The sequence below is a fragment of the Squalius cephalus genome (assembly GCF_949319135.1).
Source record: "Squalius cephalus genome assembly, chromosome: 24".
NCBI classification, from domain to species: Eukaryota; Metazoa; Chordata; class Actinopteri; order Cypriniformes; family Leuciscidae; genus Squalius; species Squalius cephalus.
In genome coordinates, this window is record NC_137145.1 from 14,330,291 (window position 1) to 14,391,238 (window position 60,948).

Consider the following 60,948-nt stretch of genomic DNA (forward strand, 5'->3'; position numbering starts at 1 on the left):
AGTTCACACAGAATCCCCTTTTGCTTTTAAAACAAGATACAGGACAAAAAAAAAAAAAAAAACACTAGGTATAAGTTAACTTGAGGGCTGCATCATGCCATGCAAGAGATGGGTCAAATGCAGCACAATGGTCAGAATGATGTATGAATAATCAAGTAAATCTAAGTTGCTTCAAGTATTACATTATTATATAATCATAAGTAATTCTTATGTTTACTTTATAAAAATCAGTACAGATTTCACAGCAAAAAGACTAGCAACCATTTCTCCTTTTTTTTTTTTTTTACTCGACTATCTCCTTAAGAATGTCCGAGCTCAAGAATGTAGGTCTAGATTGCACAAAACAGGTAGGAATTTTACACTTACCCTTGAGAGCATGTATGTGTCTGTATCCGAAGTCTTAAAAACCCTCTGGTACAAGAGCTCTAGAAATGGCCTAGAATGTTTTCTTGAAATGCCAATCAGTCATGATTAGTTATTAATTCTAGAAGACTGCTTGGTTGACTGTACAGTACTTGCTGTGAATGCAGTGTTCTGTGAGTTTAATAAATTTGATTAAAACCATATGGACAGGTTGCCCAACTGACTCCACATTCCTTTGTGTGAAGATGTAGAGTAAGCAAACAGAAGCCCAGTATCTGTGTTATCTGCTTCCCAAACATGATGCATTCCAGACAGTGCTATGTGGCCTTGTAGTGGGTCATTTACAGAACCCAGGCCAAATTTATTTAAAATCTAACACAGGCCTAGAATATACCTTCCTCTAACATTTTATTTTCTTCAGGATCAGTGAATTTTTGATCCTTAAGTCAGAGTACTGTCAGTTAAGTCAAAGACTAGAAATGTACTCCAAGAAGACCATAATGTTTTTACCACTATATAAAACAATTTATGAAATGGGTGAAGCAGAGCTTGAGCAAGACCACCGCCGTTTTAGAGGCTTCTGTTGTTAGGGCTCAGAGCATTACGCTTGCAAGATAAATCCTCCCTCTCACATGCTTCCACTCTCTGTGTACAACCAGATAACGTTACCGTGGAAACATGCAGCATCCAACCAATCAGCAATCAACATCGTCCCTCCAACCTGCTCCCCATGTGATATGCAAACAATTAATACATTCAGCAAGAAAAATAAGAGTATGTGTATATATGCGAAGTGGGACATTTACATGTCCTCATCTCACTGACTGCAGGTTCAGCCCAAGGACAAGAGGAAGAGGGGTCTATGAGAATGATGTTCCTATTGTGTGGGATTAATGCCATGTGTAGATTCAAATCCCATACACAAAAGCAGAGGTGGACATTGAAAATACTCAACCGCACACATCACTGACTCTGGGAGTTAAAATCGGCTCGGGGGAAGCGATTTTCGCTTACATTAACACAATTACTCTTTAATGTGCTTTTGATGGTTTGAGCATGCCGTCTCTGAAATTACCACATATTCACAGTGCAATTATTCTACCCAGAATTGCCTTGTTGAAAAATATACTGAGATTCAGCAATTAATGAATTGCTCTGCAGTTAAGTCGTGGCTTTTTGGGGTCTGTGATTGGTTACAAATGCCCTTCGATCGATAAATATAACTGCAAGCCATTATGATTCATTCAGTAATTGCTATAGACATTGGCGTTGTAACTAATCATGCTATTGACCACCATTCAAAGCCTGAGAAATTAAAAAGATATTAAAGGTAGCTTGAAGGCCTTCATTATATTAGGGCAAAAAACAAACAATAAAAACATTGAAATTAAAAGGATATTAAAGGTAGCTTGATGACCTTCACTGCGTGATGGTAAAAACCAAACAATAAAACATTAAAACAATAGTTAACTTGCGTTCACGCTGCCATAACGTTAAAACAGCACCTTTTAGAAACTGCTATGGTTATTCAGCCTCATACATAATATATAATAACTGTATTGTCCTGAGAACCCGACTCAATAACATTACACTGGATGAAATGTACAAGAGACCTGAAGAAGAAATACTTAATATACAATAGATTTGCGCTACAAAAAGGATGAAATTTAAACGTTATGTCATGTCATACAGTGCATCATTGGTTCTTGTGTTAACATCAAATCTAATGTGACATACTTGAATTTAACAGAACACTGCAGGGATGAGGAATTTTGGTAAGCCAAAACCCAGAAATGAGTTGGCATTTTAACACTTCCGTTTCATCATCCTGAAGTCAATGGGTTTTTTTTAAATGGGTTTTAGGTTGTCTGGAATAAGGTCTGTGGTGAACACAGGTCAAAATACAGGTATGTTCAAGTTTTCTTCTACAACATTAAAAATAAAACCACAAGTGGGTATTACTGATGTATTTTAAGGTTTTACTTGTCTTGAAATGGGAAAGTGGCTAAATGAGACTACAGAGATTAAGATTAAACATCACACAGAACAGGTAAACTCATCTACTCATTCCACTTTTACTGGCTCACTGTGTTTATTATCACACTCTTGAAAACTATTTTAACTCAAACTTTCAGGGAAAATGTATTAATGAAGACTGAATACTATTGGGGGTTTTTTTGTCGAGGGAATTAAGGTGATGTTAACTTCTGGGTTGGCCTACAAAAATGTCCCATTGCAGCACTCTATTAGATTTCAGATTTGCATTTCATTTTAGGGGGGGGGATCTAACTAACCCTTTAAGAGTGATGCTTCGTTACAAAACGGAAAAATTATTCACTTGTTGACTTGATTGAATCCGCACACGTGTTATTTAAATCTTTAAATTTAAATCAAAAATGATTCGACCCTATAGCCTAATCAAAGCAATTCATCACCCATTGCTACACTTTGATTCACCTCTCTTAAACTGGCACAATGGCTGAGCTTGCGGTACAAATTAGTTATTTGCAATGACTTGGCTGACTGATTCAGGCAGCGTGTTTTATGAAGCACCCTCAAGGGCATCACTGCACATGCACTGAGCTGCAGGAGCTTTTCACTTGCACAAACAGCCATCGCTTCGGGTTCTGTTGCTCTTGGTCAGCGAAGCCGCCGGTGCTTTTGTGAGTCATTGATTAATTGTGGTCATTAGGCGGCGAGAGAATGGCCTCACCTGGAGTTAGAGGTGGAAATCAACGGGAGATTAAAATTAATCACTCTGAAAAGCGACAGCATCGTCGGTAGCCTGTAGAGAGCAGGATGCAGAGGAGGGAATGAGTGAATATCTCAGAGAACGTGTGTAGAATAATAGCTTTCATTTTTATTAAAAAAAAAAAAACATCACAAAAAGCACACAAAAATCAAATGAGGTTTTTACATGATGTGCAACCCAAACAAAGAGGAAGAGAAAAAAGTTTTGTAATATTAGTACGCAGTATTTTAAAAGAAAAAAAAAAAAAACTACAGTTAATATCATTGGTTTTCTCTTATTAGTAAGGAGAGTTCACTATCTCTTTAAATGGCACTGTACAGAGAACCGGCCTAACCTCTACTTTTATGAAATACCAAACGGGCCCAATCCAAACAGAAAACAGATCATTCGGTTCCAAGAAGCTGATTTGCACAGCTAGCAAGTAAAGGTTTGCTGATCAAGGATCAGATTTCTGTGTTTACACAGGCATTAGTCTCCACGTTTAAACAAGCTGAACTGATCCTGTAACAGCACCCCTATTCTTAGAGGCTTAATAAATAAAAGCCCAGGGAAATCACAAGTGTGTGTGCTTTCGGGTAATGACAACATATGTATAATAAATGTTAATAATACCTTATCCAGATGGTGGATGATTAGCCTGATCATCCTCATGTCCTTCATCACATTTGCAGCCTACCCAAGCGGCAACATAGTACAGACGTAAAGACAAACGCAATCAATCGCACCCAACATTTACAGTAAATATATTTACACATTCAACAGGAACCCTGGCTAAAAGACAAGCAGATTGTGAAAAGGCTGCCTCTGTATACAACAGACAGACACAGACAAGCACATAGTTGTCAGCATACACAATACTCTCCCATAAGACCAAAACCAGCATTTCCGAGAAAAAGTTCATTATATTGAGTAATATTTGTTGCACAGAGACTGGCAACAAATCATATAATGTTAAATTGTGCATTTACAACTCACCACAAATCAATATGTACTTCAACTGATGAGTTTTGCAATTGTTCATGTATTATTTACCTTACACTGGTGATGTGGACCCACTCATTGTGTGATACACCGGTTCATTACACCCAAAGTTAAAAAAGGCACAGAGTGAACATTAGTGTGACCCTGCGGGATAAAATGTACAGTAAACCACACCATGAGAAGGACTGTAATGTTTCTTCATGACTGGTAAATATTATGGAAAATGCGGTGACTTAAGAGTGTTAAGAAATCATATTCATACTAAACCTAATGCACTATTAATAAAAAAATAATCTATTATAAATCTATGGATGATCATCTGTTTAAATTTACATTATTCAATTGGTTTAAAGTGATGTAAAAAAAAAAAATCCTTCAGTAAGAAGTCCTTCATCTAATAAAACTACACACCAACACGTCAAACTGACAATTAGCTTTAAAGCGGGATGTGTTGACGGCCAAGCCAAATGCAGGTTTAGGATTAGTATCGCTTGTTAAAGTCTGCGCATTATGCAGCTCTTTAATCAGAGACATCTGTGATCAGCTTTTCTGGCCTGGCTGGAGCAGAGAAGTGGTGGTGGCAGCTAGTCTTTAAACTTACCAAAGTCTGATTACTCAATGAACCGTATTTTACCACCCAGCATAAGCATCTTTTGAAATAAACCCTTTAATCTTACTTTGACGACTAACACTATGCTGCAGTGTAGGGGGAGGTGGAGGTTTGTGGGTCACAAGCCAATCTGACCAATCAGAGGTTTGTACACTAATCCCTCTGACATGTACCAATTGGGGTTTAAAACTACCAAATGCTCCATTAAAAAAAGTCACAGTATTAGCTCATTTTAAGATAAATCAATTTCATATTGTTATATACAAATCGCATGTAAATAATCTTCAATCAAACAAATGCTGTTATCTTTTTTTAAAACAATCTCATCCAGAAACCAAAGCCAACCCACATATTTCCCGTAGAGTAAATCTTTGCCAGTCTTTTGTAGCATAAAGAGGAAATAATTGTCATAGATAAATGGTTTAAGTTGCCTTAAAATGTTTCAAACTGATTAAAAAAAGAAAAAAATGACAACAAAACAGCTTCTAATACAGCAAACTATGGGTTGTACCACATACATTTAATTTAGTTTGATTTCGGGTTAATTTTATCTCTGGAGAACACTTAATAGCAAACAATTCAAGTGCCTTACATTAGACAGGTCCTTCTATTAAAAAAAAAAAAAAAAAAAAAAAAAAAAAAAAAAAATTCATGCACTGCATTATTTACAAAACAGGAGCAGGCATACCAAATCACCTTTCCGCACCCCGTTGAATAAAGTTTTTTGTGAATGTTTGTTAAAGTTCTGGAAGTCAAATTTGATTTCATCGGATTTCAGCTCACTTTGATCTCTCTGCAGAGACCTTCATTTGCTCCTTCACAAATTCCGGTAGAACAATGAATAGAATAGTGACAGTCAAAATGTGCAGAGACTGATCCCAGTTCAGCTTTAGACAATAGACCCATCCCTGTTCTGGGCAGGGATCATGACGGGGATGGCCCCCATGCGGCTGAGGTTGGGACCGGCCATTCTGCTGGGTGGGGGAATAGGGGCATGGCTAGGGGGCCTCTCGTACTCTTCAGAGGGTATTTTGTCGTACTGAGGCTTGTTGTACTCATGCAGGTTGGAAGGAGACATGGAGCCCAGAGAGGAGCGTTGGCTGCCCACACTGGTGAAACTGCGTGCGGTAGAAACACGACTCTTTGGAGGGGGGACATCCTCTCTGTGGGAAGGAGAGAAAAAAAAAAAAAGTGTTCAATCAAAACCTGTCAGGGAGATTTCTTAAACAAGGTTGAAAGAACTAATCTTACCTTAATAAAAATAAGTAATAATAATTAATAATAATAAAAGCCAAAGGGTCAAATTTATCTGACATCAAATCACCTGACACGAGTTCCCTCTGTGATATAATTTCCTGTTTTCATCTTTTTGTTTGTTTCTGCATGTCAGTTAGATCACATGACTTTGTTGGTTGAGTTTGATTTTGCAGACAGAAGTGTTTTTAAACATGATTTATGTATATTAATCACAATAAGTGATTATGCACAAAATTTGGGGTCAGTAATATTTTATGCTCACCAAGGATGCATTTATTTGGTGAAAAATACAGTTATAAACAGTAATATTGTGAAATATTGTAACAATAAAATGTATTCATTTAATCTGTCTTAGATGAATAAAATATATAATTTTTTTTTTTATTACTATTTTATCCCCCCCCCATTTTGGACAGGTCAAGTCAAACAAGGAACATTGTGGACAGGTCAAGTCAAACAAAACATCTCCTTCTGCGGTAGAATCAAACTTTGACAGAGGCAGGAATGGGGCACAATGAGGCTAGAATAGCAGCTGAGTCAAGAATTGTTTTGCTGCTTTATCACTCAGGCCTCAGATTGGCTGAATAAAACTATGGAGGGATTTCCAACGTAGCCCATCAGGCCCTGCTCTTCCACCATCCTCCAAATCAACAAGTAATCAGCAGCAATAATCCATTACAGCACAGAACACAGCAAAAGATACTGACAGCGGGGTCTCCTCTAAGAGAAACTGGCTTATTTGGATAATCCTCTATTGTCATGGCCTAAGTGAGGCAGCGCAAGTCTCCCAGACAGAGAGTCCAGCGGGGTCCAAGGGGGGCCTAATAAAGGGCCTGACCCACAGCCTGCCCCTTCACAGTGAGGAATGCCATTTCAATAGGCCGGGGGAGCGAGAGAGGGACAGAGGGGTGAGGCATTGACAGAACAGGAATCGACTGAACAAACAAACGCACAGAACTGATTACACCAGCCTTTCGTTTGAAGAGAAAAGGGGTGAGAGGGGAAGGGTGATCGCACCGCTAGCCAGTTTCACTGGCCATCAGCTTTGTTTGGTCATCAGTAAATGCGGGGGAGGCCTGCGATTGAATAGAGGCTGAGTGAATTAAACAGACATAGGGACAGTGACACGTACCAAATGGCAACTGGGTCAAGAGCTCCCTTTCTCTACCACTCTTGTTCCTTTCGTTATTAGATTGAAGAATGATGGCTCCAGACATGTCAGTTTGGAAAAACAGGTGTTTTTTTAATTGAGTTTGTTTCTGGGGTCTTGTGGGAAAAGGTTCACATACACACGACTAAACCCACATCAGGAGGTAACAGACTGTTTAGAACATTATTGCCAAGAGTGTGTGTAGTACCTGATCTCATAGGCGATCTCCTTCTCGTACTTCTTCTTTTGGCGGGCACGGCAGCAGCAAAAGACGATGAGGGCGAGGAGAATGAGAAACAGCAGAACACAGATTACTGCAGCTGCGATGACGCCAGCTGTGTTAGGGGCTGCAAAGGGAAAGATAGATTTTTATTGAGATGCACAGGTTTAGAGTATAGGACACAACCCATAAGCCCATTCACAAAGTTACAGTAATCAGATAAATAAGGGAAAGACAAGAAGCACCATAGATGCAGTTTGAAACTCAGCTATTTTGCTATTTACTCAGCTACTTTGCTACTTGAATGTTTAAAGCAGATTTTTGAAGACCTACGCTGTGTGACATTGACCACCACCATACACTCTTCCGTTCCAACACGATTTTTAACAAGGCATCGGTACGTTCCTGAAGCTGCCTCAGTGGCATTCCTCAGACTCATGGTGCCCCCGACTGGATCTGTGCGCAGAAGGAGACAGATTCTTCATTTTAACTGTGACACCTGACAGTTATGACGGTTTTTCAAAACTCTAAAAAAAAAAACTTCTTTCAGGGTACACGAGTAAAGGGAACTTACCGAGGACTGCCAGGGGTGGCAGTAGTTTATTGCCTGTGGTTCTCTCCCAGATGTACTGCAGCGGCTGTGTGCCCTCCACAGAGCTACACCTCAAAATCATGTCTTTCCCCTGAGTTTGACCCTCTGCATAACATCTGGGTTTAGAGGGACGCACTGAGGGAAAGGAAATAGGAAGGAAAGAAAGTTAGAAAAACTAAACCAAAACTACTAGGAACAGAGGTCTCATATATAAAGGTTACATTGCAAATTTTCCACATGACAATATGCAGGCTTGACAGGCAGCAATATAAATTACTTCAAACACATGATGAATAATAAAATAATATTATGAATAATAATACAACAACTTATTATTAATTACATATTAACAATAATAAATGTAAAAATACTAATTTATTTTTCTTTTTGCAAATTAAATTAATTGAAAAACCTTTTAATTAATGCATAAAAGATAATGTAATGGTAACAAGATCTCATGCTAAATAAGATTTATAAACATACATACAAAGTGTGTACAGTCTTATGCACAGAATTACACAGCATGTATGAGCTATTAGTATAGCATTTGTATGCATGAGACTGCATGTGTAGGCAATTATCTCAACAAGGAAAATATCATTCCACTCTGACCAGCTAAAGGCTGAATTATCACCTTCTGCTTCATATATGGTGCATCACGAATGTAAAGGACAAGTCCCTGAGGCAATTCTCTCACACTCCACCCATATTCATTCTCACTGCATCATAACTAATCAAAGCATAGGAACTGGAAGCCATGATCAGGATAATGGATACAGCTGCTGCTATTACAGGTGCTGCCAATCAACTTAATTAAAATCAGAGCGCAGTGGGTGTCAACATTCTTTGAGATAAAAGAGCGAACAAAAACAGAAGAAGGTGGGAAAGAGGCTGCCTGGCTGGCAGACAGACAGCATGTGTTTTCTAAAGAGATATGCATTAAAAACAGCAGGCTTAAGGGAAAAAGTGGGTGAAATATATGCATTTAAGGGAGGGAGTGATAGAAAGATGTGGAAAGATAGTGAAAGATTGGATGGGGGAAGGGGTGGAGAACATAGGGAGCTCTGTGTAGAAACCAAAGCCTGCACAAACAGACCCCCTCCTCGCTTGGCAGGAGATGACATAAGAATTCAAAGGCAAACAAAACTCCAAATTAAAACCAGGAGGAGACAGATACAGAGCCCCATGTAAGGAGGGCAAAGAGACAACGAAAGAGAGAGTTAGAGGGCAAGACAGACAGAAGAACGTCAATAGTTGCTCTTTGTGATTCCTCCCAACCTTGGGCAGGGCGCTGGCATTTGAGCATTGACATCATCGTTTGATAATAGAAGCTGTAAAAACAGATCTCTGGGGCTGCTGGGACAGAGGCTTAGAGACCTGAGGATTAACAGCAGGCAGGACTGAACAGCAATTTAATAGGATGAGGGGTCAGAGCACAGCAGCTTCCTATGACGGAGAATTTAAATGTGTGGTGATGGACAGGTGGGCGGAAGAAATGAAGGAGTAGATTGATGGTCTAATGCAGTTGCTTAAACCAACAGACACACAGCTATATTAATGACCCGTATCTGCTTCTTTGAGAAAGACAATTTATTATTAGACATTACTTTCAATAAGGTGAAATTGTTTTATAGCTTAGCAGTGAGATCAAGGCAAGCGTGTCAGTATTCTGAGGTGATCACACTCGACTGGTCAAAAAGGCGAGAAGAAAAACAAGAACGAAAAAGTCAAACTGCCTGATGACACTCCAGACGCATAAAGGCATGAAAAGAAAAAGGTCAAGCATTTCTATTTTTTGCTGTCTGGGAAGGGATAGATTTTACATTTTCCACCTTGAACACTAGAAAGTTCCCTTTGGAATTTCCCAACTAGAAGTGTTGATGGCATCAACAAAATGATTATTAATCTTGGAATGATCTGCTCTGTTGTTACACCATGTGAAATAAGTTATGAGTTGTTTAATTTAAAATTTTAAAATATTCCAATGAGCAAATACAACACAGACCAAACCCATAAAGAACTTTCTATTGTGATAAGCAACCACTTAATGATTGTTTGCAATAGAAGTTCATAGAAATGTAAGAGAAACCCAGGACAGTGGTGATGTTAAATGAACATTATTATTTTGTGTAATAAATAAGTGAGCAGCAGTGTTGTTATTGTTAATTAAAACTATTAAAAACAACTTTCATTAATTGAAATAAAGCTGAAATAATATAAATATTACACGAAAAACAAACTGAACATTTGAAATGTTGCCTTGGCAACTAACTGAAATAAAATACTAAAAGTACTAAAAGTGATAAATATTTAATATATAAACTGATAAACTAAATATAAAGTAAAATGAAAATAAAAACAATAATGACAAAAGCACATAAAATTACTACAATTAAAACGTAAACTTAAAACATAAAAATAAAAGCCTATTCAAAATAACAAATAATATATTAGTATATAAATAACACAGGGCAGATGTTTTCAAACCTTGTAAACTACATACTCAACACCAAACAACAAATATTCATCATAAACCCATATAAAGTTGCCTTGTGGAAGCACTGCGTTTCTCTGTGTCTGCATCCCTTGAGCAGAGCCGTGCCTCTCTGAGGTGGCATATAGCACATATACAGCCCCTTCAAGTGAATGCCCTTGGAATGCTATCTCTGACGGAGACGCGTTTAGTAAGGAACACACGCACGCAGCCAGACAGCATCTGCTCTGAATGCAGGTACAGAGTCCCCACGGTCATCAGCGATAGGATGAGGGTGGACAATGAAGGGAACAGGCGAAGAAAGAACAGCTGCATTCATCAACTGCTGAGAGCACAACCAATCTGTGTCCTTCCATCTGTTATACTATGATCCAGCTCCAATCGCCAGGTCGGCTCTTGCCAAACAGTCCTTGACACTCATGTCAAACAACCGCTACCCTTTCGCTAATTTATGCCCTTTCACATCTTTTTAACACTTGTTTGTTAATACCAATACTGTAGAATAATTCTGGATAACAAATCTTGATCCTATAGCAAAAAGAAATCCAACTGATCATTCACACAATTTTATGTTTTGAGAGAAGTCTCTTGTGCTCACCAAGGCTACATTTATTTGATCAAAAATACAGTAAAAATAGTAATATTGTGAAACATTATTACAACATAAAATAACATTTAAAATGTTTAAACAGTTTATTTATTTTGTGTGATGTCAAAGCTGCCATGTCACACAATACTTCATAAATAATTCTGATTTGGTCCTTAAGAAACATTTCTTATTATCAGTGTTGTATTGCTTAATATTTCTGAGAAATCCTAATATTGTATGTGTATATACAGAAGCATTTATTTGAAATAGATCAATTGAATGCATCCTTGCTGAATACATTTTCTTTTTTAAATTATACCCAAAACCTTTGAAAAAAAAATAATAAAACACCAGACAATTCACTAAAAGAATGGTCATTTTAAGGATTTCAGTATTCAGATTTCAGTATAAACTCTCCTTTTTCCTGTTTCTTTTTTATCTTACAGCTACTGCCATTCATGCATCTGTAATGCAAATACACATCTCGGTCATGTGGTTATTGAGTTTCGGGAAGTGACGCCACTTTCGTCATATTGTTTGGGGAGTTGCTTCTGATGGCCTTGTTTGGCAAGAATGTGTTTGCCTAGGGCGTTTCTGTCTCTGCACTAGTCAACACAAGGAACAGGTGATTTTTCACACACGAAGTAGCACTGATGTCACATTTGCTGTTGACAGCGATCAATGCAGACCTTGAAACAAGGCATGTCAGAAGGCCCGTGAAATCAAACTTTGTGCGTTTATGGTGCAGATCAATACTTTGTCACTCAGGACTTTCCCTTATGTTTTATAGCTCACCTTCCAGAAGAATGCCAAATAGAACCTCCAATGCCAAATAGGTCACACATTTTTGAATAAACGGGAAATTAGAGATTGGTTATTTAGTCAAAAGTGGCATTTACAAGCTTGTATTTTTTACTCACCCATGACGGTTAGCAGGAACTTCCTGCTGCCTATGCCAGGAACCTTCTTCACCTTGCACTGATATGTGCCCGTATCTGTGGCTTTCAGGCCCATGATGTTCATGGAGGCATCACCGGTTTTAGGATCAGGGGAGTTGAAGTGGACTCTCCCTTTAAGAGGATCATAATAGTGTTCAAAGGCCCTGTCACCAGAGTACACAATCACCTGTGGGAAGGAATTAGAAATGAAAAAAGAGAATCATGTTTTAGTAAGTGAACCTCATATATTGGTAAAAATTTTGCTCAACATTTTTTTTAAACACATTGGGTGGGAAACAGTGTATGTGTCAGTGAAAGGCCAAGCCAATGTTCAGATTCAGACTACAACCACATTTTTCTGCTTTTGAAAGTCAGTTAGTCAAACACAGTGCTACTCCTTATCTCAAAAACATCCTTCAGCACAAGTGAAATATTTGCCCTTTCAATGCTACAACTTGATGATGCTACATGAACACCTTCTGTCATAAGTAGGGGTGTGACGAGATCTCGTGCCATGAGATCTCGCGAGATTAAAATGTGACAAGTTTTCTCATCAAAGTGAAATATCTCACGATATTGCCATGATGGAGAAGTTAGGATAGAATATGCCACCGCTATGTTTACATTACGCTTCCACTGTCATTTTGCTTTTCATTGAAATAAAAACCAGTTAATTCAGTTGGATAACGGTCGCTTCAATTCCATCCAGCTCATCCAACACAAGCTGCAGAGTCACACGTATTGCAGCAGGGATCAGAGTTCACTGATCACGTGATCAGTGTTGTGCCTGAACGCGTTCATTGAACGATAGTTCATGAACTCGTTCATATTTTGGCCGAACGTGAACTGAACGTACTGTATTACTGCCTGATGAACGATACTGTGAACTCGTTCATTCTGGTGTCTGTGAAAGGCACACTCTCTCAGTTTAACTTCGTTCAATAGGGTGCCAGATTTCTATAGAGCCTTCCAGGCGAAAACCCGGCTAAAACACCCCGTAAACAGGCCTTAATATGTAGCGGAAAAACACCCAATCTGGCAACACCAGCCACCAGTGTCTACTGACTCTCTTGTTCGATCTCGTTCATCAAAATTAACGAATCTTTTTTCGAGTCATTTCGTTCATTTAAGGGGCTTTAAATGTTATACCATTAACTGGCAAATTCCCCGAACACATCCACCTACGCAATCTTGATCATATTCTGAATTAAGAAATCATTATAATGCAGTCAAAAATCGTTTACAGGGATCATAAATAATTACTTTACCTTCCGAGTCTTTCGTTCATTTGTCACGTGACAGACGCAACGAACGGATTGTTCATGAACAACTCATCACTAAGCAAATCAAAACAAAAAGCAGCATGTTGGCGTCATGATCATTTAAACAAGTTTTATGACAGGTTGGTGAGGATGGGAAAAATCTGACGCATAGCTTTAGTGTTAAAACTGATAAAATAATTATCTGTGGTTCTATATGGGCTGTGGCAATCATTTTGAAAAAATAATAGCTTGCAGCAACATGGAAAAAAAGAACTATGAACTAGTTCATTTTTGGAACTGTGAACTTAGTTCAAAATTTTTTGAGTATGAACTATGAACTGAACTAGTTCATTTTAAAATTTGTGAACTGAACTTTGAACTAGTTCATGTAGAAAGTGAACTTTCCCAACACTGCACATGATGAGGGTAAGTGACAAGATAACTGACAAGATCATGGCGGAGGATTCATTGCACAACAAATGTCTTATCTTGTAGAATGCGTGCTCAGCACCACCGCTCCCTATTCACAGAGTACATGCAATCACGAAAGCGAAAGTAAAATGGGAGCGTGCATTCAAACGCGATTTCAATACCCCGCATTTTGAAAGCGGCTCCCTGATGCATGCAAATACCTCCCAATATAAAAGCTATCTTAAGCTGGGCAGTTGTAACCATCTCTTAGCTCTGTATCATGTTTGAAGAAAAATGTGGTCTCTACTAGCACTTTGAATATTAAGAGAGTACTTTGATTATGGTTGCACTTATTGTTTGCACTAGGGCTACACAATATATCGAAATTATTGAAATATTGCAAATGTATATATCGCGATATGCATATCGCAACAGCTTGCAATAACTGGGGTCATCACTCACTGCTCTTGGCTGAATAACTTTTGTAGTTTTAATAAGAATCAGTATAATTCATACAGTGAAAACTAAGCAGAGTTTTATTTTTACATTTGATTATTCATTTTCTGTTGTTAAATAATCCTAATGTAGGCCAACCTGAAACCCTAAACCCCATGGTTTACACTAATGTTAAAATAACACTTCTTATGCTACATTAAAACACTGCTGTTCACTTTCAGAAGTTGTAGGGATGTTTTATTGTCACAAAAAGAAACACGTATGTAGGTTATATCATTTTAAATATATTTTTAAGATAATTTAAGTTTATTTTACACACTCTAAGCATTATCGTATCGAATATCGCATTATATAATGAGTTGTCGCATATCACATTTTTCTTCAATATCGTGCAGCCCTAGTTTGCACTTAAGAAAAAATGGTGTTATTCATTTTTATTTATACTGTTTTTATTTCTATGATCAATTTGTGGAAAGGAGTTTAGTTAGGAGGTCAAAAGTTGTAGAAGCTCATAAATCATACACAGTAAAGTCTGAAGAGACTCAAAATCATACAAGAGAGAAGCCAGTCAGTTGAGTTTGTGGCTAAACCTTTTACAGTGCTTGAGTATTGTTGTCTTTTACGGCATATGATAATTCTCTTCTAATACTCCAAAAGTAGAACTGAAATGACATACATTACAAGATGATAAGTTAAAACATTGCAGACTATTTTCTAGTTATGCATTTCGTCATTAAGGATTTATTAAAAATACTGTGTAAAAATCTTGTCTCGTTCTTGTGAGCCAATCATCAAAATATGCTTCTGTCTTAAAAAGCTACATTAGAAAAGACAGCACCAGTCTGTTTCTGGCTACAAGACACACATAGTACAAACACAGATGCACAGAGTCTTGTCCCTCGTGGAGGGAAAATATGGGATCCATTCAATAGTCCCCATCCCCACCACTTCATTTCCATGACGATGGAGAGGCAACGGCCTCCCATAGCGTCTTGCGTCAAGCTCAGCAGTCCTGAGAATGCACCTCAGGGCAATGGAACAAGAGCTCGGAGACACTCAGAATCCTAATGAATGTATCAGTCAATATTCAGCACATGGGCGAGGAGGAGAGAAGGAAAAAAAATGTGTGTGTGTGGGGGGGGGGGGGGTTAGAACCTCTTCCTCATTCTTCCTTTCACATTCAAACATCTGCAGAATCTAAGAGCATCTTGTCCAAATTATCACTTAGTAAGCAGGCCTAATACATTCCACATGGAGTCTGCCCACAGGACTTCAAGGAAACATCCAACAACGTCTGTAAAACACTCCATGTCTAATAACTAAAATGTAATAAAAAAGGGATAAGGAAAACTGCCTGGAGTAACATACAGGTACTATATAACATACTTAAATTCAATAAGCCAAACAATGTCTGCTCTAGGCAGAGACCAAAAGATACAAAATAGCAATCAGGGACAAGATTTTTCTCCTCATGACTAAGAAAAGTTAGTCTTTACTATGTGGGGGTCAGTGTGCAGTTTCACCGCTATTTATGAGTCAAGTCTTCAAGGACAGTGTGACTTGTTAAAACAAAGTGTGCATATGCTCACTTGTGTATCTGTTTACACTTGAGTGTGTGTGTATGCCTTTAGGTATGTGCACTTCCTCTAGGGCCACATCAGGCTTGTTTGAAATGCAAAGCAGCACTGAGTCACCTGTGTTGGAGATCACTCTGCTTTATAACCCGGGCAGTTTCTGTAGGCCTGCCTGTCTACATCAGTGTCTACACTTCACTACACAACCACAGATTCTGCTCTGACCTGCAGTATATGCTACCTGGAACTAGTGCATGCACCAACTATCACAGCCCTTACAATTGGGAAACATGGATAGAGATAGATTGAGAATCAAACAGTACAATAAAATACCCCATTTAAGACCTTATTTGAATTACTCTATTTTTTTATTTAACTTCATTAAATGCACATTCCTTGTATAAAGACAATTTGTTTGTCTTTGCAAACTGTACAATGAAGTGACTTGCTGTTCCCCTGAAACAGGACTTGCAGGACATAACTAACATCAGGATCATGGTTTGAACAAAAATATTAAGCAGCAAAACTGTTTTCAGAATTGATGAGAAATGTTTCTTGAGCATCAAATCTGTATACCACTATGATTTCGGAAAGATCATGTGACACTGAAGACTGGAGTAATGGAGGCTGAAAATTCTGCTTTTCCATCACATAAATAAATTATTTTAAAATGTATTACATTTATTAGTATTAAAATAGAAGTTATTTTAATTTGTGAAATATTACAATACTACTGTTTTTTTCTGTATTTTTCATTAAAAAAAATGCAGCCTTGGTAAACATATTTAAAACAAATCTTACTGACCCCAAACTTTTGAATGGTAGTGCATGTCATTATTCAAACTAATCAAGTGACAATACATGCTGATTTAAAACCATTCGAATTAACTAGAAACTTTCTCTGACTCACACATACAGTAATGAAAATACAAAATGTTCAAAGAATACAAAAACAGCAGCTGGGGTAATTTAAAACAATCTCCTTTTATATGTAAAAATTCAATGATAAAATCAATGCTTGTTTACTTCTATTTTCTAAACAATCCTTTTGTTTTGCATTTCCCATTGTCACTCTCAGGCTCAATCACAGCAGGACTATTGTGCAATTGCAGGTGCCGCGTAAGAGATTATGGAACTACAGTGTATGTACCGTGAGTGTCACCCCCATTTCCCATCCATTCTTCACTATAATGCTAACGCTAATGACCAATGCAGTTTTGTATGGATTTCGTCAACTCGTCAGCAGCGTCCCCCAAACAAGAGAATCATTCACACTTCACTGTGTCCCAAAGACCTTCACAATGAATGCAATAAATGGAAATTGGGTTCTGCATTCAAGGTTAATTCATTGTTTTAGTTCTGGCACTAAAAAAAAAAAAAAAAAAAAAAATAGAAACTGTTGTTGTTTTGAAAGAAGATGTTTTCTCCTGTATTCATTTTCCTTGTGTGTTTGTGTAGTGTCAAGCCCTCTTATTTTATCTTGGATCAAAAGTGAGAGATGAAAAAGAAGGGAAATGTCTAAGATGGACCAAGATTGGACTTCTAAGATCCAAATTTTGCGCTGCGATCATGACGCAGTGTTTTCCAATGTCTTTTGAAAGTTCAACCAGTGGAAAGTCTAACTTGGGTGTAGTGGGTGAGTATACTGGGTAGGGATTAGGAATAGGTACCTAGACAACTAGACAAGCAAATTATATTTTAGGCTTTGTGTGCGCATCTAAACGATCAAACGCACACAAAAAAAGTCAAAATGACCGGCTTGGCTTTATTCACTTAAACACAGTTTGTCTTAAATAGATGTAAATAATTGGGAGAAAATCTAATGTTTATTATTGGATCTGCATTCGGTTTTAAAGCAGGGTATTTCCTGCACAGAGAATTATGAGGCGGCCGCCTTCGTCAAATTTCCTGCCGCCTCCGGCTCCCGACAAAACTCGGACAGGCAGTCACATGCTCAGATACCCTTTTTCCACCGTGACGGTCCTGTCGTGGGTTCCCGGCCTGTGTTCATTCTCAAACCGTATAGTTTGCCGATAGTGCTGCGCGGATCACAGTTGGCCTATATCCGCGGGTCGGGCGGGCCAAGTAAAAAAATTAACATTCCAATTAATTGCGGGTGGATGAGAGATGAATCATCATGTGTTGAATTTAATAAAGACACGGAACTCTCATCACAGTAAAACACAAAGAATGTGCGTCACTCTTTTACTTTCGTTTTCAACAACGTAATTCTCTTCAGGTAAAACCAATCAAGGAAAACATATGCCAGGGATCGACATTAACGCTCGTCACTTTTTACAAGGTACAAGTGAAAGAGAACTTTACTTGCCCAACTGGACAAATGGCCCGATTAAAACGCGAGGATGATTCTGATTTCAGTGAGACATCAGTAGCTGTAATAGTATCAGTGATACTGGCCTTCATTCTAAAAAGATGCCATTAAATGTTTCTACATTAATGTTTCTACATTAATTTATAGATTTACTATGAAATTATTACACTATAAAATATAATAAAAACTTCTAAAAACTGTTTTAATCGTGAAAAATAACGAGCGTGATAACTAAGCGTGATTAATCTAGTTAATTTTTTTTTAATAGATTGACAGCACTAATATTTATTTTACATTTCAGAATATAAAGCAATGTTAATTATGTTTTTTATTTGTTTTTCTTTTTTAAATAAAAAAAATATAAGAACAGTTAAAATACCGGACCGATAAGCAATATCAGTAAGAGTAGTAATACTGTTTAAGTCTCATCGTTACATAGTAGGGATGATGTGTAGAACCATATCGGACATGGTTTTACAGCTGGAGCATGCTTGGATTGGTTCGATCACTCAGATTGACAGGTCTTTATTTACCATGCGCCATAGAATAAGAGTGCACAGCTAAAACAGCCCTGGAAGATCATCACTCATCAACCAGGATATTATTTGTTTATTCTATGTACTTTGTCGTTTACACAAGTAGATCTTCTGTTTAGTAAAATCATTTGTTTGGAGGGTTTTGGGACCCTTGGTTAATTATGTTTCGAAATAAATACATAACTATGGTGTGCTTACTAACAATACTAACATATATACAGGCCATATTTGCCATTCCAAGCACAATATAGCTATATAAATGATCTGGAAAAGTGTAGATACTTTAAATAATAGCTTCCAAAGTAAGAGTAAAGCATTGCAAAGCACTGGACAAAGTGGGGCACAATAACTGTTAGAACTTTCTCCAAAAATACAAAAAACATGGACCTAGCCCGCGTTCAACCTTCAACTTCTTATAAACCATTAAAAACGATGAAGTGGGTCAAAGACAAATCTCAAGTCCTGGGGCAAAGCCTGGCAGAACAGAGGGGGAAGAGTGCAGGTCTATTCCCATGAGGACGACCCAGCAAACAGCAAACTGAGCAATTGAGGGGAACAGAAGTGTGAGGGGAAAGGGAGAACGATAAAAATAGAATGAAATATTAGGTGTAAAACGACAGAAGAAATGAAGGAGCTTTGAGAAGAAAAAAGATGGAGTAGAGAGAGCGTGTGAGAGAGGAAGATAGGAAGAGAGGTGCAAGAATACCAAAGGGAGATCGACCATCGAGGGCTCCTGACCCAATTCTGTCCCCAGCTAAATGCATAATCTCTGGAGAGAAAGAGTATGAGGTAATCTCTGTATGAAGGGGCTGCAGCAGACAAGCAGTATATCTGGCTGCTTACTCTACCTGCAAGCTCAATGTTAAGGCATAATCAGCCTTTTGTAAAGAAGTGAGGGACGGTTTAATTATGGTCTATATTACAGAGATAGCATTTGTGTGGATCAAGAAAAAAAGCAGTGCCTCTGCGGACGACAATTCACAGTGAAGTGAACCTATAATCACTTAGAAACAAACACAAAAAACATCAATACATAACATCAACTAAGAGCTGCCAAAACCAATAAAACTCTAAAGCACATTCATCAGACCCTTTATGTGGAGCCACACATATCCATCCAGGGAACAACTTTACAGAGCACTAAAACAACAGGATGTGTTCATAAAACACCCAATGTGGTGTGTAGCATTTCCCTTACTGACAGATGTGATACTCACAAACCAGCACCTGCTTGATGCAGATTAAAAGATCAAATTTAGAATGAAAGGTCAACCTTTAAGGATGATACCACCCAAATATCTCCATATCTAATAGCAAATTGTGATGTATAAGAAAAAGCTCCATGTTTGCAATGCTTGTTTATAAGGCTGCACAATTTGCCCAAAAATGTTGTGAATATATATTAAAGCTTCAGTAGGTAACTTTTGTAAAACTGTATTTTTTACATATTTATTAAAACTGTCATTATGTCCTGACAGTAGAATATGAGACAGATAATCTGTGAAAAAAATCAAGCCCCTCAGGCTCCTCCCAGTGGTCCTATTGCCATTTGCAGAAATACACCGCTCCCGGTAAGAAACAACCAATCAGAGCCAGGAGGAGTGTCTTAGGAGTGTCAATCATGCTCGTGTGAGCGCTGATCACCCCCCTCTCCTGCACAGCGCGTGCGGCCATTCAAAATCAATACTGCCGGTGTGCCGCAGCTGTGCAAATGATGGATAAACAATCCAAACGGCCAATTCCTCGTGTGACACCAGCTCATAAAATAACGGGTAAACGGAAAAAGACAGATGACGATGAAAAAAAATCCAAAAAGAAAGAATTTGATAGAGTCCGAAATAAAACGAGGGTCGGAGCGTCTTTCCAGAGGTGGAGGGAGCTACGTGTCCTGAAAGGATTTAAAATCCGATGCCGAGTTAGCCACATTTCTGCTTGACAAGCAAGTATCCCTGCTTGATTTGTTTAATTTTTTAAGAACTACACAACTAAGATAATTTCAAAACAGGCCTGACAAATTATGTATGGCATGATTTCTTGTAGATTTCAGGGTTGTGCTTTGCATATAACATCAACACCAACCAAACATCCAAAAATAATGTACTAGCAAACCTTATTTAGCATTACATATCACTAGAATAATTTTCAGGCTAAGTCAACGTTTTCTAAAAACTCCCTACTGCAGATTTATAGTTATAACTAGCTCGTTAGCGAATCAAAAAAAAAATTGTTTTTAACTTTACCAATATCGATATGCTAGCTTGATAGTGAGTACTAAAATACATCTTATTTTTTTATATTCATAATGATAAAGTTAGATTTTTTTATTACATGTGATTCTGACATGATGTCACTGCATGCACTGTAATGCGTCTTCCAGCTCAGCGGTCGCGCGTTCATGTGTTTTGGGGGCGTGGCTTTGGAAGGAGCCCAGAAGGGAGAGGGTGGACTGAATGGAAATAATGAGCTCTCTTTAAAACAGTCGTGAGAGGTCTACATACACTCGATTTTTATAATTTCTTTTTCAGAATACTTACATTTAAATTATGAATTGATATATACATAAAGTTTAAACAAATTTGAAAAAGAAGTTTTTTAGACCATTCCTACCTACAGCAGCTTTAATAAGATTAGAAAATATAATAATTATTTGTATGATGCTGATGATAGTTTGTAACTGGTCCTTGGGTGGGATACTAAAAACATTAGATCATGAGCTGCTCATGTTAATGAACACATAACTTAGAAGGAATGTTACTGTTCTGCTTTATACAACAAAGGCAGTCAAACTAGTTTTGTGAGCTTGTTTTTTCTGAAAACAAGAACTTGTGACAGGAAAAGCGGCAATGGGGAACTAGGGACAAAGTCAAACCTAAACCTCCCAGAGGCTTTTGAATAATGAGACATCAAATATGCTTTCCTCTAGAGAGACATTCTCTCTCACATACTTTAATGTGATTTTTATGAGATACTCACCACTTTCTCTTCTTTCTGGTTGTCAGAGGGCTGCAGGCTCCACTCAATGTCCAGAGGCCCAGAATCCTCAGTAGCAAGAGTAAACTGACAGTCCAGCTTCACAGTCTCTCCGCTGGCTTTCTCAATGGATGTTGAACCAGTGGATGTGATCTGTAGTCCACAGGCTGAGCCTGAGAAGAACAAAAAAGATGATGCTTTTTAACAACAATGAAGATGCAGCTTTTTTCCAAAACCAATCACTTGCATCACCCTTGCATCTATAAATATGATGAAGGATGTTTTTTTTCACATCATTGCATGGTTTAATATAATATATGAGCTGTAAATTCCCCGCTGACATGTTGCTATACTCTTCTTGGGTTTGTAATGCTTTGACATAAATTAAACACCCAATACGCAATGATACGCAAATTATTACATTTTGACATCACTACCAGGAAATAAACTGATTTATTAATAAAGTCTTGCAAACACGGTTTACTTGCGTTGTCGGGTTATTGGTTTGCATGTAAACCCAGACAACAGGTTATTTCAATAAGCTGATTTTTGTGAGTTATCAGCATACTGGTGTGCATGTAAATGTGCTCAATGACTGATTTCTTTGGTATGAGAAGATATGTATGTTGGATGACCTCATTAGGGCTCAAGATGAATACATCAGAGATAATCTATTCTTGGAATGAACATCATTTAGTAAATGACAACTAACAGAGCAGATAACAGTGGGGTTCTGTACAGGCGTGGGCTCAAGAGTCAGACAAACCTCAAAAATAAAGCATCTGCCTGTAGGAATGCCTTTTTCTTTTCTTTTTTTTAAACAAATCCAGACTGGCCAACAGTTTTTAAGCTCCTCTTAAAAACTTGATGCTGCATAGTAAACTTCATTTCTTTGTTAGTCAAGAACGACCAGAAATGAAGTGACATGAATTTACATGTCACATGTTCAGTTGTCACCTTCAGCTAAGGATGTGGTGTTGCTATTACCATTACATGGGTAAACAGCTAAATGTGTGTTCAAAATTATACTAATAAATACTAATAATAAACAAATAAGTAAAAAGGAATAAACAAATATTAAACTAATATATAAAAATAATGAATATGTAAGGCCCTTTTTTTGTAAGGGCCACAATGTCTTTAAATGCGGCCCGCTGGACCACTCGGATGATCAATTTTAAAACAATATTTTGAAAAGTAAGTGGAAAGATTGCGTTCAGATTACTAAATCAAACCAGGAGAGGTCGCTATTTTTCCAGCCGATCCCCGTACTAATTACAGCGTAGGATGTGCACGCTAATGTGAAAGCTTACTAAAATTAGCAAAAATAAACAAAAAAATGACATTAAAAATTATGTTTTCCAGTCAAGATGGTAAACGGTTTATCTCTTTACCAAGTTCAAGGAGTCACCCATATGTTTAGTTTGTTTGGAAACCTGTAATGAAAGATTTTAATGTAAATTGCCATTACACCACTGCACTGCCGCTTTTCCACCGTCTGGTCGAACGGTTCTAAGAATGGTAAGGAATGGTTCTTCCAGTATTTTCACTTAAGCTTGGTACGACAGACGACAGACTCATTTGTATTACATTCCAAAGAGCTTCATAATCAGACCCTCAGTGGAAAACGAAACCATATCCGTACCGGCCGGCTCGGATCGGCACGGAATGGAACAGTTAAGCAAAGAGAATGGTTAACGAGAAGTATAAAAGATAAACCGGTGACACTTGAATTGCACTTGTCTTAGATTTCAAAGGTAAAATGCATTCAACAAAAACCTTTTTACCAAATGCATGACAGAAATGTATGCACTTAATTATGTTTTTATACATTTTAAAAAATAGTTTTTTTTTCATGGCAATATGTGGATTATGGTAATACCAATACTATTTTTTGAATAAGCACTTTTTAACTTTGAGGTTGATTTGAGAATGTTCTCTAGGCTTGTAATAAAAAATAAGACATCTATACAGTTGTTTGTTGCAAATTTACAGACAATGCAATTGAGATGTTTTCTTTTGCTTGTTGGGGGTAGGCTAATATTGCTTGTCAACTGACAAAGTTTCCCATCCATTTTAGCATAATTTCACAAGTTTTATAGTTAATTAAATCTTTAAAAACAAATTACATTAATTATAAATTGATTTCCCTTAATAAAAAGTACATTGAGTAAGACTGTGTAAAAGTTGTGAGTGTGGATTAGTAATTTGGAATTAGTAACTTGGTATGAAAGAAAGAAATAATGTTGGCCTTCGTCACTATCGAAGTTGCCCATCCCTGTTGAAGAGGTTGCCTCTAGCTATTAACCTGAGATCAGTCCCATGAAGTTCTTCTCTTTAGACACAAACAGTGGACTGGTTGTAAATCAGCTTTTAAAACGACATTTCACACAATACAAAAAGTTGAATGAAGCTAAAGGGTGTGTTACACAGCATTATATAAGAGAGGATTGTTTAGATGTCACACCTATAACAGAGTGTGAATTTCCCTATGGGCATCACCAACGCTTTGATTTGTGGGATTGAAAAATATTACAAATGTGTAGGCTATAGCACAAGGAATAATAATAATTCAAATGAAAAGCGGCACTGAAGTCAACAAATTAAAATTGCTGGCATGGGCCATTCAGAAATCCCCCATTAGCAGTAATATATGCTCGTTTTCCAGTGATCAAAGTAATTCTTTAAACGAATGAATCCTTTGGTGACCCTGGCTGAAGGCTGCATTTCATTTAAATTTTAATTAATATAGCCAGCTCTCAAGCACAGATCAGGGCTGCGTGGAGGACATGACTTCATTCAATCACCTAGGCCTACTCTCTCCATCTGGAGCCGTAAATCTGGTAAAGCCTGTAGTGTTGAGCTCCACTACCATGCTAATCACATTCACAACTACTACCATTTTTTGATTCTTACATCTATAAAATTCTATTACTAAAGTACGTACAACTTTCTTACCAAAAATTACAAAACAGTCTAAACCAGCTTTGCTACAAATAAAATCCCCCCTTTCCAACCGCACCGTTTTTCTCTCAACTCTAATCATGCAAATGGAATAGTACATAACAGTTTTCTTATCTGATGGAAGTCAGTAATCAATATCGGCCGTTAGCAGAGCAAGAATACAGATCAAGAATGATGAACTGAATATCAACTAAGTATGGCTACAAACAAAAAAAGTAAATGTATAATCGTTCTAAATATCATAACCATTCGTTCAACATCTGATCTTCAATCACCTTAAATGGCACATTAATCATGCATACAAAAATCATGTAAAGACCACGTGAGCATCAGCAGTGACATTTCACAAATGGTTCATTGCCAGCAAGGAAAATGTGATTGAATGGGCCTCATTTCAGTGTGCTGTGCTACTAGATTATCTCCACTGGGTAAAAGAGTGAGTGAAACCAACACTCAATTAAAATGCAAGCTGAAGGTTTGCTAACATCAACATCCTCGCATCAAAATAAATGAATTACACGTGACGTACCACAATTCATTTTTCATTTTGACATTACTGAGCACCATTTTGACTGCTACAAAACAAGAACAAAGTGTCACCATCAATACACCACCAAATAAAATAACTATTCTGAAAATTCTTTAATATTAAAATTACACTGACATTTAAACATAACTATCCCAGTCAAATATGAAGCAGAAAAAATTGCTGCCCATTTTAAAAAGAGACAAAATCAAGACTTGCTACATTGCGGGGATCATGTAATCACTGTAGAAATGGAAAAAGAATAGTACAAGCTTCATGAAAAAATCTTAAGATTAAGGAAATGAGAGGAGATATTAATCAAGAACAGACTCAGGATCTGGGCAGAAACATATGTAATACTACTCCACATAAACAACAGATATGGTAAAGCTGATGCAACTAAAACTACATGGGATATCACAGAATCTCAAGTTCAAAATACACTTGTAGTCACATGAGCAGGTACTGCACAGGTACAGAGTTGTATCTCAAGTGTAAGGGACGCCAAACTTGGGGGTCTGGAGTAAGAGGGCCTTAAATTCTAAGAATATCCATCTCTGCCTGGGTGCTCTTGACCTCCACCAGCTGAGCATGACAACAAATCCTATGAGGTTTAAAAGAAAGCAATTAGACCAACTAGAATGAGGCCACAAGCCCACCACAACACTCTCCACTCTGTCCCCCATTTATTTTTATCTCCCGCTCTCCCATTCCCCTCCAAACTCTCCCTCTCACGCCGGTCTCGTGAGCCCCAGCACTGGTGATTGCAGACCCCCTTTGTGCACTCATAATAGGTAGAGAATCCTGTCTCCTGGCAACACATCGTTCTGAGAATGCCTGAGAGGGGATGAGAGAAAAGGGGGGAAGGTAATACAGATAAAGAAAGAAGGAGTGAGCAATACAAACAAAAAAAGTGGGGGAGGCTGAGTGAGAGGAGAGTAATGACTTGGTGTGGACAGACAGAGTGACAGTAAACAAAAGACTAACAGCTATGGGGTAATCAGTTTCAAACTGCAGACAACAATTACAGTCAGCTGCAGATCAGAAAAACAAAGTAATAAAGTTAATCATAGGTAACAGAAAAACCTGGGCCCACAAACAGAATGCACAGCCATAAACAAAACTAGAAAGATAGAGAAACAGGAAGTGATTTAAAAAAAGAAAAGTAGATTTATTGAAGATTTATGGATATTCATACAGAAATGAGCACACCAACATAAACAGACCCACAATAAATGCCGCCCTGCCTGTTGCTAGGTCGCAATTTTAGCCTATTTTAACAGATTAAGAAAAATATAGCAATACTACTGCTACTTATATGTATGTTTTTCTAGACAGAAGCAGAAGTTTTTCAGAGCAGCTCCCTTCATTTGCTGTGTTCCACATCTCACTCTGAAATCTAAAATGAAACCTTGTTGGTTTAACCTTTACATAATAAATTAAGATATAAAAATTAGGATTAGCATGGTAATTTAAAAGTTTTAATATGAAATTATTTTATTTTTATTAAATACTCTTTATTTGACAGTATAACAGCATTATAACAACATTTCTCAGTTTGTTTAACTTTTTTTTTTTAATCACAATAATCATAATAATTATCATTATTTTATAGCCATATTAAATGGGTCAAAAACTGTGGGAATGCAGTATCTGCTAAAGTGTAACAACAAGTTTTTTATTAATGTTGACTTTATGGTTACTTAAGGTTTGAGTTGGATTCTGTAAAGAGTTTATCCAACACCCTAATGATTTTTTTTGTTGAACACCCCAATTGTCAGTTTTGCGATGTTAGTTTTTTTCAATATCATGCAGCCCTATTTAAAAGAAATACACTATAAATGTGTGCAGGCATGTCTGAATACTGTAAGTGCAAGGAGGTAAGAGTGAGTGTGCTTGTGTCAATAAGATTGCTGGCGAGTGAAGGACATTTATCAATTATAAAAACCACGCTGAAAACTAGGGCTGCACGATTAATCAAAAAAAAAAAAAATCACGATCTCGATTCAAACATAAATGCGATCTCATTTCTTAATGATGGCGATTCACTTCCGTGTATTTCCCTGCATTCAGATCATGTTGCATTCACGTGTTATTGGTCACACTCACACAATAACAAAACACTATTAATTCACCAATCAATCATAATCTCAATCACTTCTCTCCTCTCCCTCCTCGGCCACGTTCCGCTGTTACTGACGTGTAACAAGGCGGCAGACTTAAACGGAGTCAGTTTACTTGGTGGATTTGTAGCGGTAAGAGGTAAAAATGAACCCCAGTGTGGAAAATCCTGGTGGCGACAGTGAGAGTGAGGATGTGCATTGGTACAGAAAAAAGGAGCACATTCCACCATGTGGAACTTTTTTGGGTTTAAACTGAAGACGATGCGCAAAGAGTCATAATTTGCAAGCAGTGCTTTTGCATCATCGCCAATCAATCTCAATCATCATCAATCACCTCAAACTTCACCACAAAATACAGTACGAGTTAGCCATGAAAGACAAGGGAGCCACACCTCAAAACCCTTTAAGGTTCTGTGCCAATTGGAGCAAAAAGCACAGGTTCTATTTAGTTATTTTTATTTATTATTGTATGTTAATGTTATCTTATGTTCAACAACATAAAGCTTTAAAATTATTCACTTTAAGGGGTCTAAAATAAAGAAAAGAGACAATTTTTTGTTTCTCCTGCACTTTATTATACTGAATGTCCTGTGTTTTTTTGTTGTTGTTGTTGTTTTTGTACTTGAGTGCAATACATTTTGGTTGAAAAAATGAGAATTGTGTAAGAGAATCGTGATCTCAATTCACATAAAGAAAAATCGTGATTCACATTTTAGCAAGAATCGTGCAGCCCTACTGAAAACCACACTAAAATCATGTATGTCACATTTCCATTTTCCAAAGTCAATTCAGCGATATCTGAGCCACACTGAGGAAAGGTCACCCCCCGCATATATGATATGCAACAGGAGGGAGATTTGGAAGAATCTTTTCACAGCCGATAAGACATCTTAGTCCATCCCTCTAGTGTACAGACAAACAGAACACAGTTAATGCATTTCAAAACTAACAAGATTGTTCTACATATCAGCATGTGTGGCTGTTTTGCATACAGTACAGCACAACTTGAATTGTAATTAGGTTGTCATACGAGGATGGCTGGAGTACAAACTGAGCTCTCTCTCTCTCTTGCTCACATAAACTCTCATTTTAGAAGCAGCAGTGAAGTGGAAGTTATTTTGGGGTTCCGGCAGTAGAAGAAAAATGACAAAGCAGAGTGTGACAGCTCTAGAGAGGATCGTGGCATGCATGGCATATTTTCCAGGATGGGGAAGGAAGGATTACTACTTGCAGATAATTCCCATTTAAAAAACACTGCAGACGCCAGCTAGTTTAAAATTACTCGCTCTCTCTGAGCAGGAAGCAAAGGGCCTAAATATGCAAGAATTCATTTGAATATTTTTTTTTTTTTTTTTTAAATGAAACAACATCTCCCTACAGCCAACATCTGGATTGAGTCAAATGTTTGGCTTTAAGAGTTAAACAAAGATAATTATGTTAAGTAGTCTAAGCACAAAGAAACAAGAGCAGAAGATGAGCACATTAATATTGTGCCAATTCAACAATTATTTAAAGGTGCAGTAGGACATCTTGGAAAATGCTAACTTTAGCCTGATAGCGCTAAAAGCGTACGTCCCACCCTCCCTGCAAATCGCCGTCCAAAGCCACGCCTCCTGAAAGCATAACGTGCACAGCCCAGAAGACCGGAGACAAAGTTACTGCAATACATCATGTGTCATTCACCAGTGAGAAAACTTTATAGTAGTACAGTTAATAACAGTACTACATACAAAACGTAAACAAATTCTTAAAAACGGAATTAGATGCAGCAAGTTTTCGGTTTGTTTAGCTAGCAAAACGTATCAGTGTATAGTAATATTTCTTGCATGCCAGGGGTTCATCGATGAGAGTCTGGTTGTTGTTGCTGCTTGCCTGCCATTCTCGCTCTGTGTACAGCGTACGTGAACACCAAGGTTATTTTCGTAAACGAAAACTGAAACTAAGACTAAAACTATTGGTCAAAAAACATTTTCGTAAACTGAAATAAAATAGAAATTTCAACATTAATGAAAAACTAAAACTAAACGAAACTAACAACAGTTACTGAAAAACTAACTGAAACAAAATAATAATTAGCAGAAATAAATAATCGTTTTCGTAATTAATAAGCTCTCCTAAATAAGCCTACCGGAAAATCACTTTTTTCCATTCCACTGCCTTACTTTATTTTTCAACGTAGCCTATGACCGTTGCGCTTGAGTCTCGCGTCTTCTGCAGCATCACGTACATGACACTACGCTCTAAAAACGCAGCACTCAAGTTAAAATAAGTTCAACTTTTAAAAGACGCGTAAACCGCTTTCTGTGTGAACCAGCCCTAAGACGAAAGGCCCAAATAAGTATTTCCACCTCATGCAAATACAGCTGTACCTTAATTCCAGGTATAAGATAACCATCTCATGTGAAACTAGCCTAAACAAGATAGGCCTATACCACACATATTAGACAAGATACCACACTGAGCAGAAAACGGAAAAAACAAATAGCATGTCTATAACCCAGAAATAGACGTATATTTGTCAGAGTAGAAGTATATCAAATGTCTGGTCTGAAGAGAACATTTGAATATGTGTATAACTATGAGTATACGATTTTAAAGGGGGGGTGAAATGCTCATTTTCACTCAATCTCCTGTTAATCTTGAGTACCTATAGAGTAGTATTGCATCCTTCATATCTCCAAAACGTCTTTAGTTTTATTATATTTATAAGTTAAAGATTGGCTGTACCGAGTCTTTCCGGAAAAAACCGAGCGGCTGGGGGCGGGCCGTGTGGGCGGTGTGCTATAGCTGTGCTAACTGATCTAACAACAACACAGAGAGACATTTGAAGTAGTTTACTCACCGTGACTGCTCGATCCTTAAGCATTAGACGATCTGCAAATAAGTCGATCTGGGCTTTGTTTATAAAACAATCATCGTCGAAATGCAGGGAACAAAGAGTCGTGCACAACCTCCGTTGATGCTTCGAAAAAACAAACTCCATCCACTATTCCCTTAACGCTGGGTTCTTTGGGAATCTGTGCAGGGTTGTCTTGCCCTGCCAACCAAAAACCCACTTCTTTGGTGACATTGACTTCCCTAAAGCCGAGCAGAGCGCTTTGAGGTAACGTACTGCTTTCGCTCTCTTCTCTCTCTGGTCTGCGAGTGCGCGTGCGGCCGCGGAGAAGTGCCCTTAGGACCCATATAAGGAAATTCCGCTCTATCTTACGTAAGACAGAGCCATACTCGAAAAAAACTTTCCGAAACTTGTGACAAACCGGAAGGAGTATTTTTGGAACAAAAATACTCCTTCAAACGTACAACTTAGTTTTTGAAACTTTGTCCATGTTTAGCATGGGAATCCAACTCTTTAACAGTGTAAAAAACTCAGTATGCATGAAACAGCAATTCCCCCCCCCCCTTTAAACAAAAAGCATAAATGGATCAATACAAGAATAATGTTTGAAAGGATTAATCATAGAAATAAACTTAAAGAATAATCATAATAATCATACGCATATCTTTTTCTTTTTCTTATACACCACGTTTAACAAGATTTCATTTTTAATATTGTTATATAATTTTTACTTTTTAGTTGCATTTGTTTGGTTTTTTGTTCATCCTCAAACAATTATTTTATTTTTATTATTAAGAGGTTTTCACAAGAGTTAAATGTAAACTGCAAACATTAAACTTTGCTGAAATTAAATGTCTTTAACTGGAAGTGTTCTGTTAACTCTGCTAAACTAAAACTGAAACTAAATATATAAAAACTTAATAGAAATGTGTTCACAAAATAAAAACTCAACTAAAACTAACAAAACCATTAATGAAACTAACTAAAACTAAACTGAAATTATAGGAAATTTGAAAATGATATTAAAATAAAAACTAATTTAAAAATGCAAAACTATAATAACCTTGGTGAACACAGACTTATATCTGCGTGAACAGCCTGCGCAGTGGTATGCAAACATACATTGACCGACAGGGAACACATGCTATTATGCCCTTAATTAATTTGTAATTTAGCATTTGTACTGTTCTACTTTTCTGCAGTAGTGCTAATATTGTTGACTCCAGCATAAATTCCACATGCTTTTTCTCATTTGTAAGTCACTTTGGATAAAAGCATCTGCTAAATCATTACATGTAAATGTATTCTTGCCTTTTCTGCAAATACGCCTCCTAATAACATTTCACTACCATTCCTGTTAATAAATAATCTAAAGAGGAAATTAACTGAACAGAAATAAGAAAAAGTCAGTGGCCGGCAGTGTAAAGCACCGTTAGCGGATCTCTTATCAGTGATGAGAATCTTTGACTCTCTTGTCCTCAAAGAATAAGAGGCTGTTTATTTTATAAGGTGCCTGAGCCAATGGGCCATTGCTCTCATTTCCCCTAGCATCTGCTTAGCATCAACTCCCTCCTCCACTCCTTTTTCTGCCCTTCAGACAAAGAACTAGTGACCTTTCCTCTCCCCTCTGCTCTCTAACCCTGAGACAAACACAGTAATGAATGCAAAACCATTTACATTTTCCCTGCCCACCTCTAGGTCACTCAAACACCCCTCCCCCGCCACAAATAATGCAACACTTTCCCATAGTAGGAATCTCCTTTGTCTATGGTTAAGAGTAAGACTCCCACACTTTATAATGGAAATACATGATTTTGTTTTCTGTTGTATTGGGATTAGGGCTACACAATTATTCGAAATTAAACCATTTATGCATAGCTTGTCAGTGAAGCACGACTCTGTGATCAGTTGTAAATGCTGCCCCATCTGAAAGCCAGAGGTCGCTCTCCCGCAGAAACGTACTGGTTACTTTCGTAACCTCGGTTCCCTTAGAGATAAGGGAACGAGTACTGCGTTGCAAACGCTTATGGGAAAACTCCTTTTCTCGAGAATATTGAAGCCTTTATTTTAAAACGCATTTGCTACAGCACAGGCAAGAGCATCAGACCCACGTGAGTGAGCTGATAGGCTGTGCTGTGGGCAACTGCACGAACCAATGGCGGATAGACAGAAGCGCGCGAGCCAATCAGGGCGCTTGGCGCTCTGTCACTGTCAAGCGCGCGAAACTACACGTGACCATAACATATAAATACAGATAGAATCCGCCATTTGACAGGTATAATCGACTGAAGCGACAAACCTGCCATAAGAAAAATAGCACGGCAAGGCAACGCAGTACTCGTTCCCTTATCTCTAAGGGAACCGAGGTTACGAAAGTAACCAGTACGTTCCCTTACGAGAACGTTCTCTCGTACTGCGTTGCAAACGCTTATGGGAACGTTTCCATTTAAAACGCCGTGCTATTAATCTTTTGGCCGCTCTGACTCACCAGAGTTCCGGGAAGTACAGAATAGCCAGGATAAAAAGAGACCGAACATCGGGCCCATCAATTATCCGTAATAAAGACTGGCCAGAGCCAGTCATTTAACCCACAAGGTGATAGCCGTGTGTTTAATATCAAACTAGTCTGGGTCCGCAGAGCCAGAGTCTAGACTGAAAAGACTGTAACTGCAAAGCAGGGACATTAAAGTTATAATTCATCGGATCTGGCCAAAGCCAGTCACTTAGTCCACAAGGTGAAAACCGTGTGTTCAATATCAACTAGACTGGGTCACAGAGCCAGTGTCTAGACAGAAGAACTGTAGCTACAAAGCAAGGGCATTAAAGCTATAATTCAACAATGTGGACGGAGCGGATATCCGGCCGCCGCACATATGCTATAGATGGGAATACCCAAGTGACCATGGTTCAAAACTAGTCTGGATCCACAGAGCCAGAGTCTAGACAGAAAGAACGCATGTCTGCAGAGCAGGGACATCCAGATTATAGAATCTCACAAATGTGGACGGAGCGGACCAGCCGGCCGCCGCACAAATGTCTTCAATGGGAATACCACTTGACCAAGCCCACGAAGAGGCAACACCTCTCGTGGAATGAGCTCTAACACCTATGGGACAAGAGAGGCCCAGTGAGGTGTAAGCCAGGGCAATGGCGTCAACTATCCATCTGGACAGTGTGGTTTTAGTGACCGGGAGGCCCTTGGATCGGCCCCCGAAACACACAAAGAGCTGTTCAGACTGTCTGAAAGAGGCCGAACGCTCCAGATAAATTCTCAAAGCTCTGACTGGGCAAAGCATGAGAGAATCGCTATCCTCCTCGGAGGAGGGGAGAGCTGACAGAGAAATAACCTGGGCTCTGAACGGAGTTGAGAGCACCTTAGGAACATATCCATGTCTTGGCCTAAGAATGACCTTGGAGTCATTAGGACCAAACTCCAGACAGGAAGCGCTGGTAGACAGCGCCTGTAAATCCCCTATTCTCTTTACTGACGCCAGTGCTAGAAGCAGGGCGGTTTTCAGAGAGAGAGACTTAGGATCAGCTGACTGAAGTGGTTCAAAGGGAGGTCCCTTAAGAGCCCGCAGGACCAAGGAGAGGTCCCAGGCCGGAACAGACGGTGGCCGAGGCGGGTTAAGCCTCCTGGCGCCCCTGAGGAAGCGAACTATAAGGTCGCTTTTTCCTAAGGAGGCCCCGGCTTCCAATACGTGAAAAGCAGCAATGGCTGCCACGTACACTTTGAGAGTGGAGGGGGAGCGACCCGCGTCCAACATCTCCTGTAGAAAAGACAGTACTCTTGGTACTTCACAAGTGTATGGGTCGAGGTCTCGAGCTAAACACCAGCTGGAAAACACTGACCATTTACTGAGATAGAGGCGTCTGGTAGACGGAGCTCTAGCTTCCTTTATAGTATTCAGGACGCCCTCTGGGAGGTTCTGGGGTACCCGTTGAGTGGCCATACATGTAGGGCCCATAAGTCGGGACGGGGATGCCAGATTGTCCTGTTGGCCTGAGTCAGGAGGTCGCGCCTCACTGGGATTGGCCACGGGTCTGCTACAGACAGCTGCATCAACTCTGGGAACCAAACCTGGGTCCGCCAGAGAGGAGCTACTAATAGCACTGCGCTTTTCGTGTTCCTGATCCGTTCGATGACCTGAGGGAGCATCGAGACCGGGGGGAACGCATAGAGAGGAAGGTTGGGCCAGTCGTGGGCCAACGCATCCCTGCTCTTTGAGAAAAAGATTGGGCATTGACAGTTGTCTTCTGAGGCGAAAAGATCTACTTCTGCCTTCCCGAAGACCTCCCAGAGTAGGAGAACTGTCTGAGGGTGGAGAGACCATTCCTCTGGGGGAACTCTGCCCCGAGAGAGCATGTCTGCTCCTGTATTCAACGTGCCTGGCACGTGAGCTGCCCTGAGCGAGCGCAGATTGGTGTGAGCCCATAGCAAGAGCTGTGAGGCTATGGCAAACAGGTTGCGGGACCTGAGGCCGCCCTGGCGATTTATGTAAGAGACCACCGACATGTTGTCCGTCCGTACCAACACGTGGTGTCCCGCCAGGTATGGGAGGAATGTTTTTAGGGCTAGAAAAACTGCTCTCATTTCGAGGCAGTTTATGTGTAGGCGTTTCTCCGAGCTCGACCAGAGGCCGGAGGCAGGCCTGCCCTCGTACAGAGCTCCCCAACCGGAGTTGGAGGCGTCTGTTGAAATCATCCTCCTCTCTGAAACTACCCCCATGCTTACGCCCTGCTGGTACCAGCTGGCGTTTTTCCAAGGGGCCAGGGCTTGAACACAGCGCTGGTCCACCTTGATAATCAAGTGGCCTGAATGCCAGGCGTGGGGTGGCACCAGAGGAGCCAGCCACAGCTGAAGAGGACGCATACGCAGTAGGCCTAGTTGGAGTACTGATGATGCAGAGGCCATCAGGCCAAGGATCCTCTGAAACGTTCTGAGGGGTACAAGAGAGCCCTCTATGAACGATGCCGTGAGCTGCTGAATCGTTAGAGCACGGGCCGGTGTGGGCCATGCTCTCATAAGTACGGAGTCGAGAACTGTTCCCAGGAACGTGATACGTTGGCTGGGCAACAGAACACTCTTTGCAACATTGACCCTGAGCCCTAGACATTCTAGATGGCTGAGGAGCCAGGCTTTGTGAGTATGTGACTCCGCCTCTGACTGGGTCAGTATGAGCCAGTCGTCGAGGTAGTTTAGGATGCGCATTCCCCGCTGTCTCAGGGGGGAGAGAGCTGCATCCATGCACTTCGTGAATGTACGAGGCGCTAGTGCCAGTCCAAATGGAAGAACTGTGTACTGGTATGTCTGCCCCTCGAAGGCGAATCTCAAGAATGGCCTGTGGTGGGGGTTCACTTGAATGTGAAAGTAAGCGTCTTTCAGATCTACTGAGAAAAACCAGTCGCCTGGGCGAATCTGCGCCAGGATATGTCTGGTCGTGAGCATTCTGAACGGCCGTGACATGAGAGCCTTGTTCAGATGTCTGAGATCTAAAATGGGTCTCAGGCCGCCGTCTTTCTTTGGAACAAGAAAGTATCGGCTGTAAAAACCTGACTCGCTCAGAGAAGGGGGGATCTTCTCGATGGCCCCTTTCGCCAGCAGACTTAACACTTCGGTGCGGAGGACATGACTCAATGTGCCCCTTACCGTGGTTTGTATAACCGCGCGAAAACGCGGTGGTCTGCGGGCGAACTGAAGCGAGTAACCATGCTTTATGATGTTCATCACCCATACTGAAACTCCGGGGATAGCTTGCCAAGCTAGAGCCCGCAGAGCTAGAGGCATTATCATATCTGGAACACCCAGAGTGGGGGGCTCGGACTGACATGTATGCATGTGAGAAATTATGCTCGATTTGTGCTTTGTGTGGGTCGCTGTTAAAACAGCGTTTGTTTGCAGGGGTGCGTGACATGTGACGGGCCCATGAACTGCATTTAGAACTGCTGCAGCCGCCTGAACTGAAGAGGGAGCCGTGAGCAGTAGTCGAGCGATTTTTGGGGCTGGTCCGGCCGCAGCGGGACAGTGACCCCTCTTTGTGCCGGTTAGGACGGCTTCTTGGGCTCGTGATCGAGCGTCAGCTTCGGCCGCGGGCCCTGGCGCTTAGGGAACGGGAACCGTTTCGCTGGCTTCATGTGCTTACTGGTCTCAGCCGCTGGGCGGGGCTGGAGGACCTGGGACACCACTTTCTCAGGTCGCGGCGTGCTCTTGGGGCGCCGTTGGACTGAGCTGGAGCGCTTTGGTAGAAAGTGTCTCATGGCGCTGGAAGCCTTCTGAGCTTCAGTGAAGCGATCGGCGAAGCCGCTGACAGATGGGCCGAAGAGACCTGAGGCTGTGACGGGCGAGTCGAGGAAGGCAGTTTTATCCGCGTCCCTGATCTCGGTTAAGTTTAGCCAGAGGTGGCGCTCCATTACCACTAGGCTGGCCATATTGCGGCCCAGGGCTTGAGCGGTGGTCTTCGTGGCCCTCAGTGCCAGATCCGTGGCACTCCTGAGGTCTTTAAATGTGTCTGGGTCCGGGCCTGACTCATCCATGGAACGGAGAAGTTTGGCCTGGAAGGCTTGAAGCGTCGCCATGGCGTGAAGTGCAGAGGCGGCTTGACCGGCGGCAGCGTATGCGCGGCTGGCAATGGCCGAAGTAGTTCTGCACGGCTTAGAAGGGTGCACCGTCTTAGACCTCCAACTACCTGCAGTGGGGGGGCATAAGTGTGCAGCGACCGCTTCCTCCAGTGGGGGGAGAGACACATATCCTTTCTCTTCAGCGCCGTCAACAGTGGAGAGCGTAGAAGAGGCAGATGAGCGCGTTCGCGCTGAAAAGGGCGCGCGCCAGCATTTTGTGAGCTCTTCGTGAACCTCAGGCATAAATGGAGCGGCGCGCTGACGAGGGGCCTGCTGGCGCCCCGGCAGGTACCATTCATCGAGGCGGCTTCTGGCGGGCTCAGCTGGAGAAAGCCAATCGAGTCCCAACTCGTCAACAGCGCGAGACATGACACGGAGAAGTTCGGCGTCAATGCTCGCTCGAGTATCAGAAAACTCTAGCTGAGAGGGGGGGGCGGGGTCCGCGGAGCCCGACCAATCCTCGCTCTCAGATGCCGCCATAGAAAGTGCGTCATCGACGTCATCCGGAGATGCGCCGAAAGAGACGAGTCCAGCCGCTTCAGACGAGGGGCGCTGCTCGCTCCGAGAGAACAGGACAGGCGAAGAAGGCGTGGGCGAGGCACGAGGAGAAAGGCCCGGCGTGCACTCGCTAAACTCACCGCGCTCAGGACGCCTCTGATCGCGCCGCTTCTTCCTACGGGGCTCGTGGGGCGCCGAAGACGGAAGGTGGGCGGAATCGGTCACCGTCGAAGACAGCCTTGAACGGAGAACGGAGACAGGCATCCCGTCGCAGAATTGGCAGCCGCCTTTCATGAGCGCTGCCTCGGCGTGCTCAGGGCCGAGGCAGGCCGCACACTGGGTGTGTCCGTCGGATGCATGCAGGGAGACCCCGCAGCTCTCACAGATGGAGAGAGGCATTATGCCGCGCTGTGAAAACAGCGGTTTGCTCTTTTAGATAAATATGCAATGAAAAGGATATAATTTTTCGTCGGATGCCACAGGGAAACGCTCAGCTGGCGAGATGCCGGGATGCGAAGCTGTTCCGCTGGACGGCTTTTCCACGACGAGGGCTTCTTACGACCGGAGAAAATCAGCGACGAGGTGAGTCGAGCTGAAGGAGATTAAATCTGTCAAATGGCGGATTCTATCTGTATTTATATGTTATGGTCACGTGTAGTTTCGCGCGCTTGACAGTGACAGAGCGCCAAGCGCCCTGATTGGCTCGCGCGCTTCTGTCTATCCGCCATTGGTTCGTGCAGTTGCCCACAGCACAGCCTATCAGCTCACTCACGTGGGTCTGATGCTCTCGCCTGTGCTGTAGCAAATGCGTTTTAAAATAAAGGCTTCAATATTCTCGAGAAAAGGAGTCTTCCCATAAGCGTTTGCAACGCAGTACGAGAGAACGTTCTCGTAAGGGAACTCCAAATATGCCCCGCAGGAGTAAGATAACGCACAGTGTTCCAAGATATCCTTATGGGCATCATACTATCTGTAGCTGAATAAACAGAAAATGTAAATACTTTAATTGATTAAACGTGATTAACAAACACACGACTACAACAATATATGGTTTATCTGAGCCTTCTCTGTATTTTCATGATAATAAAGTATATTTATATACTTCAATGCTAATCAACATAGCCTTTATCACTGTATAGAATACTATGAAATAATATGTTGTGTGCCTCATTCTGTGTAAGAAGCCACATCACAAGGATGCTCAACTGTCAACTGAAGTGAGTTTGGAGTAAAAACATGTTCATAAATGCTTCTCATGATTAGAAAGAGGTTTGATGCGTGTTGCTTTTTCAAATGCATGTTATAAGCGACTCAAACTTGCAGAGCTTTCAGATGGAGCAGCATTTACTACTGATCACAGAGCAGTGCATCACTGACAAGTTGTACATATAAAAAAAAAATAAAAAAATAAAAAAATAAACAACAACCGCAAAAGTGCTTCATACTTTATAAACGAAAAATTGTGGCAGAAATATCCAAAGCTGAATCTGGTATACAATAAACAGAAATAAAAGTCCCGAAATCCTGATGGGACTAATTTGGACTTACTGTACATTTTAAATGTTTTGAATTATTATTAATTTAATTATCAATTTGTTTGGTCTCAGAATTACGGATTTTGATTAGTTTATCTTGACCAACCCCTTTTGTTTACTTTTTTTTTTTTTTTTTTGCATAAAAAAATAAATAATAATAATTGCATTCGATTTTGGATAGCTCTTGTGATCACAAAATCCTGGAAGGACAGAATAACTTGTAGTGTTTTGCAAATAATAACTGTAAAAAGATCTGTTTGAGTTATATCGAGGCCTACTTGGAATATTTTTGCTTTTTCTGTGCGGAATGGATTTAAACATTGTAAAATTTGTAATACAGAGCAGAAAGCACTACATACCCCTTGGTAGCTAAAAGCATAATCAATTTAGCCCAAATATTTACAAACACACACAGGGTGAAGGAATGTGTAGAACAATAACAGGCGTTCCAATTCTGTGGAATTTTTCAATGGGCACAAATTTCATGTTAGCTTAGTCACAACACATTCCAAGTAACTCAACATTAACTGGAAAAATTTAAATCTGTGGAACTGAAACAAATCGCAAGATTAGAATTTTATAAGTTTAAAAAAGAAGAAATCTAGAAAGTCTTACAAGTTTGGAATCACACAAGTCTGTGTAAATGGGGGGAAGCATCTATTTAAGATATGTTCATGGTCTCACTCTCAAACATAAATAGAAATCAAGAAAGTAGACTAACAGGAGCAAACCCTTCATGTAAAGACAGGAGGATCATGTGCCTGGTCAGTGCTTGCTGAGAGGCCAGTCCAGGAGAAAGACCCCAGGTGAAGAGAGACTGCGGATTCCATAAATCTCTCCTGACTACTGGGACTTAAACTAATCTAGAAACGCATATATTTCCACACAGTCTGTCTCTCTTTTTCAATCAGTGTCAAACAAACTCACATATACAACTTGAGCCATCAGACGACACACCCAATCGGAACTAAATCCACCGGTTCAGTGACCTCTTCCATCTGCCTTACATATCAAAACTATTCCCACAACAACTAAAATCACAAAGCAGCTTAAAAAAATAAACACTGCTCTGTCTCTGGATAATTTTTTGTTGCACTTTTTCTTGTTTATGACAAGAGGCATGTTTGGAGCGTGAATAAATTGTAATACTGTATTACAAAACAGAGTGACTGGGCAATTCCACGCAAAACTGTCACATCCATAACGCCAGCACAATGCCATTGTATGTAGTTGGCGTTATGGATGTGACAGTTTTGCGTGGAATTGCCCGACTACAACATTGAAGTTACAGGAAGAAAATGTGTGTGGTATCCCTGGTGAACAATGTTATTTGAGAAACTGTGAAGTATAAAGCTCACAGTGAGAAGCTTACAGTACAAGTAAGGCGGGTGGGGAAAATGCCATGGATGAGACAGGAATGAAGATGTAAATTGATAAATCTGCTCTTCCAGGGGGCAGAAGAGAAGTAGCCTATCAGTATAGTTTTATTTAATGCCATGCCAGCATCTGTGGCTATCTTCGTGGCAAAAACCGAATTACAAAAATACAAGTTACACGTATACAATAACAATAAAAACCAAGCAAACAGAAAAAAAACGTAATTAATATTATACAAGATTTTTAACATTAACATATGATAATTCTAAAACCTTTTCTAGTAAAATCTTACTAAACAAGTCCTTAAGTGAGCTTACTCCATAAACATGTTTTCTGCATTAAAAGCGGAACAGTCCAATAAAATGTTTAATTGGTCTTGCAGAACATACATACAGTTGGGTGGGCAGAAGAGAAGTTAAACATGGATACATCTAATTTTTGTGTATTTCTAATCTGACAAAACCAGACTACTAACAGTCTTTGATCAGTAACTCAGGGCTGGTCTTCTTTACAGAGCAGAACAGACACTACACACAAAACCTTGAACACCCATTAAATGAACTGTTTAATTGAGAGCTACAACACCAATCATATGTAAAACCGGCACACATAATCCCACACTCACACATGTACACACAACGGCTTGAAGTTCTCAAGCATGTCTTTAATGATTTCGGAGGGGCCAAGAGAGCGGAGGGCTCAGACTGACAGAGCGTGAATATCATTCTAGAACATTCCTCTGAACCGCAGTGCTCAATTAAGGATTAAAGACCCAAACTAGTTTGGCAGTAACGAGGCCTCTTCTCAGAGTTATTAGCAATGGCTGCTTATGAAAGAGAGGGCTGGCCTAAAACCGTCATTGCGGTTGGCTTCTCTGCAGCTTAACATATAGAACACCTGCCAAATTTTGACCACAGCAGGAATGCTTGAAAAGTATGTTGGAGAGACAGTGCAGTTTTAGAGCAAAATACAGAGTACCAATTTATTCTGACAGCATGACTTCACAAATCCCTTATGTAGTTGGTGCTCTCTTCACCAATCCAGGGAATCCTTGATAGTTTAAGTTTTGTTTCCTAGAAAGGTTACAGGCACGTCCCAGAACTGATTATATCTCCACCAAACGCAACCACTCAGAAACAAATATATTAAATGAACATCAATCTGTGTGTGCAGTTTAATTTGTTTAACAAAATAAGAAATAGGCCAAATTTGAACAGTCCAATGAAATTAGCCAAGCATTCACTCAGAAAAATCACTGAAAATAGACAGACATTGCAATTACTGAAAAACGAATTAGTAGCTTCAACATATGCATACATAATTGCACATACACAGCTTGCTCATATTCTGAAATACAAACTACTGGACTGTAATGTTAACAGAATGCAGATAAGACAGCAAATACACTCACAGGGATACATTCTGTAAGTATATAGCATGTAATAGATTAAAATCCTCCCTAATGTAAGGGAAAGGCATCACTCAAATCTCTTATACAGGTCAGCCTGCTGCTATGAGATCAGCAGGAAAAAACATTGCAGCACTTACTGTGAAATCTGTCTGAAACATATGTGGATCCACCTAAAAGTTCAACTCCAACATATCTTCAAAGTGACTGAATTAAAAAAATTATCAAAAGTGACAGTAAAGACATTTATAATGTCACAAAAGATTTCCATTTCAAATAAATGGTCTTTTGAACTTTCTATTCAAAGAATCGCTTAACATATGGTGGAAAATGTGGAAGTAATTTTTCCATGGACAAAGAGTTTAGTTTAGGATCAAAACTGTGGGTGTTTTCCAGACACAGCACACAGCATCTGCCCCGGGCTGCAACAGCATTTTATTTTCATCTACAGAATATTGTATTTCCAATGATGGCTCCACTGGGAGCTTGGCAAGCTGTGAATTTGATAAAATGTGTGCCTGTGTAAATCAATAGCACTTGACAAAAGATAAGTGACATTGTCTGAATGGGCACAATGCCATTACCAGCACTGCACTGAAACTCGACAGATCATCACAGATCAAGAACATGTTCTAGAATTCATACCCATTTGAACTTGGCATTTTTTAAGGAGCCAGGAATCAAATCAACCAGTTACAATGAGTATAATATAACATTACTAACTTTGATTTAAATCAAAAAAGCATTTGAAAATCAGGCAAAAAGACAAAAAGGTAATCTACTAATCTTAATCTACTTATGTTGGGTACACACACCAAAAGATTTTTTACATTTTATAAGATTTTCAAAATGTGATAGACCACAAACATGAGGACAAAAAATCCAAGATTTAACCGTTTTGCTCCTATAGTGTGTGGTGTGCCATGATGTGACAAAGACAGCACACCACACACGAACAGAATTTCAACCAGAGTCTTGACTGTCTGTGAACACAGGAAATCTCGCGAGACTTCAAAATAAGCATGCCGAACGATATGCAGGAAAAAAATTGCGATGATAGTGATTGGAATGATTTTGTTGTTGGAACAACAATACTTGTTGGAATTATCAACAAGCTGATCCTTCATTTCTGCTGTCCACATCAATTTCACTTTGTGCTGCGCCATGACTGCGTTTGTTATGCGTCCGTCTTCCATCATCTCGCTTTCTGATTGGATATTGTTTTGTTTCACGTGATAATCTTCAGAACGTGTGCGTTTGTCCTCGGGGTTCCCCCCACACATCAGGATTTCTGATCGTAAATATTAAACATGTTGAATATTTACGATTCGCGATCGGGGCGGCTCCGACGTTCTTCCGAGCAGGTTCGGACGCTCGTAACACACCTCACACCAAGGGAAAATCTGATAAGATAATCTGTAGAACCATCAAGATAATCGGGACATTGCTAGGATTGTCGGAAGGGAGGAAATCGGCCCAAAATCAGCCCAATTATCTTTTGGTGTGTACCCAGCATTAACCGCTTTAATAATGAGGGAAACAATTACAATCCCATGAAGCACTGCAAATGACAACGGAATCAAAAACCAATGAAAAACACAAAACTATTGATTTTTAAAAACTAGTGTTGTCAAAAGTACAGACTTCGTTAATTAAATTTTTCAAATATGACACTTTGAATGCTGTTGAGCGGAATCGTAAACACCTCTGATTGCCCATTGTGTTCACACGCTCAGGTCTGTGATTAGCTACAATGATCAGTGCTTCAAAAACATGTTGTAAATATACATCAATGACAAAGTCAGTACTTTTGACAACACTAGAAACATTTTTATATTTCACAATATACCCTATAAAAAATGATGTATACAAATGAAGTATTGAGATCACAGCGAGAATGACATACGTCATTTACAGTAGCCTACTTCATGGAAGTGGGCAGTCAACGAGAGCTCTTTTGGCACAATTTGCTTGCCACAGTTTTCTACAAAATTTCCCCATTGTAAAAATGCAATGAGTGAGAAAATATTTAGGTGAGATAAATGTAATAAAAAAAATGTGTCTAAAAATGACAACCTCCCCCCATGCAGGTTTTAGCTGGTGTTCTTTTTGAAAGTCACAGCAGGACAGTAAAGATAGGACTTTAGTCACTAGGTGATAGCACTATCAGATCACACCCAGCCATGCTGACGATAACACACACTAAGTCAACTCCACACAGGCCAATCTGTATGGACCACAGCAGTGAACATGGTCTCAATATGATGAGCGATCTCATGCATTACACACAAGCAAGAAAAACAAACCAGCAGGTGTGTTGAGCGCACCTCTGTGTGCGTTGCTCCCTCAGGCTCAGCAAATCTGTCAGGGTCTATTACTGAGGAAGAGGAAGAAAGAGACTCTGAATGTCAAACGTTAAAGCAAATGCCATTTCCACACAACAACTCTGTATAGAGAAGAAAAAAAACTTATAGAAGATAAAAAAGATAGAAAGGAAGATGGACATTCTTTGACACTATCAGCAGAATGATGGGAGAGTGAAGTATCTGGACAGTATAGATAATAGTGTAAAACTGCACTAACAGTGCCACTGGATGTGTATGTGATATAGCAGCAAGGTCTGCTTCAAAAAGAACTGAATATGCATCACAAGCCTGCTGTGGGGCACAGCACATTGTGTGGCACCATACACGCATGCAATATGCAATCCATGCTTCTCTCAACATTCAAAAGGGAATGGACCAATCGGTGCATGAAATTCACTTTGCCTTTGCTTTGAATTAAAAAGATTCTCCTAACCATTCAAAGAGTAAGTAACATTACAGACATGCAAGAACAAACTCTGTTTAGAGAAAAAAACTTCACCTGGTGATAAAAAAGATAGAAAGGACGATCGACATTCTGTGGGTTGTCACAAAATGGCACTATTATCAGCAGAATGAGGAGAGAGCATCATCTTGACTGTAGATAAAATGTAAAACTGCACTAACAGTGCCACTGGATGTGTATGAAAGTGATATAGCAGCAAGGTCTCGGTACATGAAATACACTTTGCCTTTCTTTTTTCACACAAATTCTGTGTTGTTTTTTCAGGTAATCAAATGAAGACATAAAACATTAATACAATTTCTTTTAAACATATGAAATTAAACTTTTTGTCAAACATCGTGAGGCACAATGAGCTTTACTGTTCAAATTAAAACATGGAAGAAAAATTTTGATTATTCCTTAAAAAAATAAAGCTTTGATCAATTTATTTGTATAAAGGCCTGTTCACACCGGGACGAATTTCGCGCGCGATATTTGCCGACGTTTAACGCCTCGTGACTAAACAAAGGGCGCCAATGTGAGTGTGCACACCGACGCGAAAAACGGCACGCGTAAAAGCGTCATTTTTTAAAAAACGCCTCAGGTTCGTTTTTTTTATTTGACAGTCAAAAACTGTCCGACCAATGAGATTGGCGCTTTTGCTCACGTGTCTGGAGCTTGTGAAGTTACAGTAAAACACAACTTGGGGGCGCTCAAACACAAAACGGTCTTGCCGAGCACACATACGAAACGGAGAAGATATACGCCATGTAGCGTCTCTACACTGTTATACTGTCTATGGTCTACACTGCCGGGAAGAAATAAGACGAGGAAGATGCAAGGCAAGATGAATGTAGAGCTGCTGGTCTCGTTGGTGTCGGAACACAAAGAACTATATGACAAACGCGACTACAAAAATCTTGATAAAAGAGAACTGTTATGGAGTGGTATTGCACCTTGTGTACCGGGGTATTTCTGTTTTACATTAAGCGCCATCTAATGTCAGGGAATGAATTTGCATGTTCACTCGGCTCATCATCAGCGGAAATCGCTTAGGTGTGAACACAAAAAATGCGTTGAAAAACGCTGGCGAATAACGCGCGCCGATATTCGTCCCGGTGTTTAGGGTGCTTTAGTTAGTATTATTATTACATTGAGACGTATCTAAATTCTACTGTACAACAGTAATATATTTCTGTCAAGTTAAACCGAACTTTTATTTTGACGGGTTGCCGTGAAGACCTTTTAGTTTCTGTGTTTATGGCATGACGATAGTTTTTCTCAAATGAAGCAGTTAAATGCTCATGAAGTGACTTTCAGAGATAACACGATAACACACTATTGCGATTTGATTTCAAGTGTACTGAACTGCTATATCACGAAAATCATAGCTGCTAAAATTACTACATGGAGCTCGCGCGTCCATTTTTTTGGGGGGGCATTTTTTTTCTTTTCTTTTTTTATTCTTTCAAGGGGGCAGGGTGGTAGTTTTGACTTTAATTGTGTCATTATTTAAATGCAGCACCATTCCAGGAATACGCTATATAAAATTACTTCATCTAAGAATATCTGGCAGAATGACTATTTTTGGGCTAGAGAATCTTGTAGTCTATAAGCTTTTGTGGGAAAGCATAATTTCCAAATACTTAAACAACCTTCAGATCTAACATACCGGTACTCATCTCGATCCAAGTAGTTTCAATACTTGCTAACAAACAAACAAAAAACATCTATTTTGCTGTTAAGTAGGCCTAAAAACACCATATTTGATTTTGTTGATGTTTGGAGGGCAATATGAGGACAGTGAAGCAGTGGAAGCCTTCTGGGTAGATTATGGCTCGCATCAGTATCCAGCTCACACCTAGACATATTTGTTTAACAAAGCCACATTCACCAGACCAGAAAACACACAGATGACCTTTTCACAATCAAATATTACATTCTTAAAATAGATTATAGACTCTCTACAGAACTAAAATGAAACATTTATATAAAGTTAAACCTGCATATTTGACAATTCCAATGAAAGAAGAACATTAATTCATCAAATAAGTCACTTATTGATGAAATCTGATAATATTCCTACAAAAGTCACTTGCTTCTCAAGCTCAACTGCCCATGTGCTTTGAAAGCCAATAAGCCCACACAACATGCACTCATTTTCACATGCACACAGTGATACTAGAAGCTTCTTGGTCTTGAATCCAAAGAGGTTAATTCAGGAGTGGTCAAACAGACAGACAGCTGTCTCTCAGCTTATAGATCAGTCAGGGTCAGACAGGCAGCTCAGCCCAGTAATCTCAATGAAAGTGTCTGATCTCAGCTAACAGGCTTTCACTCTCAGCAAGAAACCTCAATCAAAGAATCAGAGAGAGCTTGTGTTCAGAGCCAAAAGTTGTGCAAGAACAATGAAGTGCTCATACATTAGCTTCTTATTTGACAAAGGCTAAAATGAAAACCTAAAATGCATCAAATGCACTCAAATCTCTATTAACATGGAACCTTTTTAAACCACAATAGGTAGGATATATATATGAGACAGAAAAAGACCCAGTATTAATCTTCATTTAAATCATCTTGCAAAACACATTGAATAAATAAGTCAAGCAGAACAACGGAATGGCTTTGCAAAAATTGACACGCCATAAACCTATATGGTGACAAATGTATCTGATGCATTCAATTTTACAGAAATCAAACCTGACATTTCATTTTAAATATTTCACACTGTAGCCAAGAGCCTTAAAAACAGTTATTTTATTTTGCAGGCCAGGAAAGCTTGAGGCTTCAGCTTGGGTGGGTTCTGCAAGTGAGGATCTTTCTATGATGCTGAAGGAATTCATATTCTCACCAGTAAAGAAAGTGGGACAGATAAGTAGGGCTAGAATACGCTAATATTCTTAGGGAAGCTTTGTTTATTCAGGATGCACAAGAGAAAAAAGTAATCATTAACCTTCTACAAACAGTTAAACTTAAGTTTCCCAATGTGTCAGTAGGCTCTCTAGAGAGTCTACTCATGTGCGAAGGTAAATGTCAAATCATTGTAAACACTATAAAGAATGAAGCAAAATGTCAAAGTTCTGATTTTAAAAAGGTGGAACGTGCCTCTGGCTGAACAAAGGACATTTTAAATGTGTTGTATTTGTGTCAGATGAGAGCACACCAGAGAAAAACAGTAAATCTGAGGATTACAGAACACCTAGTGCTGCCTAAATACATCGCTTTATACAGAATGAAAAGGGAGGGGAAAGAGAGAGAAAAGAGAGAGAAAAGAGAGAATACTCTGAAAGTACTGAGATGGCAAAAAAAAACAATTCCTTCTGATTCTCGCGCACAGGATGGAAAGGGATGAGAGAATGACACCGAGAAGAGATGTGCCTTGTGATGTGGCCATGAATTAAACATGAATCCATTAAGACACTTAACAGCTGGCTGCTATAAAGCATTTTTTCAGAGGAACATCTACAGTAGCAAAAGCCATTATACACACACATTATGCTGGTGTCACAAACACACACACAGTTATACTGTATATGCAAAATGCTCACTTAAAACAGAAAGATTTCAGCATAAAGAATTCAAAAACTAGGTTAAACTTCATAACTACCACTGCATGGGTAAAATAGGTTTTATTTGTTCACAACAGAACAAATTTTACTTCCAACGTTACTGTTTGCCAAGTACCATGAAAACACGGCTTATTATATCCAGAGGCAGTCTCCAGGGAAACAATGTGTTCTGCAGTCAATTACACACTTTTTTGCTCTATATCTCTGACTTTCTCTCTGCAACTAAATCTCAATATTTCTGTCTCCTTCATTTAAGCTCTCTTTAATGTGCACTGGCTTTGAGCAAAATGCTGTTGCAAATACAGCCCTTATGGACCTTCAAGCACACACACTATAAATTAATGAATCACTATTTGCAATTCACACTGATGCTGTCATGGGGCCGGATTCACGAAACATTCTTAACAATAAATTCTTATTAAGTCCTATTTACTTATTTTCTAAGTTTAGAATATTTTGCATTCCCAAAAACATTTCTTAATGTTCTTTTTCTCTTTTCTTAAAGGGATAGTTCACCCAAAAATTTAAATTGTCATCAATTACTCACCCTCATGTTGTTCCATCCAAACCCGTAAGACATTCGTTCATCTTAGGATCACAAATAAAGTTCTTTTTGATGAAATCTGAGAGCTTTCTGTCCCTCCATTGACAGCTACGCAACTACCAATTTGACGCTTCAAAAAGTTCATAAAGAGATCGTAAAACTAATCCATATGAATTGAGCGGTTTAGTCCCAATTTTATGAAGAGAAGCGATCGCTTTATATGATGAACAGATTTAATTTAGGCTTTTATTCACATTTAAAAATTTATCAGCGGAAATAAAGAGAAGCTCAACCGAACCTGCTTGACGCGCGGTAACAAACCTCATTGGTTCTTGCGGAAGCTCAAAAGTGCAGCATAACACAACAATGAATCTCATTGGTTCTCACACGTCAAGCGAACATGCTTAATCTTCCGTTTACCACAACTGATATGCGAGTTGATGATTGTTTATATGTGAATAAATCACTAAATTGAATCTATTTATCATGTAGAGCGATTGTGTCTCTTCAGAAAATTTGGACTAAAACGCTCAATTGATATGGATTAGTTTTACGATTTTAGTTTTAAGCTTTTTGAAGCATCAAAAAGGTAGTTGCATCTATGGAGAGTACAGAAAACTCTCAGATTTCATCAAAAAGATCCTCATTTGTGTTCTTCAGATGAATGAAATTCTTACAGGTTTGGAATGACATGAGGGTGAGTAATTAATGTCATTTTTGGGTGGATCCCTTTAAGATCCCTTTAAGATTGTTATCTATCCAAATAATAATAATAATGAGTTACAAATGTCAAATCACAATTGTGAACATTTATGGGGATTCTAATGTGGTACTCTAGACCCTTAATCACCAAATCCCTGAGGATGTTAACATCTAAATCCAAAACTTAATGCAATGACAAGGTCATGTCATTCACACACAGAGACAAGCTGTTGACACTCATGTTCAAGGTTATACTCGGCAGGTGGGCCTTGCAGATGCTTTTTAGATTTTGTTTCCTAACATCACATGAAAAACTCAAATATTTGCGCTGAAATGGACTGTAAACTTCCTTCTTCCCCCTTTACAACATATAAACTCAACTCATCCATGCATGATCACTGTCTAATCATAGCCCCAGAGGCAGAACGTAGGAAATTATCATGAAGGCTGTAATTAAACAGTTTGTTTGGGCAAAGATGAGAGATAGATGGTTGATTTATTGGAACTGGGCCAGAGCCCAAAATGTTATTTATAAAATATTACAAAATAGGTTGCGTATGAGCACCACGGGCTAAATGTAAAGATTGCGACATGAATCCTCCCCTCATGCTGAGAAAATAGCACATAAAAAAATGTGCATAATAATGATTATCTAGGGAAAACAAATCACTTTTTCCCGCACGCTAGGGTAATTTACATATGTACGAACAGATTACAATTTGCCTTAACATTAGAGTGGTGTTGACTTGAATGCTAATGCTGAGGCAGGACGTGTGTGTAAGTGTGTGTGTGTTGAGGGGGTTGATAGGAGTCAAGAGCATAGCATTTTTTTTTTTTAAGTCTGTGCAAATTTGCTTTTTCTCTTACACGCTGGCAGTCAATAATGTGTAATGTTTCTCAATTAGATAAAAAGCCGAAAATTGGTTTCTACACAGCTGATTTACTTCTCGCTTCCTTACTTCTGGAGGAACTAAATCTCTTTGATAACGCACAACATAGCGACAAAGGTCTTATACACATGATTACATTTTCCCCAATCTAGATTATCATCTAATTGTAGAGAGCTGGAACGGACTTCTTGCTTCTGTCTGAAAGTGAAGTGCAGCTTTAAAACCATCTCTGAATTTGGCAATGTTTAACTGTTTAAATGTTTGGCTAATGCTGGACCAGGGAATAGGCTAATCTTAGTATCATGTAGTAAAGGCTGATTTATACTTTTGCTACGTTGTAGGCTGTGTGTAGCACGCGTAACCTATGGTGTAGCCTGGCGTGCACCTCACCAAAAATGTAACAATGCTACGTTGTGATTGGTCTACTAGAACCCCTCCCTGCATGTGTAATTGCACATTAACACCCCTGTGTAGCCTACAGCGCAGAGGCTACGCCGTATAAATCCGTATTAACTGGAAAAATAAAGTTTGTTATCAGTCTGCTTAAGTATAAATCAGCCTTAAGTGTCAATATTTGATTTTATTCTCCAGCTGATTCATTCTTAAGCAGACTGATAACAAACTTTATTTTTCCAGTTAATGTTTGTGTGAGGGAGACGGAAAGAGACAACAGTGCTGGAACATAAAGCTTCTGAGTAGAAGACCTGCTAAAGTAAATCCCTGTAGACATGATTCCAGCATAGTGAAAACTCACACACACACACACACACACACTGTGACTGCACCAAGACTTGTGTGTACACCTTCACACAGACATACCAATGTCAAGCTGGCAGGCATACACACGCACACATACACGCGCACGCACACACACACAGTCTCTAAGGCAAATATAATCTCACACTGGAGCCTGACCACTCTCTCCCACACAAAATGCATAAGCCTATACACCATGCATTAGAAGCCACATACTTTTAGAGAATATGTTGCCTCCTACCAATTTGGATTAAAGAACAACTGCTGCATGACTGACTACTTTTCATACTACATTTAATAAATGCTGAAATATGCTGATTATCTAAGATAAAATTCGCAAGCTAAGTGCACCACACATAAACACTGTCCTCGGAGGACCGGGAGAACACAAAGGAAGGATCATGTTAACCCAACCTAGCAGTCTCTAAACAGGGACGACACGATCTACATTCTGAGTAATTCTGACAGATGTCATTGGTGTGTTTATGACATGACACAATGGAGTCAGTTAAGTAATACACATTACTAGTTACTCAATCATTGATTGGCTTGCTTAGTATAAACTCCATACATAGATCACCAGAAAGTGTAATACTTTACCATTCAAAGGTTTAGGGGTGGCAAGATTTTTAATGTTTTTGAAAGAAGTTTTTAATGTTCACCAAGGTTGAATTTATTTAATAAAAACAAAATACAGTAAAATTTCAATTTAAAACAATTTATATATACATTTAAAAAAAAAGTAATTTATTTCAGTGATGGCAAAACTGAATTTTCAGCAGTCATTACAGTCTTAAGCGTCACATGATCCTTCAAAAATCATTCTAATGTGATGATTTGCTGCTCAAGAAACATTTCCTATTATAATCAATGTTTAAAATAGTTGTGCTTCTTACTATTTTTGTGGAAACTAAGATAGGCCTACATTTTTCTTCTAACAGTCTAAATTCCAAAAGAGCAGCATTGATTTGAATTAGAAACATTTTGTAACATTATAAATGTCTTTAATTCATACTTTTATTCAGCAAGGATGACAGTACTTTAACTCTTAACCCAAACTCTTCAACAAGACCAAAAGGAAGAGAAAGCAAATGATTCTCATCACTAGTTGTGTCAGCCAATTCCTCATTAAATCAGCTAAAATCCACAACTCATTGTTCCATCAACACTGTTACAGATGGATCAAAATAATTTCTCAGTTCTGTCAACTATGCCTTTATGCATAATATTGTTCTTTTTTTTACTAATAGCTGAATCATTAATTAACATGATTTACTCATCCTTATTTTGCTTTAAGACACACAAAAGATGATATTGTGAAAAAAGTCTCTTTTTTCCATCTATTCAGTTAAAGTCAGTTGATTGACTTTTGGTGTGTCAATGAAAATGGTTGAAACTTTTTTCTCCACAGTAAAAACAAAAAGTCATACAGGTTTGGAACAACATGAGGGTGAGAAAATGAAACGAAAAACTGAATTTTTATTTTTGGGTGAACCATCCTTTTAAGTTGGCTTTATATCTTTTGAAGTCCACTTCACAGGGGACTATTAAGGGACTGGAACGTACCCCTGAACTGTTTTTGAATTTCTGTCTGAATCACAAACGGGAGTTTATTAGTCATGTGTCATGTTTATTAGTCAAGACTCATTATGGTATAAGCATTACCAAGGGGTGAACCGAGGGACACAATGATGGATGCAGTACAGGACCTCTTATCATTGCAGAAAAAAAACAAGGTGGTGCCTATGAGCTGATGTGTGATGGATGGAGAGATGCAGAAAACAGAAAGAGGTTTCATGACCTTGTGTTTTTGGAAGGTTTATCAGAACAGTGGGATGGAGAAGCCCAAGTCTGCTTGGCTATGATCTGAGCTTCACAATGATTCACACATCCCTGAAAAAAAAAAAAAGAAAAAAGAAAAAAAAACTCCTACCAGCCTTTACATACTTAACCCTCAACCCTGCCAAATCCCTCTGAAATTCGATTCCATTCTCTTCCATTATCCCTTTAGATTCCTTGTTTCATTCGTCTCTGCGTCTCACATGATATACTTACAATGATCACACTTTCTTCCCTCCATCCTCTTCTAAACTCCCACTCATACACTCATCCATGACTTTAACCTCTGCTCCCATCTCTCCTTTCTGTTTGAATCGCTTTCCTACCGTCTCTTTCTACTCCCCTCTGTTCCCGGGTTGCCTATTTCAGCATGTGTGAGTGATGATCCATGAATGCATAGCAAGTCTCCAATTGAAACTAGAGTGACCAGGAAAAAAAACACCTTACAACCTTGGTTATTTATCATTATCACTAGGTCTAATGGAACGTGATCAGCCCGCCGTAATGGCCCACTTACTCTCCAAATTGAAAAAGAGGGCAATGAAAAAAGGCAAGAGAGAGAGAGAGAACGAGCAAGGGCTTGGCACACTGGATCAGAGGGTTGTAACGTAACAGGAGTAGGTGTTGTCTGCGTCTCAAGTACGAGTCTTGCATCCTAAAATATTTATGAAGCAGAGGCCTGAATATTCATACGGGTAGTGTGTCCTCTCTTAGATGGAGGGCATACAGCACATACACAAACACAGGTGCTCAGAGTGTGATTCTACTCTAAAGCTCAGTCCCTTATTCAGGAGGACAGCATCAGTTGTGTTGAGAGGAGGAGAAAGAGATTACAGAGGGAGCAAAACACAGGGCTTTGAGTCGCAGGTGAAGTCGATATCAACATTTAGTTTTGAGAGGCTTTGCTGGTTGGATTAGACAACGCTGCTGCAAAACAGAATAAAGACTGTGGCCTGAGGCCATAACTCAGCAGCTCGTCTCTCCTTAGATTACACAAAGACAAATCTTGGAGTATCTCAAATAAATATCTTTTTGCCTCACAGCATGCCCTCCAGCTCTACCTTCTCAACATCTTTTCCTCTCTGTGGGTGCCTACGTCAAACAGTTTTTGTTTATTCTAAAAGAAATTATATTTCTTAAGAACAGTAACTGCAATGTGATTATAAAAAAGAAGTGCCTTACATTAACCCTTTAAACCCGAAGTGTACCGCCGACACGACATCCATTGAAATGTGATAATTATTGAATTAGATGGTAAGAAATCTGCCTGGTAATTTTTTTAAATTTTTATTTCAAACCCCGTTTCTAAATTTTAGCTTGTCATTGTCATTATGTTGAAGTCCTCATTTACTAATAAACCATTGTCGTGGAGTGTAACATGAACCATGTTCTGCTGAAACCTGACTGACTCTTACTGTAGAAACCCCTTCTCTAATTTTTGAGACCTCAGAGCACTACTTGTCTGGAAAAATGTGACATTAATTGATAAAATATATATATAATACATACACATTTAAGCATTTTAATGCTTTCGAAAAAAAGAAAAGATAAAAATACAGTAAAAACAGTAAAATATTAGGTTATTACTTTTTTTAAAACATTTAAATTTGAAATTTAAAACATTGTTTACTATTTTAGTATATTTTAAAAAAGTAACTTATTCCTGTGATGGCACAGCTGTTTTCAAAAGCCATTACTCCAGTCTTCATTGTCATTTATATTTTTGTGGAAACAGTGATTAAAAAAAATTCAGGAATAAAAAGGTTAAAAGAACACAAACTCTTTTGTAACATTTTAAATGCCTTTACTGTCACTTTTGATCAATGTAATGCACACTTGCTGAATAAAAGTATGAATTATTTTCAAAATAAAAACATCTTACAGACCACAATCTTTTGAACGATAGTGTGCATATGCCATTATAAATGTACAAAGCTCAAAAACAGACTAACCCAAGATTTAATTGTTCAATGGGTTCCACCTCCATTAGCTGGATGACTTTGTTTGGAAAAAAAGCAATCAGGAAACCACTCAATAACAGTGAACAAAAAGAAGTGATTCTCTACAATCACTTTCCAAGGACCCGTGTTGCTGTGTGCTACAGGTCTCCTAGCAACGGTCTCCAGGCAGGGTCTCCAGAGTTGGTAGGTTTATCAGGTAACTACATCACAGGTCTACTCAAGGTTGAGGAGGTTTTCGGAGCAGTACACTGACTTTAAACAGGGTTAAAACACGAGACTACACTCAGTCGTTTATTAATGGGAAGGTCCTGTAGGGTTCTTAATGGCTTTTGAAGACAAGTGTGACTCAAACTTTAGAAAGGAGAAGCAGATAGCATTGAGGACTTGAGTGCATACTACAACATGGGCCGGACATGAATGAGTGATCTTGCACTCATACACGACTGCAGGGGCAAAATAAAAGTGCTGACTGACCAGGGATGTCTGACAGCATCTGGCTAATATCTAAGAGAAGGGACAGGCCTGTCAGAGCCTGTGGAAGGTATATTTGGGAATATATCTTTAATGGACACTAGGGATTATAGGACAGAACAGGGAAGACTACAGGACTGGACAGTGAAGACAGAGTGTTGTCTCAAACCTTAGAAAAGCCTGCATGCTCTCTTTGATTTTTATTTTTAATAAAATATACACATAAAAAAATTACTTAGTATTTGAACAGTGAATACGAAATGGCTTAGAGTTGACGGGAGAAATGTTCTGTGTTGACAATTCCTATTAAAACCAGAAGTCTTTAAAAAGAAGCCAATCAGCTTTAGTTACGTCACAGCCACAAACCCTGATTTGGTGCTTGGTATTATTAGAGAACATTTGATTGGACAAAAATGTGTAGCGAGTCATCAATATTTTTGTCAATTTTCACAGAAGAGAAAGATTGTAATTGCATATCATCTCCTAAAAGTTCATTTGGTTCAAATGGATTTAAAAAAAAAAACATGGATAAATAAGACTATTGATCGAAAATTTTTGCTATACATAGAAACATTATAGTTATTTGTTGCAAAATATTCATATGCAAATATTTAGGTAGTTTGAGTGAGATAGGGCTGTCGCGATAACCGCAATATTGTAGTAATGCACTACTGACAAGCCAACCGCAGAGAAATGCAAGTAACCGCAGCAACCGCGATATTCACACGTTTTCTTTTTTCATAAGGCTTCTTGTTTTGAACTTCGTGCATGTGTATTGAATGTTAAATAAATTAATAATGATAACAAGACTTTTTTATCATGGTGATTTGTACAGAGGCTTCATGGATTTGCACTTAAAACAGAAAGTGAATGAGAGATCGACTGAGCGTGTGCGATTACCTGCGTCTGTCTTTGAGGTCAAGTCAAACTTACCGCAAGGGAAAATCCTTCACCGCGACAGTCCTAGTTTGAGTACATCATTACAGTGATACCATCAGTACATCATTTGCAGTGCTTCATTAAAGCATTAATGAGTGGACGGACGGTTCTTTTGGTGAGAATTGCTTGTCGTGATTTTCTGATTGGTAGGGTTGGGTACCTCCAAAACGGACGTAAGAACCATCATCACCGCACGTGATCACTAGTTAACCCTTTGAGGCATACGATCGTTCACACCGGTGTGATTAGTACGTTCAGTGCCTCGAGAGATCATCAACTGCTAAATTTAAATCTGCATTCGCGCATTGGCTGTTGCTGAGGCAGACGCGCTCAGTGCTGTCATATATCACAACTTATTCAGTGTTTTCAACCACATACAGTTTATTTTAGGTTTCGGACATTTAAATACACACAAGTAATAGCAAAACAACAAATTTATAGTTTGTTTATAAATTTATAGTTATAGCAACCAATCAGTTTGTTTTGTTCTGCATCATGTTTAGTGTGAAAATGTAAAGTCGATGTCCCTACAATAACAGACCAGCGTACATCTAATAAATTATTCATTCAAGAACTTTGTGCAAGTTTACTGTAACAATAGAGCCGCAAACTTCATATACTTTCGAAAATCCAGCATTCAGTTGATCCTGATGAACGCTCATTGTCACAGTTGTAAACATGACGGCGTTCTTCTTCCACGAGGGGTTTCGCGTCACGGCATTTAAATCTACAATATGTAATTTTTTTGCAGCTAGGAGTCGCTAACCTCTTACAATAACAAAGGCGTAGAATTAGTGATTGCTAATGAGAGACCGATATCAGCGCCACACGACAGTCCCGCGAATATAAAGGAATGAGGACATTTCATTCTACCGATCTACCCGCAAGTGCTGAATAATACTCACACAGGCCAGTTTATTAGATGAATGATGTCATCATGTTGAGCTATATAATATTTATTTGTTTTATGTACATTTGCTCACCTGTCTAATAAAGTAGGCTACATGCAAGAGCGGCGTCTCTATCAAGGTGTGAAGCTGTCAAGTCCAAGTTTGCCGCGAAGCTCTCGCCATCTCGAAAACGCCACGACGATATTGATCCTCTTTTAGTTCTCCCTTTGTCCCAAAGTCTGCTTGCCATGATCCATAATGTTTGAACGAAACAACAACAGCGTGGCGCTAAACATTACGTAGTTGTCGACATCTGTCACCATGGTTACTATGGCAGTACAAGCGTAAACCAGCGGAAACGCAGATATTACGTCAATGACAGGCGACAAGTCACAAGGGATGGGCACTATTTAAAATTGTGAATTTCACTGAATTTACAAATTCTTGGAAACATTTACAGTAGGATTATGTTGTACACAATTGAAATAAATAGGCTATATAACACAGTGCAAGTGGTTTTTGGATATTTTGATACAAAATTCTTACATGTCGTACCTTTAAGATCACCTTGTGCAGGACATGCAATAAGTCAGGAGAGGTATCATATTTTGCCAGAGAAGGCAAATGTGGTGTCTTATTTCTGCAAAAGAATTGCTGAAATTTAAAGCTAGTTTGTAAAACACCAAGAATACAGACTACTTTGCTGTAATTAGTACTGTGTAACTGTTATTGAGTGTTAAATTATTGTAGTTGAGTGAGGTGGCTTAGGTTTTATTGTGAATTTGTTTTATAAATTTGTTGTGTTTGCATATTTACTGTATACATTTAAGTATACTTTAAAGTTTTAATATATTGTTCTATATTGTAAGTCAATAAATAAGCTGTACTTTAATGTCATTCACCATCGTTTTGTGGCTCTTTTTTTTTTTGCAGAATCATGGATGTAGTGTTGTTTTTTTACCATAAAGTCCATTGTTAAACATGATTATGTTAAAATAATGCAGACTGACAACTTTAACAAAAGTAGGCTATGTAGATAGCACTGATTAACAACCTTGTAGCTCACAGTAGGTTTTCAAGTTATTGTTAAAAATAAATTCCTCTACGAAAAAAAAAAAAAAAAAAAAAAAAATCAACAACAACTTCCAAAATCCGACTTTTGCACTCTATATAAAGAAAACAAATTGGTCTACACCAACACATTTCTGCTTACTAATATTACTTTGATAAAACAAAACATCAAACAGGTTAAACCACTGGCGTACTACATTTACTACATTGTTTACAGTCATGAGTCTCCTAACTTTGCGGAGTATCGCCATGTCAGCCACTCCAAATTCAGGAGAGACTCCTGCATTCCGTACGCACACAGAACAATAATTTAGAACTTTGCAGTGTTTATGTGGAATATGATATATATATATATATATATTATATATATATTATAAAAAAGCTAAAATCGCTCAGGGATGGTGAAAATAGAAATAACTGGCCAATCCACACTGTTAGACATTACAGTTTTGTACTACTAATATATCACCCAGAATAATACTGCAAATTATCTTTACAGTAAACAACTGATTCTTTTTCTTACTGTGTTGCCAGTAAGTTACTGTAAAACCCTTTGAAATGTCTAACAGTGCACATAATATTCATGAAAGATCATTGACAGAAGTCTCATATCTATATATTTAATTATAACAAATGACATATGAATATTACACCGGTGAAAAGGCCATGTCTTCACATACCTTATTTCAATTTATGAATAATCAGTATTGTGACAGAAGGACAACACAAATGAGAAATATCCTTGTAGCCAGCACCTAAAACAATATCCCTGTCTGCTGAGAAGGACACAGAGCACACAAATGCCAGACTCAAAACTCTGTAGTGACGGTAGTGAGTTTGACAAGTTAAAACCATGGAGGAATAAACGTCATCCACAAGGCAAGCCTACAAAAACATACCTGAGTGTATCCCACAGTGATGGGAAATAGCTCAGATAAACACCACAAGCAAGCTTGCACACATTCCACATATGCATTAAACCAAAAGCAGTGTGTGCGTTATTGTTAGATTCTAGTAACCAGTGGCCCGGAAAGTCATCGCCCTACCCATGCCATTCTTTCTCACTTTATTTTTTCCTTGTGCTGGTCTGTATGCTATGCAACCTGAATCTCTATCTAAAGAACACAGATAACTTCTACCACAACTCCACAAGCAGTTTCAGATGTTACTCAGAACAGAAATAAGCAGAGTAGCTGGCCAGAAGTGCCCAATACTAGTAGACAGCATGTGCAACTCACAGAAAATCAATGTTAACTCTAGACAAGTCCACTGCCAAACCTAGTGTGACTGTTTGCATCCTAAGCCAAGGGATCAATCAATATCAGGTCTTGTATGTAGACTGGATAATAAGCAACCTCAGTTTCAGACATCTCGAGGAGTCTTCCTGAAAAGGGGGGTACACGTGGAGCTTGCATTGGCAGATGGCAGTCTGAAAGAAGCCCCTCTTGATGGCTTTAAGACGGTTAAGCCTATTGTGTAAACTGCTAACTAACAACAATATTCAAGAAATGAATTCTGGAAAATGTATAATTCCACCTAAGCTTGAAAACAAATGGAAATGACGCAAATCTGCTTCAGCAGCAGCATAGATAAGACTTCATACAGATAACTTAATGGATATAAACCGCTAAATAAACAGCTTGCGCGGACTGGGATTGTTGGTATCAAGGAGTCGTTAAATTGACGCTGAAAAAAAAAAAAAACTTACACAAACTCCCCAAATGTACACGTACAGTAAGTAACGTTAGGCTATAACACGTATTAACTTACCCGTTACTTCAATTCTGGACGTGTATAAGCTTTTAACAGGATTATATTTAATTTAGGCTATAAAATGTGTTTTCCTATTGTCCCTTATAACGTTACATGTATTATTTAATAAATTATTGTAAAATAATTAAAAATGAATTTCATTTATTAATAACTAATTTTCTCTATCAGCTGGGAATATATATATAAAATATTTGTGTCTAAATATCGCCGTGGTCCGATTTAAAAAAAAACTGCCATTAGACTTTGAAACTAACGTTAGTGGCCGTTTTTTATTCAACCGAACACCTTTAACTTCGCTTACTCTGGTCAGTACTATTACATTGACCAATTTGGTTTACAGCTGAAACTTACACAGAAACGCTAACAATAAAAATCCGATATAACAAAAAACTAAAAGGTGTAAGAAAACGAAATAAAGTAGCAGTATTAAAAAAACTTTTGAGGGAAGGTAGCGCGCGAGCTAACTAGTCCGCAGCCTTCCGGACAAAATAAAAAATAAAATAAAACTTACCTGCTAGAAGAATTCCATAGATTAAACAGAGGCAGGTCGTGCTCAGATCCATTCTTCTGCTTTTAAGTCACAATTTAGTAATATGCGTAAGTATAAAAACAACTTTTCTCCCCGACTTGAACTGTTTCGCGTTCACTCTTCTTTCGCCAGTCTCGCGCAGCATCAATAGTCCACTAGCTCAGCTCGCTCGCGCAGGTGGATTGTGGCTGGAATCTGCACACGTGATTTCCGGAGGTATCAGCCGGAGAGTTTTCACGCCCTCTTGCGTACACATGCTCCAAAAGCGACTGAATTTCTCCACACATCGGAGCATATTGAATACATAATATTCCCATACCACCAAGTGAATTCGCAGCCGTGTTTGGTGCAATTTCTTCTATAATATGTTGTTCTAACAGCAAAAAATATTAGATTACCAGCCACTCCCATCCCTCTCACTAAATCAATCCCTTGTTGGTAAAATATGTTTCTCCTGTCGTTGTAATAATTATAACAGATCAATCTAGCCCTTTTCCAGAAGGATGCTGTTTCGAAACCAAATGTAATTGCATATTGGAGTCAGTTTGTAAGTGATGTGTTAACTGGAAAAAAAAAGTCTGGCTTTTTCAAGCAGAAGTCAGAGACAGCTGTTCATTTATTTTGTCACTGCCCTTGTCATTTTTTTTTTGTCAAAATGTAGGCTACTTGATTTTGTTGGAAATATTGATGAAAATTTTACCTTACAGTGGAAATACGTTATTTTAGGTTTTAACTCCAAAGATAAACCAACCAGCACTTATTTTATTTTAATTGACTATTTTAACTAACAAATGTACATTTTCTGAGGAAAAAACATGTTTTATAGTAATTAAA

The 60,948-nt window shown here is 39.0% G+C and overlaps 1 protein-coding gene across 1 annotated transcript; it reads right to left on the reverse strand.

Annotated features, from left to right (window-relative positions):
• Positions 1-5,327: 5,327 nt before the first annotated feature.
• Positions 5,328-60,276, reverse strand: cxadr (CXADR Ig-like cell adhesion molecule). The gene is made up of 7 exons (XM_079861838.1): positions 60,097-60,276; positions 21,491-21,660; positions 11,929-12,133; positions 7,908-8,060; positions 7,667-7,789; positions 7,322-7,460; positions 5,328-5,869 (listed from the first exon to the last, which is right to left on the reverse strand). Exons 1-7 carry the CDS (start codon positions 60,146-60,148, stop codon positions 5,596-5,598), a joined length of 1,116 nt encoding a protein of 371 aa, XP_079717964.1. The 5' UTR covers positions 60,149-60,276; the 3' UTR covers positions 5,328-5,595.
• Positions 60,277-60,948: the final 672 nt, after the last annotated feature.

Coding starts and splice junctions, on each gene's coding strand:
- cxadr (XM_079861838.1), bottom strand. CDS start 60,148: ATGGATCTGAGCACGACCTGCCTCTGTTTAATCTATGGAATTCTTCTA. Junction 12,134..21,490: donor ACCAGAAAGAAGAGAAAGTG/GTGAGTATCTCA, acceptor TCCTTCCCACAG/GTGATTGTGTACTCTGGTGA. Junction 5,870..7,321: donor GAGATCGCCTATGAGATCAG/GTACTACACACA, acceptor TCCTTCCCACAG/AGAGGATGTCCCCCCTCCAA.